This window comes from Anser brachyrhynchus (genome assembly GCF_964034855.1).
Source record: "Anser brachyrhynchus genome assembly, chromosome: 3".
In the NCBI taxonomy this organism is placed as follows: domain Eukaryota; kingdom Metazoa; phylum Chordata; class Aves; order Anseriformes; family Anatidae; genus Anser; species Anser brachyrhynchus.
In genome coordinates, this window is record NC_137696.1 from 27,039,580 (window position 1) to 27,111,668 (window position 72,089).

Sequence of the window (72,089 nt, forward strand, 5' to 3'; positions counted from 1 at the left end):
GGATGTGGCCTGCACATTGTCTTGTGTTTCTCTGGGCTGGCTGGCACCCCTGAGATGTGGGCTCCTCTCAGGAGATCTCACCCTAAAGATGCAGCTGTGGGTGCCCACCAGGGGGTCAGAGGCAAGCAGAGCTCCTGTCCATCCCCACCCACTGTGGCAGCAGGTCAGCCTTCCAGGTGGACCAGCACAAATCCTTCTACCTATGTCTCCAGCAGATTTGGGCATTTCAATTTGGTGGAAGTGACAGAGGGGAGGAAGAAAATGGCGTTAGCATGACATTTTTTTAACACATAACCTACACTGTGTTTTCAAGCCTCTGTATTTTCAAACCTCTGCTAACAAGAAGGTCCTCTGATGATCAGACAGAGTTCTTTGTAAAGGAATTTGCAGACCAGAGGTGCTCACCATCAATTTCCTGCTGTCTACGATTACTATCATTGCATTTTTGAGGCACTTTTAAAATAAACTATGCAATGATGTAATGCACACAAAAGGGATGGGGTGGGAGTGCAGAGAAAGGAAAAGAAGCAGCATCTGGATTTTGACTGGTATCTTCTATAGAGCATCTTGATGTCTGTAATTAGTGTCATGTTATGAGAGCTTAAAAAAATAAAGGCGCCAGAGTTCCAAATAAAACATAAAATGGCTTTGATAGAATAAATGTTACTATCATTGTTTAAAAATGTTGTGACCTGTCTGCTATAGTTTCTGAGAAAGATATTTTCCAGTGCTGCTGCTCTCACTCTGACTCTTTAAAATTCTATTATTACAGATAAGGACAGAGGAAAATCCTCAAGACAGACTCGTTTTAAATCTCTGTAACACAATGCCAGCATTGTCTCTCCTCAAGCTGAACTTTTAAATTAAAATAGGCATGATCTTTAACAGAGTTCTGAAACACTCTGTTCTACAGACACTTTATCCCCTTTATTAGAGAACATTAATAATTCAAATGTTACAGCTTAGGTTAGGCAGACCCATTTGTCTGGTGTTGGAATAATTTAGCTGTACTCCACTGTTAAGAGCTGTTTTGATACAGAGTGGGCCAAATTCTGCAGCCTCTTTCAAAGCCATGGGAATTTTACCTGTATCTTGGCTATGCAATAGGGAGGGACAGGCGCAAATAAGAGGTCTTGGCAATCTTTTCCTTAACCTTTAGCATGCACACAGAATGTACAAACATGCACTCCCAGCCCAATTTTGCAGACTGCACAAGGCAACATTTCCATTTCAGCCAGTTGGATTTTTGCCCTAGCAAGGCCTCTAGCTTCGGGATCCAAAAACTCTACATAAACACACTTGCAAAAACACATATGCATCCCACCTTAGCAGTAAGATTTCCCCCAAGCTTATATTTTACCATGTGTGAAGCAGGATTTCTTCAATGCAGTGTGCACATACGCCTGTGAATGCATTGAATTTTCAAATCACAGGGTTTTCCTGTGACTTTTTTTTCTAGGATTTCAGAGCTAAGACACTTTCTACCTATAGGTTAGATGGAGAACTCATTAGTAACAGTGATTTCCAGGCCTACACATCTATGAAGTCTTTGTGTTAAGCTCAAATATATGAGCATGTAGTGGCATCCAGATTAGTAAGTAAATCTAGTTTTATCAGGTGATTTCTTTCGCATGAGACCAGATCTACATCCAAATACTGCTGGACTTGGAGTACTTAAGATACGGAGCTGACATCCACCTACTGACCCTAATACTAATAAAACACAGGCAATGCCCTGAAAAGATTTTGTTTGTCACTTTCAGAAGAAGCAACATGGATGATGGAGTATGAATAAATGGATTCTGATCCTGTTCTACACCTTATCTGGGGCAAAAGGGCCAGTAAAACTCTAGTAGCCTTGGTTAGCTTCTACATGAGATGGTGTAAACACTGCTTCCAGATAAGAGAGGTGTTAACTTTGTTTCGGGTTGTTATTCCAAGAGAAGTAGAATCCTTATAAATAACAGAAAGACTGCTGTTAGCTATTTGGATGTAGATTAGAAACAGATTATATTTTATATAATTTTATGTTACAATTTATAATTACCTATTACATAGATTTATCAATAAGAAAAATGTTGGTTGCCTAGCCTTCCACCAGTATTAGTCACAGAGCAGATCTTGTTTATTCTAAGTGCAAGAAGTGCAATCAGACAGACTTTCTCATATCTGGTGGATTCTTTCGCATATCTGTTGTTCTACATTACTAAATACTGTAATCAATGTACAACTAAATTTGAAAGTGAGGAGGAGTGCAACAGTAGACACATATGTAGACACACTCACTGAAGGAAGCCTGCCAAATGCAATACCCTTACTTACAGAGAATTTTTCTTTGTAGTCGTATGGTAGAAAACCCATTTTGGTTTTAGTAGAAATGCAGAAGTGACACAGAGCAGTGTTTACACATGTAGAAGTGAACAAAACATGGTTAAGGTTACTCTAAGCCAGGTTTTTAAGGAGATTTGGAAACTTAATGTTGGTTTCTAATGAACTGTCAAATGCGTGCTCCAATACCTGATCTTGAACATCCCATCTGAAGTCTCTCTGCATCTTTAGGCAGTCAAACACAGTCAAAATTGACTCCACATTTCCCTGATGTCCAGAAATGAAGATAGGGTTCCTCCTTCTCTCACAGGCATTTTGACAAGGAAAATATGTCAAAGATGACTAACTATTTCTACCATGATAATGGAAGACTTAGAGAAAAGATCCTTAAAACCCCCACTGCTAGTGCACCAACCCAAACAAAAAAAAAGCACAGAAATGGAATAAAATGGTTCCAAGTTACTCTCTTTCTGCATGCTTTAGCTAGAGGCAGGGGCTAAAATAATTTTTAAAAGTTTAAATAGTTGTCCCTGTCTTAGACCTAGTATAGGAGGGCAGGCTCTGTGTTACATTACTGAGATGGGGACAGGCCTGAGTACTAACGCACCCAGCTTTGGGGGAGAATCATATTCAACTGGGTGAGGTTGTCCATGGCAGAGCAGTAGGTTATGTTTGAGTAGACTCATTAATTGTGACTTTTAAGCCAATGTGTTTCTACTATTTTCCCTGAAGAATATCAGCTCTTTTTTGTGTGATAATATCTCTGGGGTTCAACTGGGTTCTTCTTCTAAGTTGCAGTGAATGCGACAATGGCAAGCACCCTGGGTAGAAGGGGACACGGAAACTGCTGAGCTTTCTGGCAGCCAAGGCATGCTCCTAGCCTGCTCCTCACCATCCTGTGGTGAAGCTAGGGGACTCCTGGAGAAGAAATACCACTTACAACAAAAATATTAAAATGTATGATGAAGCCTCTGCGTGAGGAAGAGTGGCCACCACAGCAGGAGAATGGGAAGGAAAGGGAACAACCAAGGCACTGGTGCTGATATATACGAAACCTGGGGTCTGGCCCAGCCTGGCTACAGCTTTCCTGGGAATGCGCAATTTGTTCACTTCATTTCTCCATCCCTCAGTTCTCAGAGGGGTTTTCTAACAAAAAAAAAAAAAAGTGTATGCGAGGTGCTGAAAGCACATGGTTATCATGTGCAAGACTAAACATTGAGACAGTAGGAAAAGGAGCCTTGTACTTACATATGTGATGTATAAGTCTCAAAAAAGAGTAAGCATATACAGATCTACTAAATCACTGTGGCCTTCAAATCTATTTAAATGAAACCTTGCATAGTCTGCTCAGCTGTTCCTCATAAATCATAATTTTAGTTTAAAAATGAACTTCATATTTCTTCTGGGGTTTTGTTCTTCCATAGCTAAATTCCTGGAACTGCTGCTGCCCAGAGGTCTAAAGGAGTCTTCCCTGAGAAAGAAATCCCATCTTCAGATCTGGAGACTGGAATCAGACTCTGGAAAAGGTTCAGAACTGAGGGAGGAGAGTGCTAGGGAGAAGGAGAGAAATGGGAAGGACATGATGTTAGAGCTCTTACACAGAACAACTGATGTAGTTTCCTGTGTTGTCTCACAAAATGCCTGCAGTTTAATGGGATGATTTGATAGGAAGCAATGTACTAAAATGAACAAAGCAAAACAAAACAAAAAACAAAACCCAACCAAACAAAAAAGAGTTTGAAACATACCTTTCTCCTCTTTGGAAGAACTAGGTATATTTGCCAGCTTCTCCCTTCCCAAATTTAATGTTTGTTTTGCCTGAAATGTTATTGCTGTTCTGTGACTACTGTGCTTGCACTTGTTTTTTATCTCCCAATAATTTACCTTGAATTTATTCCCTGACCTGGTGCAGACACACAAAACCCTGTCTGCATCCCATCTTTCCACCCAGAGACCCACTGAACTGCCTGAGCAGCCTCTGGAAGATTCGTTCCTCAGCCAAGGAGAACTGTTCCATTTCCAGAGTCTTCAGATTCCTCAGTGCACATGTACCAGTTTGCCAGCACTATTGTGGCTGTGCCTCAGCTGTGTTGACTGTGATCTTTTGAGAGATGACATGAGAGCACAGATCCCTTTCCTGTTGGTCAAACCGAGGTCGTCAATTTTGGTCTCTTGACTTGGGCTAGATCTAAGGAAATATATTGCTCATCATCCCTATGGAGATCAGTGCCCCTTGTTGCAAGTTATAGGACTTCTAATGAAAACCCTTCCTACAGACTGGCAATGCCTGTGAAATTGCACCAGTAAAATAAAACTCTTTGGCTTTTTCAAGACCATGTAGAATGCCTGGTGTGTGAAACTGTTTTTGTATGAAACCCAGGCCTAGTTTCACAACCACGACATCACTTGTCCCACTGGATTTCAGCAGGTCTGTAACTCAGAAGTAAATGTATGTGCAGGAACTGAAGTGTAGACCTCCTTTTGGAGATGACAGCTAACCAGCTGACTGGAGAAGTCCACACTTATTCATTAGTAGCATGGCAGAGGTGCCCAGAAACCCTAATGTGGCCCCATTCTTCCAGGTGCCGTGTCCATGGCCAGGACCAGCTACTGGTCCAAATAATTTACAAACATGATGTTGCGGTGTTTCCTCTGCGTCATCTCACATTGGTAGCATCAAATAATGTTCTGCTTGTTGTTATCCTGTCGCTCCTCCAGACCCACCAATGCTTTCCAACACTGATTTCCAAAAGTAAATGTAGGTCCTCAGTTTCTGTTTGTTGAAAGATCGGTCCTGGTGTGAGTGTACCAAGCAGTGGGAGCTGGTCAGGTGCTGTACCTGAGAAGAGAGTCAGAACAACTGCCTTGCAGTGCTTAAGGAAAATCAAGTTATTTACTCCTTTGAGAATCTGACATTACCCTTTAAGAAGACATGACTCTCTGAGGAGGGAAAGTAGCAGTAACATTCCTCAGCTATATGAATGGTTGAGTGGTCTTTCCCAAACAGAGATATTGCAAACATGACAAATGTTTGCAGTTATGCCTTCTTCTGCCTTTTCCTCAGCTCTTAATCTGCCGTTGTGAACAACCCCTTCTGCTGCATCCATCCCTTGTCCTTGCCTGCAGGAATGTCCCATTTGCCATGTCTCAGAGTTGTTGCTGTCCAGACACACCGTGGTATTTATGCTCTCTCTCTGCTGTTCCCCATGTTCTTTGGCTCACAAGCTTGACTCCATAACACGAAGGACTCAGTCCACAAGCCCTCCTCTCTTTCTGGCTCTCAGCAAGAAGAAGACACCAGCTGGTCACTCGAGTGGTCTCCCAATTCTCATCCCTGTGCCACTCTTTCCATGGACCTCCCACTATGCAAGTTTCCTCTTTCTCTGTTTATTCACCCCCAAATACCACCACACAGTCTTAATTAGGTCCAGCTGGGAAGCATATGTTCAGTTGCAGGGACTTTGGACCCACATTAAAGGGGCAAGTTCTCCATGACAGAAAGAGTTAGAGACCAGGTCCTTAATCTTTGCAGGAAGACAAATGCTGAAAAGAAGAGCTGTCCTCTTGCTGACAGTCATGCATTCTTTGGATAAGTATATCCAACTGATATCAAATAGGAGTGATTTACGAGTTGGCAGCACTTTCTCTCTGACGTGTACAGTGCCTTCAATCCCTCTAGCTCAACAACAATTCTGACTGATGGACTAGCAATTGCAAAATAAGCAAGTCACATGGGAGTGTTCACCAATCTTGGAAGTTTTCTGTAAAGGTTTTTTCTGGTGTCTCAAATCATAAGTGTTATTAAGGAGAAATCTACCCATGACTCCTGAGACACTATATGGTCCTTAGTTTTGGTTTGTAGCTGGAAACGATTCACCAGGAGTGAACAAAGGTGACAACTCAGGATTAGCCAGGACAGGTGACAATTCAGGTTTTGACCAGGAATTTAAGTCCTTACAGCAGTATCACTAATATTTATCTAGATACCAGCCAAGAGAACAAGACTGTGCATTTTAATTCTTTTGAGATATTCATAATCATAGTACAAACTGCTGCAGGATTCAGACCTTGGTGTGCGGAAATGTTTGCATTTAGTCTTGCAGTAGCAAGACATACAGAACTATCCCTCTCTCTCCCTCTCATTCCTGTACTTTGTTCCTGTTCCCTCCTGTATGGAAGGAACAGTGTAGAATAGCTAGAAGAGAAGCCACCATAAGACCATTAAGCCTCCTGGGAGGGTGGATGGGAATAGAGGTCACTAGGCTGGGTAATGCCTCTGCCCTTGAAACATACTGGTTACTGGAGCCAAGCAGACACAGAACAGTAAGCAAGGTGGGCTATACAGAAATTTCAGGTGGCTTTAAAAAAAAAAAAAAAAGCCATATAAACCAAGCTGTGACTCCCCAGACTGCCCATACTGGCTGTTATACAGCAAGTCATTGGTCCTCAGATTCATTTTCTTTTTTTCTACAGTGAATGCCAAGAAAGCATGAGGAATGTGGATTGAAGACTCTAGCAGTAAACACCATTTAAGAAAGCTCCAGAATTCATCATATCTTGGTAGCTTAGGAAATCATTATTTCTGGAACTTTTTGGCAACATCGTTAGTGCTCTAAAACAGGGACTTTGTGCATCTTTTTTTGCGGAGGTTGGACTCGATGATCTTGAGGTCTCTTCCAACCTAGAAATCTGTGATACTGTGATCTTTAGGAAAGTCTTTCCCAGTGAGATTCACTGGCCTTAACATGTCTAGCACAGGTGCCCACAGAGTAGTTTGCTACGTCCAGATAGTATCTTCACAGAGAGAAACAGACTGGCTGAGGGCATGATTCATTTGGCATGATTCATCCTCTGTCTCAGAAAAATATCAGTTACATACTGGAAGTGCCTATTTCCCTCTAAGTTAATATTCAGGTGTCAAGAAGGCTAGTTTACAGATAGATGTCAAACTCTAGCACAACGAGTTCCTTACCCTGACTTTCTAAACCAGCCTTCAACACGTTATAAAGCTTTGCTCTTTGCCTTGGCTTCCTTTGAAAATAAGATAGAATGAGGAAGGTGTGAGTTTTTATGGAGCAGAGGGAATTCCTCTTTTCAAAGTCAGCATTGAATCCATGCAGGTATTTTCACACACACACACACACAAATGCTTTTAAAGATACACAGGTTCCACTTTGAGAGTCTTGTGGGTGATCCATACATTATGGTAAAATTCAGAGCTTGATTTTGCAGTCTTTTGTGACATGAGCCATTCTACAGCAGTGTAAGGGGGCAAAGCCCTGGCACTCTGCCCATTTTTACTAGCCAAAGGGCTGGCCATATATATGGGTAAGAGTCATTTTGTGTGAGTTAAGGCTGTGAAATCACCTCCCAGGGAAGTCTAGGACAAGCCTCCTTCTAGTCTGAAGAAATTTTCTTAGACCAGGTAGGAAAGCAGCAAGGGTAGAAACTCCTGAGCCCACCCGCACTCACATTTCCTTGTCCAAGAACATCAGATTTTTGGGATATAGGCTGAAAAATAAAAACATCCTATAAGGAGACCGTTTAATAAGTTGGGGCAGCCAAGTATGTGAAAACTCCTGTGATCTTCTCAAGCCTTGTTGGGATTGGCAGGGAGGTTTCCGAAGCACATGGAGGTGGTCAGACACTTGAAAAGGACTAAAGTGTCAAGTGCCAGGCAGAAAAAAAAATCTGTTAAATGTTATCACAGTATCTCTTCTCGGTGAGGTAAATTTCCATGCACTTGTGACTTACTGTATGGCAACTTCATGTGCTGATTCAGGCCATAAACAGTCTGTCTTTATTCAGTGTATATATGATCTCCCCCAAACACTGTATGCTTCAGGATCTGGTGTAATTCGATGTGAACTCATTCCACCCACCGCACCCCGTTAATATATGATCTCAAAATCATTTAAATCAAGTGCATTATGACATCTTATTCCTGAAAGTAATTCTGTAACAGATAAGATCTTTTCTGTGCTTGCATTGCCATGATTTTTCTACCTGTCTAGAGGCTGTCCAGATATAAATATGTAGAAGGAAGCCTCTCTACAGCATTCGTGGCTTTTTAAAAATAACCACAGGCTCCCTGAAACTGGTGTTGCCTTAGATGAGCTGAGCTAAGAAGTGCAGTGCTCAGCACAGATGTGGTGGTACAGGATTAACCTCATTAATGAGGCAACAGATTCCTCTTCACCTAGCAGTCTCCATGCCCTGCCATCAAAGTCTGCTGTAACTCTGGGTCAATACTGGCACTGCTAGGCAGCTGTGCTCCAAAAGCCCAGGCTCCAGCACAGGTACAACAGAAAAATCTTTGTGACTTCATCTTACAGCGCTTTTTTTTTTTTCTGGATGACCTACCCTAGCTCAAGCAAGATTTAATTCAGGGAAGTCTTGTGGTCAGTGTACATGAGGAAAATAGCCTCTAATGACTGCAGTTTGTAATTAATGGACCTATGAATGTTTGTGAGGTTGTCTAGTAAGTTGGAGTGGTTTCGGTAACAGTGTTGGTGTAGACACACAAGCTGTTCTCTTGTGTTACTAGAGGATATATCAGTATGCAGCTCTAGTAGCAAGCACACAAGAATACAATTTTTTATTATCATTAAAGTGGTAACAGTCCATGATGATGCTTCTGAAGATACGACTACAGTGATGAAATCATTCAAGGACTCCAGGAAGCTGTGAAGGTTACTGGCCTTAATGTTTATGTGTATGGATGTGCAGCATTCTCTAATTTCATAATCTTGAGATTTGTCCTAGCATTTCTCACACCTTCCTTTTGCAAAGAGGAGACCATCTTACTGAGAAGGAATGTGGGCAATGTAGTTCACCAGGTTTTGAACATATACAGAAATTGTAAAAATTGAACAATGACTTACTTAACAGCATTCACATTACTTCATGCACTATAACACATTCTTTTTAAGTTCTGGTCTTTCCGGTTGAGAGAAGAGCTTAAGAGCACAGCACACCTCTCTCAAGACACTTGCACCCTCAAGATGATACATAAACTAATTCTGCTCATAGAAGATAAAGCTGGCTGTGTGGATCACAGCAAAATTCACAGGCTCGAATGCCATTCTGCTATTCAGAGGCACCACTGCTGGAGAGACGACCTTACCATGGAACCCGGTGTTTGCTGTGCTCAAAGGAGAAAGCCTGTACTGTCTAAGGCTTAAGACATCTGGCTTGTTGTTGTAAACCTTAAAATTCCAGAGAGTAAAAGCCATTTTCAGGTACTCCATCACAAATCAGATTTGAGGTTATCAGTGTGTACATGTAAGGTTTAGGATTCCTTTTAATCTGTGTAAACAGTGTGCTCAAGAGCTGCATATATTTATGTAGAGATCAAAGAGGTGGCAATGTCTCTGGAGAATAAGCAGCAAGAAAAGTCATAGGGATGGTAAATGATCAGTTCTGAGAAGGAAAACTTGAAAAACTTGATTCTAGATATGGCAAATAGGTTACACTCAGACGTGGCTGTGACATGTGCACATTGGCCTGGCATGTCACCGTCTGCTTATAGCCTCTCATTAGCGAGTAATACCGCATTAGGTCCTGGGGAAGACAGGTTGGCCCCCAGCTTCCTCCTACCAGCAGTTTCCTGCCTTTTCACCAGCTGCTGCCTGCACCTGAAGTGGCATTATGCACACTCCACCATGCAAGGGATGGGCTTATTTTCACTGCCAACTTTAGTCTCCTCTCCTGGCAGTGTGCTCAGCTCAGCTACATGGTGTCCTCCTGGAGCTCCCACTTTTTCTGCTGCCCCGTATTTCTTGTTGTCTCACGCTTTGAGTCTGAAACAATACATGCTGAAGTCAGTGAAAATTTTCCTCTGTCCCTTGATTCACTTCTCTGGTGGCTTCGGCCTATTTCTGCTGTGGCCCGAGCATATCCAGCAAAGCACCCAGCAACCTGTGTCCAGAGGGATCAGCAGGCTCCCCTGCCACCTGCCTGCTGGTGCAATAACAGGAAATCAAGTCAGTAGCACGTGGCTTAGCATTACACTGTATGGAGCAAGGCCCAGGCACAGAGAGGCTGTCCAACCACATCCACCTCCACTCGAACTCTCCAGTCACTGGCTGTCTCAGAAGCATCGAGGTGGGGGAACAAACAACCTGACTGAGGAACAAGAAGCCCACTTAATGACTGCTTCTCCCCTCAAACTGATCCTCTCCTTGCACTCCCTAGAGCCAGAAAGGCTCCGCTTTGCTTTTCCATGGCCATTCGTGTCCCTTCTCTACGCTGCGCTGGCTGCTAGCAGATTGTCTCCTGCACGGCAGCTCCTTTCGCAGAAAGCTGAGGGTGGCAGGGCAGTGTGATGAAAAGCTGCTGAAATGTACTTTTTAATGAGAAAATGAAGTGTTTTCCATTGCGGTATGATTACTTTTTTTCTCAAATTCAGCAAAAAAAGAGGAAACAAAAAGAGGAACATGTGTTCATTTGTTGTAACTGGAGTTTGTGAAATGAAGTCTTCCTGAGAAAGCTACCAAACATTCATTTCAAAGAATACGGACATTTTGGCATCCAAATATTGTAGCATGTCCAGAATATAATTAGCTCCTGAAGTGGTTTGAACTTGTAAATATGTCTTTAGATCATAAACTGGTCGGTAGCTATGCCGAGCTTTAAAGCTGACTCTTGGAAAAACAAGGCTTGGAAGGAGAGCTCAAGCCACAATAGACATACACTAGGACCCAAGAGAATTTTTTTCAGGCATGTGGCTCATCTATTTACATACTTTACTGTAACCTTTTCAAAAACCTTTGTGCTTTGGGTAGTGGATGAGATTACTATTAGAACAATATAGGTAATGGTGAATGGTTTAAGTTGTTTTGCTGTCAGTATATATTTCATTCAAAAGTTAGGCTTTAATTTTCACTAGGCAATTAAAGAAAAAAAAAAGAAAAAAAAAGAGAGAAACATCTACATCTGCATAGCAAGTGTAACAGCACCTTAGATGTGTATAGATGTGTAGTTGAAATTAAATCTCACAACACAAGAGACGTGCAAGTAGGGCTGGAGGACACAGTCTCTGTTGGGTAAACTAAAGGGAAGTGGAATTATTTCCTATAAATGTGTTCAGTGGCACACTTAAAAGAAGAACCCAAAAGACACCAAGGATATCCCTGCTCCTCCCTTCTGATTTCTCAAATATACTCTCCAGGCATGGGAGAACCTATTCAGATCAGATGAGAGCTGATCCAGACCATTGCCCAAAATATAAGCAGTTAAAGTCTGTACAGTGCTTTCAAAGTATAAAGTGCACTATAAGTGCTAAGTATTATTATTACTTTGAATCAAACAAAACCCAAACCTGTTCGAGAGGTTCAAAAATATTTGCTTAACTTTTATGTATTTATTTTAAAATCTGGCTTGATTCTGTGCTTCCTGTTGTCTCCTGGGACTGAAAGTGCAGATACTCAAATGCCACAAGGTGGCTGTGCTAGCAGTATTTCTGCCTTGGCTGGAGGCGAGGAGCTCTGGAAATCTCACAAGAAAGCCTTCTGTGTGACTCTCCACAGAGAGTTTAATCCACCTGAAAAGTGGTGGGTGAGGTGTTCGCTGCAGGAAAAGCTCCCGCCGAAGTCAGACCATGCTGCTGAAGGGCAGCCAGGATGGTATTATACTTTCCCAGCGGGGAAGCTGAGATTTTGGATGAAGCTCTTTCCAGAAAAGGGGGGATGAGCACTGGGGTTTTCAAAAGAGACGGGAGGACTTAGGAAAACCATTTCCATTGACTGCTTCCCCGAATTTTGAATTTTAGGATGCTGGTGCATGCTGTGATCGATGACTTGCTTCCAGCCAGCAGAGAGGAGGGGTAGAAAGAGTATTACCTGCATGAGACGAACCCTCCTGCAATTAGTCAAACCATCACAAAGTCTGTTTTCCTCATTTGATAGCAGTCTGGTCGGTTCACCTCTGAGGTTTGCATTGCCGTTTGAAGTCAGATTGAGTCTATTAACCTCTTAACTGCTCCTGGCCCTACCTGGCAGAGCTGCATGCTACACTGATTTGGGTGGAATGCCAGTAAAATGTTGGCAAAGGAACAGATGCTGTTGGGACCCAACAGAGAAGTGGTTAGCCGCATGTATGTTGTTCAGTTCAGAAGCCTGAAAGCTCATATTGTGAGAAGCACTTTTCACCATGTGTAAAGTCTGACACGTATTTCAAAGGAAAGCTTTTAATTACAGTTGGCAGGTCTGCCCCCGTGGCTGAAAAGTGACTTAATTTTTGACCCCAGCAGCAGAGGAGTCTGTAAATCAGGCTGCCATCGCAGCGCTCATCCAAGCAAAGAGCTGCAGCCCCACTGCCGGCAGAGGCAGTACAGAGGGTCAGCAGAGGCTGAATGTGACCCTCTGAGCTGACTGCTGGACTATGGGCTGCAAGACGAGTGGCTTGAAACAAGTCACTTCACTTCTGTGCCTCAGTTTCTTCTGCAGCTGCAGAATAGGAGAAACAGTGCATCCTTTCTTTAAAAAGTGCTGTTGGACCTAGGATGGAAAAAAGCTAGCTGTTATTAACTGTAGTGTGTTCTGGGGACCACAGACACATCCTAACTGCAAAGCTGGCTCCGGCTTTGGGTTTGGACAGTGCCTAAGTTCAGGAGTGTTTCAACTCTAGGTTTTAGGTCAGCCCAGAAGTGTCACAGGCAGGAGTAAAACTGGTTCTGGGTTACTCAGAAGTTGGGAAGTATGGAAAAGAAGAGTTTGATTTAAGACATTATTGCTGTGGGACAAGAGACAATTGCTTGGGAACGTAACAGTCATCCAGCCAATGTACAGCCCAAACCTAGCCCGAATTGCCTTGCTGCTTGGAAAAGCATGTTTTCACTCAGTCTGCACTTTCATATTTATCCTCCAGCAAACGCAGTAAGAACCAGAGATCTCATGAATAGCACCGTGCTTAAGAGAAATCAGGCCCTCTTTTTCAGGCATAAACAGAAACCCATATTTTAGATTATTTCACAAAACAAGCTGAAATGGAGCTATAGGAATTCAGTGGTTTTTTTTTTTTTAATTTATTTCTCTTGTTTACAGAATTTTCTTTTCCTGAAAAAAAAAAAAAAAGCTGAAAAATTGAACAAAGTAAGAAAATGATCAGCTGGGGGGAAAACTTAAGAAGTAACTTCTAAGGTAATTGAATGTGCTAGCACCTTTTGAAGTAAGCATTTTTTTAAGGTGTCTGGCTCAGAAAGCCAACAAGTTCAGAGACTTTAGACAAGCCATCCACAGACTGGCCGACAGTTTGCTATAAAAAAAAAAAAAAAAATCACCTAGGTAGGTACAGTACCCTGGAAGCAGTGCCAAGAAGCTTGGCCATACTCGGGAAGCTTTATGCCTTGAGACTGTCACCATGCTCAGGGTTTTGTGGCAAAGCAGAGGTGAGGACTGACACTGACACTGCAGCCCTGACACTTCTGGCAGCCCAGCAGTCCAGCCTGGTGTGGGGCAGCCTCCCAGGCAGCAGCTGGGCACTGGGCCCCTTCCGCCCCCACCCCACAGCCCCTTGTTTTAGAAGAGAAGAGGGGTGTAACATGGTACTGACAGGGAGACAAAGCTGGTAAGAAATAAGAAATGGCTGACGGAGAAGGGGAAGAAATATCCCTCCTAGTGGTCGTCACAGCAGGCTGATACGGTTTCATTATTATCTCAGGAAGGAAGTAGCAGTGTGCAGAACAAGACAAACAGTCCTGTTGTGACACCTGGGGACCACAATCGTTTCCACCAGTGATTAGATGAGAAAGTGAGCTTTCCAGCTACTGCCAAGCATCTTTCAAACCACTGTTCCTCCAGAACAAGATCCTGGTTTTGCACAGAGCCCTCTCGATGATTCGGCATCCTGATGGTGGTGTAGGCATCCCTCTGTGGGCAGCACAATGTATGCACACGTATCCCTCAGACATGGTCTTCCCTGAATAAACCCCTATAAGTGCTCCACTCCCAGTGATGGGTTTGCAGGACAGGGTGGCTAGCTTACAGGTACTCACTGCAACTCGGCAGTCAGACGGATTACTGCACATATTTACTCTGAGTCTGGCTCGTTTCTTCTCTCTTGGCATCTCACAGAACTACCACACCAGTAGGAGCTGGTAGGTTTTAAAAGGTATCAGTAAGGAGCTGGGCAGATGGTGTTATTTGCCTCTTAATGAAAAAACAATTGCCTAAACCTACAGATACTTTTAAAATCCATAACTTGTTTGGATCTTTGGGCATATAACTTTAAAACATTCTGCATGTGTGTGCAAAAACCTGTTGATGTGACAGCTGAGGTGCCAGCAAATGATGCTCAAGGTGGTGAAGCAGCCCTGTGTCCGCAGAAGTGGTGGGCTTGTGTGCCAGAAGTGGATCCCAGCACTCACACCCGGGGCTGTGGGGCTCTGAGCTGCTGGCAGGCATCACAGGGAGACCTTCTGGGCAGAAGTGATGCTCTTCTTCACCTTTGAATGAGATACTTCTCAATGATCTGGCCCAGTCAAAGGACCTCTCAGCAGAAACTATAGGGCGTTCCTACTTCTTCGTGCATGAATACTGCAACACAGGAACTGGAGGACACCAGCACAGATATTTGTGATAGGTGCTGCATGGTGACAATACATAAGAAGAGAGTGAATTTAATTTTATCAAAATGTGTGAGTCCAAGTGAGAAGAAAAAATGTATTTTCAATTACAATAGCCCAGCTCTGTGTGGTCCAGCTTTATTAGTGTAACTACACTTTGACCAAGCTAGTTCCATGGTTTCTAAATGTGCTAATTCCCAAATAAATGATCTAAACCAAATGTAACTACTTATACCTCACCAAAGCCTTTTCGGAATAGCTTACACTCACCCTCTGCCCCCCCTTCTGCCATCAAAAAAATAATTAAAAAATAATAATTGAAAGATTCCAGTAAAAAAAATCCAGAAAATAAAGAAATAAAGGTCAGTGTGGACAACAGTCTTTTAAATCACTGCACCAGCTATTGGTGTTGTGATGAGCACCCTAGATAAGCTGTGGGTACTGAAAAGTTCCTCGAATAGCCATGCCGCATGTAAATGATTTAGGAGAGAAGCTACATTTAATAACTTGTTTATTATAGTAAATCCAGAATGACTTCATGCTAAAAAGTTGGATGGGCGTAATGCTCCTCTAGCTGAATACTCTGAAGTTTATATGAGAAGCTGAGTTTTTTTGGGTTTGAGCTTTCATCATTCCACAAGCAATTGTAGCTATGCACTGACACCACTAGGACAATAACAATGATTTAACATGATAGTAATAGCAATATAGTCAAAGCTTCGTCAGAATTTCCATTTTAAACTCTGTTTATTTAGAAATAATATTTCAACCAGTTAAAACTGCATCAAGCACAAACTTGGCATTTGTGGTCAGCCGGATGCCTGGATGTAATTACTTTCTTTTATACAAAAAAAAAAATTAAGTTACTTGATTTTTTCATTATTTTCAAAAGCATTTTTTTCTTTTTTTGTTGTTGTTGCTTCCATTGTCCAGATGAAAGAAGTTTAATCTTAAACAACATGGTTTTGCAACCACGCTGTCCATAAAGAAAACAAATTGCTCTTGGCATTAAAAACAGATGAACAATTTAGGCGTGCACGAAGCTGATCCTCTGGCTTGGAGATCAATGGGAGCTTTGTTATCCGTGCCGCTAGATGCGAGAGCAGCCCTGCGCCAGGGGAGCCTCCAGAGCCGAGCTCCCCGCATGCGTCCCTGTCTGCATGTCACTGCCAGGGGCTGGGGCCGGGAGAGCCATTCACAAAAACTCCATCGAGAAAGGAGGAGGAACTGCCCAACATCAGGCTGTGGTTTTGCTCCCACGTCACTATCACAGGTGTAAGCTCAATGCACAAGAGATTGAGGCAAGGAAAGTGACCCCGCTGCTCTTCCCAGCCGTTCCCAAGAAAAGGTAATCCCAACCATGGGAGTTGACTGTGGAGGCGGCCTGGCTATGGTGTCCAGCTCGTGGGATAAATTCAAGTTCTGTATCAGAATTTGCTGAGTTCTGGGGAAAGATGAGAACTGGCCCAACCTTCCCAGCGTATATCTATGATAAGTTCCTAGACAGTAAAAAGAACAAAAGCTTGCCTTATAGTGAAGCCACGTATCCCTATGCAAAGGACAGAAAGCCCAGCATGGCCAAACACTTACCATATCTCAAGCACTGTAAACCCCAGTTAAGACTGACCTCATGTGAAATGCAAATGCATTTCAAAGGGAAGAATGAAGGGCAAAACCACCCAGGCGACATTAATCCTCTCTTGAAATCAAGTCAGGCAGCTATTTCAGAGTTTATGACCTTAAATGAGAATAAATTGATTTTTAAAAGCCTCTTTTATTTTATTATTGTTTTTAAATGTACACCCTCCACCTCCCTGTTTTTCCCTTCTGTATGCCTGGACTTCAGGGAAGAATTAAGACTCTTCAGGTGCCTTAAAACTATTTACTACCCCTGAAACATAACATTAATTTTGATTTACCAGTGTTTAAAAAGTCATTTGGAGATGATTGCAACAATTGTGTAAGGAAATGTACAAACTTTGAGCTCAGATGACTCGTTTTTATGCTTGATTTGTGATTTACCAGCAGCGTATTAAAGTGTTGTTGCTTCTAAATACAACTGAAATATTTTCTTTTCATAAGGCTGTTTAATATATAACAAAACTCCACAGAAACAAGTGGGAAGCTTGCCTCATTGATTTTAATGTGAGTTTGTTTCCCAAGAAGAATTTGCTGGTTCAATATTTTCCTAGTTGTGCAAAAACAATTTGCATGGAAAATAGATCTGACATATTTGGGCTTTTGATGCTGCAGAAAGACAAAAAAAAAACAACACATTTTAGGATGGCCCTTCTTGCAGGGCTTAGAAAAGCCAGCAGTCTGCACTGTTTGCAGGGTTCACAGCACTTGTGAAAGGAAGCAAGCTGCTTGGGTGCTGTCGGGTGGCATACACCAAGAATAACATTTTGGGGAGGAATCGGGGTTTTGGGAGGAATCATGTTTGTGCACGCAGCTGGTGCATGACGGGGTCAGTGCTGCCCCATGGCTGAAGATGCTCAGGGCTTCTGAGGCCAAATTTTTGGAGGAAGAGAACAAAACTGGCCATCAGCACGACAGACACTTGGTACATTGCATAATATTGTGTAACGCTCTTTGGAAATAATCCTCCCCTCAGCTCCGAATGATGTGGTTGCTGATGTGTTGTGTGATAATCGTGTCTTTCTGTGGACAGCTCTGGCAATAACAGCACCGCAGCCTCCTCTAGCAGGCATGTCAGGCACCGTCCCGCTGATTTCTGAGGACTTATTGCTTCCGTTGCCTCTCCTTCCCCTCCTGCACCCCCAGATATGACCTTGGCCATGGCTGCATCCCACATCTGTGACACAGCTTTGTTTTTTCAGTGCCCCCGAGAGCCAACCAGCAGTGTCTTGCTCCTCAGGTTGTACTTACCCGTGAGCTGAGGGAGGACCTCAGGCAAACCCCAAAGCCCGGAGGAGGCACAAGGATGCTGCTTGTCTTGATCTCCTTGCTGCCATACTGCCATCACTCCTCATTGTTTGCTGGGGTGAATGGCAGCCGCGGGGTAGCTCCTACCCATCACAGCCTCCTTCCAGGCGTGCACCCATGCTGAGGGACATCAGCATTGTCCATCCACCAGTGCTGGGGACAATCCCCCCAGGCAGAATGGTGCTCCTGTCTGCTGAGCTCCTCTTCCTGTTGCTCCCAGTTTCTGAGGGGTTGTGCTTCTAAGCCACTCTTCATTTTGTTGTAACAGCTTTTATTTCATTTAAGACTTAGGAAACAACACTGGTGTGGTAGATGGTGGACAGAAGAAGAAAAGATGGGCAGAACTTCCTGAACCTTGGACTTCTTTCAGATTCACAAGCTGATGAAAAACCCAGGGGAGCTTTTCCTGTATTGTTTTCATATTCTGTATAGCTGGAAAAGTGAAATTCTTCTGAATGAGCGAGATGAGGAAAATACTTAGCTCTGACGATGCTGGGAAAACTCTGGGGTTATTTTCGTCCACACATATAATTTCTGGCCAGAAAAAAAAAAAGAAAAAAAAAAAGAAAAAAAAAAGAAAAAAAAATCCCTCAAGTGTTCTGAGTGAGTTTCTTATCTTCTATTAGAAAACATAAGCACTGGCAGGAGAAAGCAGACTTTCTTCATTAGGTGCCAGAATATTTAACATTGGTCCCTCAATATTGGAAAAAGTAGTCAGAAGAAAAACAAGAAAAGTCATTATCTGTTTTTTTTTTCTTTTTCTTTTTTTTTTTTTCCCCTTTTAATAACCTTTTCAGTAGCACAATGCATTCAAAGCTAGGCACATTCCCCTCAGTGCAATATGGTCTCAAGACATGATTTAGATGGAAAATTTAAGTAAGATTAATGCAATTTATTATCCGCCAGGATATCCCTACAAACCACACTGCTTGGCTGAATTTTTGATTCTCAATCTAATATTTCAGATGAGATTTCCAGACGGGTGTCTTATTCCTCTATTAGTTTAGTGAGGGTGATATAGAGTTTGTAAAACAGGAGAGGTTAAGCTAGTTTTAACACTTGATTAATCATTTAAATTACTTTGTTACTGTTTGAATCCATTGACTTTTGTTTACCAAGCAACTCCCTGAAACCCAAAGCCAACAAAAACGGCAGGCAGCTCTCCAAGTTGTTAATTTATTCAATGAGTTCTTCAAAGGAGTTCTAAAAGGGGAAAAAAGGAGCAAATTTATAGTTGCATTGAAAGGGTAGAGCAATTCTTGTTCATTGCTTGCTAAAAATGTCTAGGTTTTTATGACTCAGAAAAAAAGCCAATATTCAAATATGCTGGCCAGCTCCTGCAGATGTATATTTTTTAAGCAAATTAAACAAGCACTTAAGAGAGCCTGACTGCATGTTCATGCAAATAATGATTGAAATAAAATCAACTTGTGTGACAAGCCACACATTCCTCTGCTTTTTAGGTGCAACTGTGACTTCATCTGAAATCAGATTCTCTTCCTCCAGAGGAAAATTTGAGCCCTTTCAGCAGGATCAGGATCAGGCCTGTAGGAAATCAACTCAAGAGCACAAGGACAAAGCTTTTTCAAAAGCAACTGTGAATGGGTGATTAAAAAGCCCCCTTCAGTTACACAATGTACATGTGTACAGTTTGCAACTGTCCACTGGGGAATGGAGAAAAAAAAAATCCCAAGCCCTAAATCAAGGAAAAAAAAAAAAAAGAAAAGGATAGCTTTCTATTCTGCATATTACAAAGTCCGAGTTTGGTAAATTGATTACAATTTCTTTTCAGAGACCTATCAGGAATAAACCACTAAGTCTTAGACATAAATTTGAATTCCAGAGTCTCCAGCTAACCCAGCTCATAAATGAATTCCTAAATGCTGACTGTGCCAGAAGACCCAGCACTGCAAAACCACTTGGCAGAAGCCATTAGTTTCAATGAGATGAACTGCTCTATTTAGCTCTCATTCAAAACTTTACAGAAATGCCAGATTTCCATAAACACAGGTTTCCTTGAATTTCCAGGGCTTTGATTAACTGGTAGATGAGGGTGTCTTACAAATATAGATTTGTATGCAGAGTTCAGCTCAGAAAGCATGAGAGACTGGAAACGGACTATAGGCCTTTCTTTCTTTCTTGCTTTTCTTTTTCTGACTTAACAGAAAGCAGGAAAACTCCTTTGGAATATTTTGGAGCTGAGGCTTTAATAATTAATAATTATTCTGTGGTTTAACACTGTTGTAGATCATTTTCCTGTCATTTATATCATCGTGTGTTAAGCTTTTTGTGACAGGTTAATATCCTTCAACTTTTATAGTATGGTTTTAAAGTCCTGAAGCAATGAAAGACTAAAAGAAAAAGAAAAACCCAACCCCCTATTTTTTTCTCTTTAAAAAAGTAACTACTTTGTGAAATCTATTATGGGTAATACCTATTTTTTTTTTTTGGTCAAGGGATGACATTTTAATTTTACTGTTTTTTCATCTAATTTCTTCTACTTACCTTCACTTTTCATGACCCACCCATCAGTCAATCATGTTGAGGTCAGCAATGTTTTTCAATATGTTTCTTATGGTCACAGTGGTTGAGTGAGGAGTTTTTTTTTTTTTTTTTTTTTTTTTTCATACTAGTATTTGGGCAAATAGTCAACTAATGCCATTTATGGTGTTGATGTAGCAGCACCAGAGATTAGAATATTGATTCTCTTTTATTGATTCTCTCTTTTTTTTTCCCCATTATTTTTTCTCCAGTAGCAAACGTTCCTAAATAACTCACAAATGCTTTACTACTATGCTTGTCGTCATAATCTAGGAATAAATGGCATTGCTAGCAAGAGTGCAAGAACTGTACAGATAATAACATGCAACTATGGTTTATTAACCTTACACCCTCTTAAATCAGTCATAGACCCATAGCAGCCAAGAAAACTATTGTGGTCAAATGCCGTGAACTCTAGCTTGCTTTTAGCACTAGGAATATTTCCCCTCTTCTCCAGCTTTCCTACAATATCTCTGCTCCCAAGCAGAGTTTTTATAATAAAAATTATAGTTTATGTGCATGTTTTTTGGTTAGGCTCCGAGAGTCTGATTCAGCATTTTTTTTCCTTTTTTTTCCTTTTTTTTTTTTTACATTGGCTATGTGGGTGCTGAGCCACAGAGCCTGTGTGTGGCCCCGCGGCTTGGCGCCCACACAGTGGAGTCCTGCTACAGCTGGCAGAAGCTGCTGGGATTTCATAGCACTACGTTAGGCCTTTGGCATTACCCCACCCTTCCTGAGCGCTGCCTTTGAAAAAGGCCGTATCCTTTGCCCGTGTACGGATCATGGTCGTTCCAGAGCATTCTGTTTGGCCGATGAATGAAAAAGGTTGCTGAATCCTGTACGTGCAGGAATAAACGTTGTCCAGCTTTTCGTCATGAATTCCCCAAGTTTATGATTGGCTCTTCCTATGGGACTGGCTACCGAGAAGGGGAGTTTGGGTACGAGTGATTGACAAGCATTGTTGGGTTGGCAGAGGGGAATTCAGCCAGTGAGAAGACTGTTTTTGGAAATGTCTGGCTTTGGAAAACGTAACCAGGGGCTGCACAGTGAAATAAATGCAAATCTGTAGATAAAACCATTAATTTAACCAAATTATCCAGAAGATGTTAAGATGCTGAAGACATAAAACGTAGGTAAAAACAAATGATACTGCTGAAAAATGAGAGCTGCGTTGTGTGGATCACATGAAGTCCAAAAAAGAGCTGAGCAATTTAATTGTGAATAGGATAGAAATGTAATGTTTATGGAGCAGTTACAGTCATGACATGTATTGGGGTACAAAATCCATGTCTCGAATATTTATGTCTCTGGTTGGGATAAACATCATATAGAGTATAAATTTCAATTTGACTACTTAAAATGTATGGTCCTATTTACAAAAGAAAAACCAGAAAAAGAAATCATTTCAAAAAAGAAATAGGAAAAAAAAAAACCCAACCCCAAAGATAATTTACTACTGTTGTACTATTTCTCTTAACAGAAAAATGTAACAGGAAGAAACCACTGAAACATAGTTGAGCTCTGAAGAACTGTGTTTCTTGAGTATCTGTAAATCTATGAACATCCTGCTGCTTTGGCTGGTTTCTGTGAGCCCTAAAGCCCCAGCTTTGGTGAAAGGCCACACACAGATCACAGGCTGTACAGGAGAAACTCTGATCTCTCCCTTGGCATGGCACAGAGGCTGTCTGTCCGCTTGGGAGTCAGTGTCTGAAACCCAGCAGCAAAGCTTGTCTTTCATAAGAGAAATGGGCCATCTTTTCTCCTGAAACACAGCCAAAACAAGTGTCCTCCTCCTGTATCCAGACGGGCTGTTGTGCGGAGCACTCACTCAAAATAGGGGACCTCAACGAGAATGCTCTCCTCACCTGGATGAGGCACAGACCTGTGTCTCTTACATCCCCCGAGAGCAACCTCAACAAAGATGCTGAGGTTGTTGCATCAGTGCGAGTGGAGGAGCTCAAGGGTTCAGCTCATCTAGGGAACATGTAAGGGCCGTTTCACTGCCACTGCACTGCTACAGACATGTTTGTGAGCATTACCGATCCTTTATTAGTTGGCTGAATTGCTGAAAACAATGAGTCTTGAGAGAGTCTTAGAAGGAGCTTGAGGAAAGGAGCAAGCCATGCTGTCCACTGAGCAAAAATTTGTGGGATAATGTCATCACACCACAGAGCATATCATCTCTACCATCCATATGCGGCATTGATACTGCAGACATGGGGTAGCTCTAATTTTCTTGACAAGGATTTTGTGTCCCCGGAAGGTTAGGACAACTTACGGGAGGCTTGCTCAGGGTAGAGGGAGTGGACAATAAGAGAAGGGCAGAACAAGCCATGCACAATGCCAAATGAGCCCTTCGTTCGCTTTGTCCTCAACTTAAACGTGGTGCTGTCAGTGCCCTGCCAGCTGTGGGCCCTCCCAAAGCGAGGGGCACCAAGGTCTGCCCTGCAACTGGTGCTCAGCACAGCACAGCGCCTGAAGAGGAAACAGCCTGGCCAAACAACCAGGCAAGGTGGTATCACATTGCCTGGTGTGCCTACCAAGCCTTATCAGTCACCTCTGACTCCAGAAGGTGGTTTTAGATGGTTTCTTGCATTTGTGGAGAGATGCTGGTGAACGTGGGTTGCTCTTACTGTGCAAGTGCACCGAGCCTGGTTGTGCTGTACATGTATGCACAGGCACACCTGCACTGAGACACACACACACCTGCACGAACGCTAACCCACCAGTGGGATATTTACTTGAGATAGAGCCGCGGGATGCAGCTCACTGCTGAAAAGGAAGGCAGAGATGTTTTCAAGTGTAAAGCATATGAAAATTTCCTTCAGTAAAATTCATGCACAAATCGGTGTTTTTAGAAAAGGTTTCTACTTAAAAAAAAAAAAAAAAAAAAAAGAACAGAAAAAACCACACCTCTCATTATCAGTTGTGCTAGCCCATTTGAGTATGTGAGGAATTCTGCCAAGAATTTTTATTTCAGATAACAGATTCCAAGCGCCCATTATCAGTGTGGAGGAATTAATACCCTCTGTTCATATTTTTGCCAGCACCAAATGTGGAAAATGCTCAAACCACACCTGTTTCGGTTCTACAACACATACACTTCTGCTTGCCAGCTCTCTAGCTGATAAAATTAGTTAGGGGATTTCTGATCCTTTTTTTTTTTTTTTTTTCTTTTTTGTTTTCTTTTCAAGGCAGTTACAGGACGCCAGTAGCAAGGGTATGTGGTTAGCTCTTAGGGATGTGAGAGGGAAAGCAGAAACACTTCAGATCTTTGGCAGCGGTTGCACAGAGGAAGATTTGGCTCTAATAGCGAAGGCTGGCTGGTGCAAGGGTGCCAGGCCGCACCGCGGGCATGAGCGAGGGGATGTGAGGTCAGGCTGCTGAGCTGAGCCGCTCTGCTCAATTCTTCTTTGAGGTATTGCACGGCACCTGAAGCAGTCCGTGTCGTAAAGAGAAGGAGAGGTTTTTGAAAGACGAGGTCTGTGTCTATTTAATGCTCCGTGGGAGATGCTGAGGCTGATGACAAACAGTGGTATGCACTCAGATGCACCTAGTAATCAAGTAAAATCTTCCTGGTCACTGGAGTCAAATAAAATTTATGCAGTTTTGCATAGCCACCAAGACTCATTTCATTCTCCTCATTAAACATTTGTCTAAAATATACGGTCTCCTCTGTCTAAAATTTAAGTTGCAAAGCAAGGTTTTTATATAACCATTTCTTCAGTCAGCTGTAATTATTTTTGCCTTCTTTCCTTCTTTCCTGTTTTTGTCTCAACATGACAAAATCTAGTTAGAATTACACTGAAAGAACTGGATTATTATCAAAGAACGGCACTAATTAATTAAATTTCATCTATATTATACTAGCATCATGGATTACAAAATACATTTTTCTGCCACAGAAATAAAGAATGAATAGGCCAATACTATTTTATGACTGAGACATCTGGAGATACATATTAAAGCTAAATGGAAATTGAGATATTAAATGATATAAATCATATAATATGTATTAGACTGGAATTTCAGGTATTGCAGGGGGTGTAGGCAATATATTTTATCTAATAAAGGTACTGGGGAGACATTTCCTACAAATCTAAGTGGGATTAGTACAATGGTGTTATAATGGCAAGTGAGCTGTATTTCTGCAGAATGATTTTCAAATGCTATTGGTGTTTGAAATCAGGAAGTTCACATTTAAGGAAGAACATCTCTAAGAGTCAAACCCAAAACAATTTTCATTCTTTCATGTTTATTCCTCAAACTAACAGGCCTTTTCCTTTTTATTTGTGAAACTGAATCCCAGTATCACTTCCATGTCTCTTCAAATGATTTATTTGGAAATATTCAAACGAGAGTTTAATTGCCATTGTAGGCTAATGGGTTTGAGGCAGGATGAGTGATGGATTTTGCAAATATTTAATGGACTATGTGCACATCTGGCTATTTTTTTTTCTCTAAAACACAAAAATTTCTGAAGTCAGCCATTTCTCCTTACTAATCAAAAAGAGAGTTTAGAGCACCTTTGGCAAGAAAAGAAGTCACCTCAGAAAACAGTCAGGTTGCAGATATTTTCCGTGCTGGACCATACCAGGATACAAAGGAAAACTTCAGATTCTGGAAATCTGACTCACCTGTTTATAAAAATTAAGTGATGCTTTAATACTCAAGCTATCTGTTTAATAATGTTTGCTTTTTTTTTCTTTGTCTTTCTTTTCCTAAATCAAACCTGAATAGTCTGGAGGACAGCTTTTATTTATACCTTCTAAGTGAACCAGATTTAAAAATAGAATGGCAAAGCAAATTAAGTTTAAATTAAACCTGTTGGCAGGCTTAAGCACACTGGATCTTTCTTTGCGATGACTTCTTATTTGCTGCTTCTTTTCCAGTCCGTAGCTTAGTTTGAGAAGAGAAGGGATGATGGCTTCCTGGTGTTCATCCCCTTCCCCTCATGTTAAGGAGACCATAACATTTCCTCTTGACACCTTTGTGGAGAGCTCCGTAACTCTTTCATAAACATCATTTGTGTTGCCTAAATCATGTTTTCCAGGTTATCATAGCATCATTGACTTAAAGATGTAAAATGGAGAATCAATTAATTCTTGTCAAAGTCTGCCCTAATATTTAAGTACCCCACTACCACATATTTATGCCTGACTTTTATGCTTACTTCCAGATCAACGATGAAAAAGGTGAAGAGCCTGAGAGCCTGACTCACTGCGGTGCCTTCCTAGCCATCCCCATTTAACAATGACTGCTTTTGGGGCCCTAGTGCTTAGATGGCTCTTTACTCCATTCAGTACATCACATGCTGTATTATAGTGTGTAATTTCTAAAATTCTGTGTGTCGTGTAGTAGTTGTCAAAAGCCTTAAAATGTCTGTTATATTTATGCAGGCACTTTTATCAACCAAGTTTATAATCTCACAAGAGAATGAAATCAGATCTGTCCAAAGAGACTGATTGTTCATAAAACAACATTTGCTAGCATTATTTCTTTTCCAGTCCTTTACTTCTTCTTTGATTATATCTTGTGTCAGTTTTATTCCTGGTTCTGTAATTGGAAACCCACAATAACAGTGCTATAATGTTTCACAAATCTGCTCATGGTCAGCTCTCCTGTTGATTCAGACTATGAGCATTCAGCTTTTCTATCTTCTTTATACTTTTCCTCAAATAGGATGAAAATCTTCAAGCTACCCAAGTACGTCCCATTAAAAAATGCGTACGATGTAGAACCAAACCAGGATCCTATGGGCTGGCACACAGATCTGATTTGCAGCAACATAACAATTTGCTGCCCACCCCTTGACAAGCTGTCTGTGCTTGATGTCTGCCCATTGTGACCATGATGGGGCTGTCTGAGGTTAGAGTTACACCACAGGAGTGGGACAAGCTCTCCGCTCAAGCATTCAGGGGGTAGTTACAGTGTTCTGGCTGAGGCGTGGCAACTTGGTAAGGTTTGCAATGACGTTGGGCTGAATCCCCCCAAAGGAGTCAATTTTAAAAATTCAGCAAGGGCTCCTAAGTCCTTTAGGTCCATTAAAAATTGTATCCACTGTCTCTTCAGTGATTCAAACACATGCATGTATACCATCATTTCCATTGACAAACAGTCAGTCCCATACACAGCAGGCATGCCTACAGCCCAGCAAACATGCACTGTACTGCTCGAACAACCAGTTGGCTTTCAGAACTCTTCTGTATATGCACCATGTTTATCACAAGTGTGAAAATTACAGTACTGCTTTTTTTTTCCCCCTATTTTTTTCCTTAATCATTTATGCAAACAACATTTTGAAAAACACACAAGAATAGTCTTTCCTGGCCGAAGTGTTTATTTTTTTTATTTTTTATTTATTTATTTATTTTTTCATTTGCTATTGGTACAGGAATGCTTTTGCACTTAACACCTCCCTGAACTTTTTGTGACAGAATATTGCATCTGGAAGGCCCATTCTGAGGTGGCTGGCTGGCCTGCCAAGTGCAGGCTCCAAACCCTATCTTCCCCAGGTGCTAAATTACCTTTCCTGATAGGCTGAACTAAATCTGGGGAGGTGTTTGGATTAGGTTTGAATGGTGCAGTACAATCCCAGCCATCCCTCTTCCGGATACCCTATAGCCCTGTGAATCTTCCAAACTGATAATGTCAGTTTTGAAAGGGAGATGATCTGAGAAAGCACTTTTCGCTGCAACTTTCCTGAGCAGAGATCAAATGCGGATGTTCTAGGGGAAAAATAAAGAGCAGGGATACATGTGGAAAATCAGGGTTGTGGATGCATTCCCTCCATGTAGGCCAGCAGAGTGCTCACCGGCTAGGACAGGATAACCTCAGCGTTCATGTGAATGGAGCCTTCTCTCTGGCACTCCATAAACAACTTGTTGTGACTTCCAAGGGGCACAAGAACGTGGCACACGGGGGTCCAGCAATACCCCAGCAGAACATATTCCTTGGAGAGAATGGGCTGGCAGTGGTTGTGGGCTGGGAGAGACAGCGAGAAGAAAAAATAGCCTGCTCTAAAAATGGGAGGGGGGTCAGAGAAGACATTGGCTTTTCTCTAATCACTTACAAGACTGAAGAAGGCTGATTTCAGAGAACTTTCTATTTGTTCCTTCTTGTCTGAAAAGCATCGCACCATTAAAGGGGAATTGTGTTCTTGGCAAGAAAATCTACAAAACAATAATTGCAGGGATCTCAAACTGTAGTCATCTCTGGATGGTCTGTAGGTGCTTTAACCTTCCTGTGCATAAATCATAACAAGATGTATTATGAGCATCACAATATGCTCAGGAAAACTGCATCACAGGTATGTGGAAACAGACTCTCTGGGTGAGAACTAAGCTCCTTTCATCTTTGTCATGGCCAGTTGCAGACGTCTGAGAAAGAAATGAGCACACGTAGCACTGTGTCTCCCATAGGACTTCTCACCACCAGTGACTCTAGATCAGGCCTTCCCTGAGTCCACTGTGGTACTCTTCGGTGAGCCAGAGCCACAAAAACCTGCTGGGCTCCCTCTAGCCTCACTCACTAGCTCACTAGTGCAGGTGCAATGCTGGGTGAGCTTGGCCAGGATAATTCTAGCCCCCTGAGCTCTGGTAGTGTGCTGGTAAGGGTACCCAGCTGTCTTCCTTTTATACTTACCCTGCCTCTGCCCTCAGCCCATGTCATCGGTGCTGCTGTCCTTCCACCTCTCTGCTTCCCATTGCTGAGCACAGCACAGAGGAACAAAACCTTAACAGCCAGGCCCTGTGCCTGCTACCTTGCCCTTGTGCGTGCCAGTCGTGCAGACATCACCAGAACAAGCATTTCTTGGTGGAAAAAGACATCAGGTTGCCCTTGAAACAACAGCCCATCACCAGCTACCTGGGAATTCTCCCGAGTTCTCATTGCAAAAGGAGATTTTTATTTATTTATTTATTTTAATTCTTTTGTATTTTGTGCTCTGTTTTCATTTCACTAGTCCTTTGTGTTCTGATATAGATGTATTTCTCTGGAAAAGCTCCTGTGCATCAGGATCCCTGCTTTCATTTATGATCTTAAGGGAAAACATCTGTTGCTGTTGCTCCCTTATCATTTGTCTTCAGCTTTCCCTGTAGCTGTTTTTTACTTGTGATATCATAATTCTTTTTGTATCTTTGCTATCTTTCTGTGCTGTTTCTCCCCATCTCTATGATAGGTCACATGCTGTTGTCAGTGTTTCCCAGGACAAAGTCTCATTCTTTATTTTTCAGAGGTGTTTGAGCCAATGTTTTTTGTCTGTTACCACTCACTGGGATTTAAATGTTCTATTCTCTTGATCCAGAGTCATTTTTCCCATCTGAAAGAGTCCCAGAGAGACAATCTGCCTCAAAATTTGAATTTTCTCATTTTTCTCTACAATGAACAACTGCTGGAATTTCTCCTGCTTGGATTTTTAGCTTTTTAAAGCTGTATTATTGTTGCTTTGGTGCTGTTCGTTGATGGCTGTTATGGGAAAATACTGAAAACAAAGCAGAGGCACAGATTCATCTGATTTATGTTGCTTCTCCGAGTGCCTTGCCACTCTCCTACAAAACCAGTGGAGAAAGAGGACAACTGAGAACGTAAGTGAGTAAAATTGTCTTCATTTCTCTTTTGACTAAACCACCACCAAATTACATAGTGACAACCAAGTGCAACTGTGCTCCTAACCGAGGTAATTCAGGAAAGGGTTTAGAGTTGGATGGGCAGCCTTCAAACCACAGAGGGAAGATATAGCCCTTGACAAGGATCTGATCAGCACAATATCCAAACAGAATACCTTTTCCATGTTTTATTCCAGTGAAGTAAAAGAACAGAAATGACTGAGACAGAGAGCACTAAAACCCCCAGTATCACTAGATTGAGCCAATCCTGTGTTATTCTTAAATGTTTCTTTCTTATAAATTAAATGAAGAATTCAATCCAATTCCTTGACAAATTAACTGCTACCACTGAGACCTCAACATGCCATGTGCACTGAAATATTACCTGGACTTTCAGTGACTGATACAGATACTGATTTCTTTTCCAAGTATGTTAGGAAGGACTCAACACGCTTAAGTTAGAACTGCCAGACACACCTGCCAGTGCACGACTGAATACTACACACTCAAAATACAATTCCCACAAAAGAACTGAGGATCATCTGAAAAACTAATGTAGGCAAACATGGTACTTTTCCATCCCAGATATTAAAATAAAAAAGTTTGATTTCAGGAAACATAATGCAACCTTTTCACATGCATAGGCCTTGGGTGAATGTGAACAAAATGACGTGTTGTTTGGGATAGACAACGCTGATACTATAAATATCTGAGGTCACGAGTAATGAAACCAAGATCTTCCAAGAAAGCTCATTTGCTGATCTCTGCATATCAACAAATTTCCTTCTGTTGTCTACTGTTCTTTAAAATTAAAAGGACGCTGTTCTGATTACAATGTGCTTAGATAAGGCTCAATTTGTAAGCTGTGTTACACCTATAAGGGTATCATCCTGTAAGGGCAATCATCAAGTGTCACACTGCAGTGGCCTTCACCTCTGGATGAGCTGTAAGCTAAGATTTGGATTGTGGCTTTGAAACTGCGCAAAGGCTTCACATGGGGTTTGAATTCCATCATGCTCAGCTCTCAGGGGCTCTTTTCCTGTGAGATCAAATACCTTGCTAGCCTAGTCCTCATGTTATTTCCATCACTAGAGGCTGCATGTGATCTGCAAGCTCCTCCTAGCTTTCAATTCCACACAGGATTCATAGAGAAGGAGTAGATCTTGATCTAGAAATGCTTACCTCAGCCCTTTTCTTCTCCCAAAAGAATGGGGAGAAAAGAATGCTAGATGCTATGCTGAGACTTAAGCATGTCTCTGATCCTAGTGTATAACGTTTCCCAGTAGTTCTTGGGATCTCCCACAGACTTTTACAGGGTGTTTTCAAAATTCAAGCATAAGCTGTGAATGAAAAAAACGTTTCTGGATTTCCTAGATGCTTAGAGAATGGGAAAAAAAGCTCTACTGTAAATCTTTGATGACCAGTTCTTTTCCCTCCTGAGGTTTTGCAATGTTTCACTAAAGTGGTGTAATACAAAAAAACAACAACAAAAACACCCATAAAACAAACAAGCAAAACCCAACTTTACCAAAACAAACCTACAAAAACTCTTCTAAAGGATTTAAAAATTGTAAAGGGCAGAGACACCTGCATCTACTCAGAGAGCCCCAGTTCAGTTAGAGACATAGATTCTGTGTTGTGGAAACTCAACCCAAGTAGTGAACGATATGAAAAAAAGTCTCATTTCATTTTTTTTTTTTGGCTTCTGCAGTCTTATCAGAGTGCTCTGCCCAGCAGAACTGAGCCCTGTGAAAAATGTATATCCCCAAGTTCAAATGAGCAGCGTAAAACAATATCTAAAAGAAGTTAATTCCATTGCTTGTTTCTTAAATAGTTTTCAGTGCAAGAGATGGTTTTATAATCATGTGTCTATGATCAGAGACTTTTGGATAGACACCAAATCAAAACATCAGCAAAGAGAATGGGGTGATGTGGAAAACTGATTTATTCACTCATAGTCAATAAAGTAAGCATGCAGTAGCTGGATTGTAAATAGCACCGTGGAGAAGATTTATAAGTCTTAACATTGGGAGACAGGTTTATCCCAGTTAAAAGCACATTTTAACTGGAAGAACTCTTCACTGTGTTTATAAAATGAGGCCTTGGGTGCAAGATGAAACCTTAGGCCTGTGTGAATTCAAAATGGGCAAAATATGTCATCTGCAAGCATGTTTTTCATCTCAAAGTATGTAGCTAAAATAGATCTGAAAATGTAAAAAATAAAAATAAAAAGTTCTAAGTAAAATAAAACTAGGCCTCAGCAGGCATATGTACTATGCTTAAAACTTCCCTTTGCTCCAGATTGCTGTGTTTATAAATCAAAATTATACGTCCAGTGGGGAAAAGGGAAGTAAAACTGTTTCCAAATGAAAAAAGGACAAGTGATTCATTTCTGTTAAAATCATAATTGAAAATACAGAACGTAAAAATGCTTTTAGTTTACTCTTGTTTTTATTTGTAACATTTGCTTTGTTACAGACAATATGATCAAGGCTCTGAAAAGGTCCATTTACTGCTATAAATCTTTCAATTATTTGAAAAATAATATACATTGCAGGCTTTCTTTACCCTATAATGTAGAGCTTCATCTTTAAAAGGGATAAATACACTTCCTTTGATTTTCTGATAGAACAGTCCACTCCTGTATTCCACTTATTAAACAGCAAAATAAATATATCTTTATTGACTGTAGTGCATAAACAGCTCTGAAGAAACCCTAGTGAAATCTAATGAGGTATTTCCCTTTGCCACGTGACAAGGTTCAAATATGTGCATATGTGCAGTACAGAAAATAAAATTGACTCTGACAATCAGATACCCCAGTGAGCTTCTATCTTTGCAACAAATGTGCTCTAAATTCCAATGTGCTTTGACAATAACCGTTTATTTCAATGCATCCTCCCTAGAGGCTAATACTTAGGGGCCAAATCCTTGTCTCATGAAAATAAGAGGGAGTTTTGCTCTAGGTATTAGTGTTGGAAAGATTTGATCCTAACTATGTTTAAAGCAATCATATGAATGCAAAATGAAAGGAAATGAATCTGTTTAGCTCTTGAAGTTCCAAGGACATGGAAAAAGCATAAAAGTCTGGTATTTTTTATTTTGAAGCTCTCCATGCTGACAGAATATCAATTGCCCTTTACTACTTAGCAAGGTGCTTCTTTAAGGCCTTCAGGAGCGTATTAGGGGTGCAAACAATTGTCTCTCTTTCAGTGCAGTGAGTCAGATCTAACTCCCTACGTATGGCATGCCCTTCTGACAGCAAAATACTATTCACAGGAGCTCATTTGGGTTAGAGACTCTCACAGGTTTTGACTGGACATAGAATGGAGATATCTGTACTCACAAATGTGTTGGAAACATAACTTGTTGCACCAAGAGGTGGATCAGGATCCTTTATGGGTGAGAAAATTTGAAAGCATAATGGGAGTGGACACCCCTGGGCAGAAGAAAGACACAGGCCTGTAGGAGGGGTGCCAGGGTGTGTGTGAAATGAATCCTTTTGAAATTCAGTCACTTACGCTACACAGGTCATTGATGATTTATGCTACCAAAGAGAGAATAATTACACAAGCATAGGTTAATTTTAATTTTAATTTTAATTTTAATTTTTATTTTTATTTTTTTAACAGAAGTAGAAAATAAATATAGTACCAGATGTTACTTATACTCATGTAAGAATTTATGGTAGATATCACTGGTCTTCTAAGATGGGTTGGAGGCTGTCTATATCAGTAGGTTTCGGTTGTGGGGTGAAGATGAAGACTGTGCAACCAGATTAATGCCATACAATCAGTCAACCTATAATTGTGGGAAGCCATGTTAGTAAAGGGAAAAAAAATCTCTGAGATGCACTCAGCTTCCAACAGGTTTCCATTTCAGGATTAGTCCCTCACTTCTTCGATGTAACTCCCATGACTGATCTCAGCTCAGAACCACAGGACTTTCACAGTCAGCAAATTTAGGACATTCACAGTCAGCTCAGAGAATAAACAAAACATGAAGTAATTGTGAGGAAACTGTGATCTCCCTTCAGGCAATTCCACAAATTAAATAGAAACAGAAAAAAGTGCTCATTGTATATTGGTCACATAATCCTGAAGATGAGACAGTTTCAAGCAAGAGAACTCTGGATGCCTGAAAACATGAAATATAGAGAAAAATTGGTTCTTGCCTTTTTAAATACAGAAAAAGGGCTTGAGCAGCACTTGAAATTCAATGGTTTGCTTTTGTTTTCTATTTCATGACATTCATCAAATCAGGAATCTTGCTAGTGCCTTCAAACAGCACCTTCAGTCAAGGCCTTATCTATTTTTGTTTCTATTCTGGTTGTTCCTCAAAAAGACTGGTGGCAAGGCGTGACTCTGAAAAAGGTTTGTATTGCTCCTCCAGCTGTGCATTTTATTATCTACATTTTAGAACAGGCAAGGAGAAGACCTTGTGTGGCATGGCTCCAATATGCTTTTTATAAATAGACATCTCAGAAGCTGTAAAGCTGGATGAAGGCCGCTGCTGTAATTTCTGCAACAGTATTTTCTCACCCAGAAGAATACTGCTCACAGCACTGTTGCTCTCTCACGTTTACCTCCAACTAGCTGTGTAATTAGAACGTGTCTGACAACACTTCCTCTTTCCTAGAACTGCTCTAATTAAGAGTCGTTTCCTCATTATAAAACCAGGAATATGACTGGTAAAACTTTCATCAGGTTGCTACCACCTACCATGGGTACATGGGCTCATTTACTGGGAGCTGAGGACTGCGTCGCTTCCTTGTTGGTGTATGTAAGATGCTAAAAAATTTTGTGGATGAAGTGTGGTTACTCAGACTGACTTTTATTGTGTGATTCACAGAGAAAATATTAATGAATGTGCTGTGGATCAGGATGCACTCAGCAGATGTGGCATTAGAGATACTTTTTCAGGGAGAGAAACACACAAATAAAAATACTTCATTTTTTGACATACTCAAAGCACAGATGAGGAACTGAGTGTTAAACAGATTGCGTGACTTACCCAGGGTCATACAGGAAGACTTTGTCAGTGCTGGAAACTGAATGCAGTTTCCAGCTCCCAGCTAACCTCTTATTTGATCATCTTCTGTCACTGTAGAAGGATTACTGAGAATGTAGCCATTCCTCAAATAATTGCTGGGAATCCTGAAAAGTGATTCTATGTACACATAAATACATTACGAAAGTGTCTGTTTTTCAAAGATGTGTCATAAAAATTGCATCCTAATCTGAATTGCCTTTCCTTTGTGTTCAAGTGGCTTGTGTTATAAAGGTAATAACACTACACAACAAAACCCACAGGTGGAAATTCATACACTCTGGAATACTGCCTTCAGTATGTTCAGATAGCCCTCTGAAGATAATAATTCCTGCCCTCACAAATTTGTGGTTTGTTGTTTACTTATGTGTAGCAAAAAAAAAAAAAAAAAAAAAAAAAACAACAACCCATACCCACAAATATCTCATTATTTCTCATCTTCTTGCTTAGTAAACAAACCACTCAAAAAGTGACAGCTTGTGGCACTTCTCATCGGCTTCATAGGTGAAGCAGTTAATGTAGACACCTACCACAGCCAGCACTTATGTTACATGTTACTTTTCGTTTCTATTTTGGTGTTGCCACTATTATTTTTGCTTTGCTTTAACATCATTAGTTATGGTTCTCAAAGGTGAATCCATTCCAAATGTACTCTGTGTGGCTATGTTTAACATTTGCCAGTGGTTTCAATAGATTTGAAGTAGATTCAAGTATCATAAAACCAGAATGGATCAGCAGAACATCTAGTCTGGCTTTCTGTGCAGCCCAGACTATAGAATTTCACTTACTAAGTCAGTGATAACTAAAATTTTCGAAGTAACTAAATGTGTGTGTGGGAGGGTAAACCAAACAAAGCCCTGCAGAGGTAGCCCTCTAGTCACCTATCCTACCTTATCAAGTTGCCTCTTGTTTTGCCTTTTAGTTTTATAGTTGCTTTTGCAATGAAAGAGTAATTAATAAACAATGCACCAAGACAGGAGAATATCAGTCGAAAAAGGGTCACAAGCAGTAGGGCTGTGATATATGATACTCCTGAAAAAAGGCAAAACGATTTGGGGAAAAAATGGTATGATGAATTACAGGAAATAGTAAATTACAGAAAAGTGTATTCTTTGCTACTTTTTCATAAATCCCTTGAAACTATTGTCATGAGATGATGATTAGAAATTTCAGTAACACAGTGGTAGAAACAGTCTGACTCAAGAGACTGTACTTTTGGTTTGGTCTGCAAAACTTCCGTCTTTATATATGTGGAAAGTGCAAGAAAGTGTATACACATGAATTAACAGTAATCCCTGCAAACAATGGATAATTTCATACATTGTCATTTATCTTCAGATATATTATTTGTAAATTACAAGCCAGATCCATGGAACTGCCTTCATTTAGAGATCAAATCTGGCCTCCTATTTTTATTATAATCCACAATTATAGATGGCTGAATAAAATTGTGTAAATAATTTACTCTCTTATCATTTCTCTTCAATCTGTGAATGTTTCCTTGAACACAGTGTTATTATATAAGTGCTCTTAGTATCTAGGTCATATAAGTATGGTTACGAAGACTTTGACAATGCTGTCAATACAGACTCTCCTAATTCATTATGTTTGCAACTCCTGTCTTGCCCGCTTACCAATTAAACAAAGGTTTACATTTCAGAATTCTCTTACTTGATCTTCTATGCGGAAATGGACTTAAGTAGGTAAATCCTTAATGTGCATCGGTACTGAAGTCTTACATGCAAGTTTGTTCAACTTTATTCATTTACTTGGCATGAAATGCATTTGCTTCCTTCACAAGGAAGCTCCGAACAGAAAGATGCCCTCTGGGTGGGAGTAGATTCCTCATTTTCCATCTGTTTAATTTTATCCATCAGGAATTTATACAATGTCCACTGAGACTGACAGAAAGACGGCTATTGACTAAATGGGCTTTCTGTCATGCTCCGGGAAAATGAGGAAGGCATATTGATTTTTCGGTTTGCTGTTAAGGCACATTTTGTAATTCTGTGGTTTTGGCTGACACTATGGGCTTGGCAGGGGCTTAAACCTGCAAAATTCAAGTCTAAAATTTGCCACTTCCCTAACTCACTGCTGTTCGTGGCTCATACCAGGAGTGTTGTGGTACAGGGACATGGCAGCTGTCAGTCACCTGAGGCAGATTTTCAGCTCATGCCATGGCTCCGCTGCATGTCTTCCTTACAGCTCCAACCCAGCTACATTTCATCCAAGCTGATGGATGTAATTTTGACACATTCTCCTTTTGTAAGGGAAGAGATTGCTGGTGTTTCTCACAGAAAGCTTCCAACAAGCTCACAGTTTCTCCCAAAATATTTCCCTTCATCAACTCTGGGGTTCAATGACTGAGCACACAACAATGTTCACATTACCATTTACAAACCTAAGAGCCAGTGCTGGGATCCTGGAAGATATCAGTGGGAATTAAGCCCTGAACTGCCCTTCAGTTATGCTTAGATATGACCACACAGATTTCACTGCTACAGCAAACTCACCTCAGTTCCACGTACGTCAGTAGCAGGCAACAAAGATGTATATTCAGCACTTCTTTCAAGTTTATTCTTAACCTTAATTATATGAGTGTGCTGATTGCAGCCTCTGGCATAACTCAGGACTCTTGTATCACACCTGGGGTTTTAGTTGCACTGTTGAGCTGGAGCCTAATTTCAAAGCCAGGCAAGCAAAGAAATTAGACGTATGGTTTTCACAAATGCTTCAGCTTACTCTCTTAACAATGAGGCTACTTGCATACATGTCTAAAAAAGCATTCAGGTGGGTTGCTACAGGCATCCAAATTTGGAGATGTTGGCCTAAATGACTTGGATAAGGAGAAGTGTTTTTTATGTGAGGTGTTAAATAAAACCCTTGAGTTTCAATAAATAAATACTGCTATTAAGGAAGTGGTGACAATGTGCAATCTACAAAAACGGGAAGCCTAGGAGGTGCTGTGGTAATAATGCAGTTACTTGAAGCACATTTAAAATACAAATATCTCTGTGGTTTTTTATTTGCTTCCACTCTTTGAGTCATTCTGAGAAACTTCACAAAGCTGTGCACATTCCCATTATGGCTGAAGCATGAAGCACTACTCACTGCATAAAAAAAGCTGTTCTCCAGAAAGCTACACCATGGGCTGGGAAGAAGTATTTTCCAGGCATTGGAAAATGCAGTTTTGAAGCAAAGTGTAATGAAGAACTCTGTTTCATGTGCATAAAAGAAGAAGAAGAAGAAAGGCAAATATTCTTTGCACAAAGAGACAATAAAAAAAATAGGGAAGTAACTACTCTCAAGCCTGAAGCATTTTTGTCATAACATGTGCTGCTGAAGTCACCAAAATGTTGTGGTGATGGTGTGGCTTTGTCCTAGCTGGGGAGAGGTTCTTTAGATAGTAGTACTTTGAGTATTTATTACAAAATCATGAACATTGCCAAATCCCTCATAGGGTTTACCTGAACCAAAATTGATGAATCAGCAGTTCAAAAAATTTTTGCATCCTCTTATTTTAAAATTAAGGAATGGAATAGATTATATTAGTTTCCAGAAGCTACTTAGTATATGGCAGCACTTTAATAGTGTTCATTTTTCCCTAGGAGATTCAAAGACAAGAGAAAAACAGGTCCAAGTATCTTCAAAATAAATAAATAAATAAATAAATAAATAATAATAAAAAAACCCACCAAACCGTGGTTAGATTTATATTGCTGCAATAAAGGTGATTTTTTGTTTTCTTGTTTGTTTGTTCTGGATGCACAGTGAAAGAGTCATCCACTGATCAGCGCTGCTAGATTATAGATACAGCTCTGCAGCTATTATATGTACAAAATTAGATGCCAAAGGATTCCTCATGCCTTAGTTTACTCATTCAAAGAACAAAGGTAAATACCTATAGATCTATCCAAGGATCTTGAACAAAATATTTAACACAAGTTGAGGTGTTTGTGATCACTATTAAAATACAGGTGTATTTATTTATTTATTTATTTTTTATTTTGTGGTTTACTGAGGTCCACAGGGATCTCCAAATTTAGTCAGGGTTTGCATTAGAGGTCTGCCCATGCCTGTTCCTGCTCCTGTCAGTTATTCATGCTTTTTCTAGCTTTCCCTATGGAAATGCTAAACATTTCCAACCGAGTTTGACTCTTCTCTCACTTTTCTCTGAGCCATCCATCTTCCAGCAAGCTTCATGCTGATAGATCCCTGAGGTCGTGCATAACCCTAGAAAGAGTCCAAGACTGCTGTGTAGATAGAGGAATATGTCTGGGGAAGGCAGGATGGTGTTATCACAGGATGAGGGCCTCACAGGTCATTTAAAAGACCAACTTGGAGGGGGGGGGCACTTTAGTCTAAAAGGAAATGTACTCACTTGTAGATGCAGACAAATATCCAAATCTGCAGAAAGAGTTCAATTCCCTCAAACCTTATTGGTATCAGTGCTAAGTACCACACAGTATTCCAGAAAAAAACCATGAAACTTCTTAAAATACCAAACCCTGAGCCTCATTTTAAATGCTTGCTGGGCCAGGCCCAAAAGCTGAAATTAAGACCTGACCCTATCACACACATGACCCATTCCTCTGACTACTCATAGAGGAATGGGCTTGAGGTACTGAGCATGTCAACACTTACCTAGGCTTGGAGGGCAGGGTGCTTTCTCATAATCAGAGGGAAGTGTTGGAATGCATTGTTGCTATGTTTTTTAAGACCTTTTGAAACCGTGGCCCTAAGGAAATGAGGAAATACAGGGGATGAGGTTACATTGTTGTTATTTCACTTTTTTTTTTTTTGAACAGAGGGTTATATGGCTGTATTCATATATATTAGCTTTCTAAATCTTAAGAAACACAGGGCCTATGGTGAAGGTTCTATGCTTTATTCATTAAATTCATGTTTTTCTATTTAAACTCCCCTGCCTATCTAGCATGCATTCCTTGTTTGCTCTCTTCTCTTACATACTCCTCAGAATATTCTTGTCTAAAAACATGTGTGTGCAAACTTTCCATTTCATAAATAAAAGATTTGCTTTTTTGGGGTAATAAATCAGTGTTTCCGGCTTTCCTTAATTTTAGACTTGATGCTGACAGCTACTCTCTGACCAGGTTTCCCAACACCCTCACACAATAAGCAGTCGTTGAACAGCCTTAAAAACAGGTGGTGTCAGTCCCTTCAGACATGCAAGGAACTATCCTGTTTTCCAGACTAGTATTTTCCACACATGAATGTGTTTCCAGGTGCTTCAGGTAAGAGAAGTAAGAGAGGCAATGTTCATGTTTCCCCTGAGACTGAGAGCCTCATCCTGCACCCACATACATGATTGTCAATTCTGTTGACTTCAGTGAAATCATTCCTGATTTATGTCAATTTCGGGAAGATCAGAGAAAGACTTATTAGGGTTATTGCTCCCTAAATTCCAACACAAGAATGTTTATGATATTGTCACCACAAGAAACAATCTGTTTGCCATAAAAACACCGCATCACATACATACATACATAGTGTATTTTTTTCATGCAGATGTTAAAAGTTCCAATACTGATTCTAAAATATGTCTCCATATACATATACATATAAATGTGTGTGTGTGTGTTTTGACAGTATATAACACAGAAAAGACAGAATTATCTCACTAATTTTAATATGCAAATTTGGTGGACTTTCTCTTCAATGGATGATGTCTCTTTTTACATTTGGTTGACCCCCTTATGACATTTCATCAAATGTGATCATTTTATCTTCAAGTAGCTTCAGGAAAAAACAAAACAAAACAAAACATAACAAAACAAAACAAAAAAAGGAAATGTCAACTAAAATGCCTCAGATCTTTCTTCTGAGGGCAGGCCTGGCAGGTGTTAGAGATGATCCCTTGTCTGCTTTCACATGTACGGACTCTTGTGGCGAGGAGCCTTGCCCCCTTATATATGTATCTTTTTCTCTCATTCTCCCTATTGTCTTACCCTCCTGACAGCTCTATGTGCTCTGATTTGATTCCTTTTCTTCTCTTCTCCAGTTGCGAGGGTTGTCTGCATTACTAGCAAATTGAAGTGTTCTGAGATCGCACCATACACCCTAGCAGAAACATAATTCTTCAAAAATCATCCTTTTATGCTCCCATTTTCGTGGATGAGTAAGAGAGAGTGCAAACTTCTAACTGCCATCACAATGTTTCCTCAAAAATCCTTAAGCAACTGCTTTTCTAAAATACAGTACATAGGAAAAGAAATAGTTAGCAAGCTTTTCTGGATTTCAAATAATTGCACAGTACTGCACATCCTGTTCAAATTGCTACAATAGGACAAATCACATGAGAAAATCAATGCTTCTGCCTAACAAAATTTCCTCTGTAATACATGGGAAATTTCGCAACTTCCAGAGGAATCACTTCTCCACTCTGTCATCACCCCTTGCATCTCTGCTAAATAAACTCCTTAACTCATCATTTTGAACTGTAAGAAGAGGATGGCTGAGATGCACTAGCGCACAGCGCTCTGCCAGGCACCCTTTACTCTGTGTCACAATGGCCTCTAGTGGATTTGCCGCAACTGACAGACAGCTCTATCATCCCCTGGTGGCTGCTAGCTCCCCAGGGTACATGGCATGGCTGCAGGGCCCAGTGTAACCCCCTGGGACCAGGGACTACTGCACCTGCAGGGCCTGGGCTTGGGCTTGGGCCTGGGTCAGGGCCTGAGCCTGGGCCTGGTCACAGTGCCATACACTCCCCCTTGAGTTACTGTCCCTGCTAGCTACTCACTAGCATATTTTCCCTTAGTTCACAGAGCACCACAGAAACTAGCAATATATTTCCCTTATGGTTTCCTTTGGAGAAAAGGAAGAAAACCAAGCAGTCCTGTGCACCTGCTGTATCTAATGTGTTTCAGTGGGGGTACAACAGGAAGAAAACTAAGACTGCTCCCAGATGGATATAGCATTAGCCTCTTGCTTTATCAGTAGAGGACGATTGGTTTCTTCATTAGAAAAAAAAATATAAAAAAAAAATCTAACAGGCTTCTTTGCCTATGACTTCACACTGGTTTGAATTCATATAGTGAAAATTTGTTAGTATAGTTTCTGTTTGTAAGAATAATGAGTATAAATTGAAGAGATGAGGAAAAACTCAAAGCAGAAAGTGTTGTGCATGTACAGCAAATGACTTCTGCAATACTGCCTTTTAAAGGTCCGCTGTTACATTTGGGTAATTTATGCTCCCTGCTTTCTAAAACATATTGCCTTATCACTGAAGATTTTATGCTGCTATTTGTCTGTTGATGGCATAGCAATGAAAGCACTGCCACACACAGTTGTCCTACCTTGAATTTTTAACTATTAATCATATTCATCAAGGTCCAACTTGTTCAGCTACTGCAGTGAGCAAGCTCTTTCTCCCATCTAAGCGCAGTATAATGGTTGCACACCAGCAACCACTCTTGTGCCACAGTGGTGGTGATGGGAAAGGTGAAGTGATTCCATTGCCTCTATTCCTTGGCAGTGTCACCGGTTTGCAAAAGCTGTTTTTCATTCCCTTTGAACACGCTTAGGAGACATAGGAACTTATATGTCATAGAATCATAGAATGGCTCGAGTTGGAAGGGACCTTTAAGATCATCTAACTCCACCCCTCCTGCCAAAGACAAGGATGCCACCCACTAGATCAGGTTGGCCAAGGCCCCATCCAGCCTTGCCTTGAACACCTCCAGGGATGGGGCATCCACAACTTCTCCTGGCAACATGTTCCAGTGCCTCACTACCCTTACAGTGAAGAATTTTCTCCTAATGTCTAGTCTAAATCTATCCTCTTTTAGTTTAAGACCATTCCCCCTTGTCCCATCATTATCTACCCGAGTAAAGAGCCCTTCTCCATTTTTGTAAGACCCCTTTAAGTATTGGAAGGTTGCAATGAGATCACCCCAGAGCCTTCTCTTCTCCAGGCTGAACATCCCAGCTCCCTCAGCCTTTCCTAAAAGGAGAGGTGCTCCAGCCCTCTAATCATCCTTGTAGCCTTCTTCTGGACTTGCTCTAACAGGCCCACATCCTTCTTGTACTGGGGGCCAATATATGCACTTGTAGGTTAAGCTAGGCACCAGATGTAGGAAATCGTGTCGCTAACAACAGGTACAATGACAATGAGCACTTTCATAGACCTAGGTCTACAGGGTACCTGCTCTAGCATCTTTGTTCCTTAGTTCCAGGCATCCTGGGAATCCCCTAGGAGGCAGTGGACTCTGCAGACAAGGCTGTCATGCAGCACAACTCCCTCAGATACTGCAGACCCCTTGAAAATGAGAGAAGTTTTACTGCTTTTAACAGTTACCTTTCCATGCCTGGCTGTTTTGCTATGCCAACAAGTTCTATGCCCTGTTTTACTATGGAAAGCGAAAACTAGAGCCTTAATTTTCTGTGCAAGTGCCTCTGCAGCAATAAGATAGAAGAGGAGAAACAGAAAACACACAATACAAAGGCAGGCTTGTGTCTTTGCTGAATATTTTCATTGTTTTCCCTGAGGAGCCAGTGGGTTTTTACACACAGCACTAGCACATTTCATTTTGACAACAAGTCAGACTTTCCAAGTCACTACACCTTTCACAACACACTGCAAACTGTCAGTGTGGTAACTTCCTTAAGTTTAATGAAGTTACCTTATGAAATCTCTTGACAGAACTGGCCAAAAACAAAAACAACCAACCACCCCTCCTGTCTCCACCCCCTTCTCCCCCCCCCCCCCCCCCCAAAAAAAAAGGCATACAAAGAAAAAATGCTACTCAAAAATAAGAGGAGTCCCGATGAAATGTGATACATGCAATCTGGAAAACCTCTGAGGAGAGAAGGAAGAGTTGTGTGCTGACAAATGGTGCAAACTTCTGGCTAAGATTAGATTTCTGCAGGCCGGATTTAGATAACTGGCCCAGTTTTTCCAATGGACTGAATGCTTGCCGGCTCCCAGTATTGGCCCTGCAAGCCACAGGCAGATCATTAAGCTTGCAAAATCCAGGCAGTAATTTTGAATTTAAATAAAGCTCCAGGGTTGATATCTTCTAAAAGATCCAAAGGACTATTGCCATTCAATGTCTAAATCTGTGAAAGGTCTTATTCCATAGCCCACCCTGGTAAAGTGTTCCTAATTGCCTATTTTAAAAAAATCTAAGTCAGTCTTTTTTTTTTTTTTTTTTTTTTGGTGGCCATATGATGATCCTAGAGAGGTAGCTTACCTTCACTGTACAGCTGAAGAAATTCCAGGATAATAGTCACCAAAAATTAAGACATGTCTGTTGTCTGTTAGTGACTAAAAGCAGAGACACCCACTTAGACCAGATTAAAAAAACCCAACACATATATAATTTAAGGATTAGCAGGCTAGCAGAGTTGGAAGAATTTCAAGCTCTTTACTGGGCTCAGGAGGAAATCTCTTTTAATATTCCATTTCATTCAGAAGTAGTCAAGGATTAGTGGTTTCAGAGGAGCAGGTCAATACTGATGCACGAAAGCTCTGGGGAAAGTCAGTGCTGTTTGTCCCAGGTGCTGTGGGAAAGGAATAGGTATCGCATCTTTATTCACACTATTTGAAGCAAAAAAGAGCATGTAACAGGAGAGGGTTCTTTTTGTAAGCTTTTTTTTTTTTTTTTTTTTTAAGCTGGATCACTGTTATTGTAAAGCTGTCTGTACTGAGAAAATCTGCTGCCTGCTATTCAGTGTTTTCTGGATGTTTTCTCCATTATGCTCTATTTCAGTTCTCCCTCTCCTTCCCTCCCTCCCCCCCCCCCCCCCCTTAACTCTTGTACAGAGAATTCTTACACAAGAGATCATCTGGGGAAATCCTCATTTTTATCATCATAGGACTGATCCTGTGTCAGACCTCCTGTGGCCTTCAACACAAGCAGGTCCAAGGCCCTGCTCATTAAAAGCTAGTTGAAAAATTTCAGTAAGAAGGAACTTTAAAACAAAAAAACTAACTCTTAGTACTTGAGGTTGCTACTAAGTGAAATAAGATTTTGGGACTGGGTGGGGGTCGGAGCTTGTTTCGTTTTGTTTTCAGCAATTGAAACAGCAGGTTTTGGTATGCTGTCTTTTCTGTTCTTTGATTTGGGAATGATTTTATTGAAATACAAAAAGTCAGTATTTTTTTCAGAGGAAAAAAAAATCAATTTCCTGAACAGCTCTATAAATGATTGCAGATCCTGATCTGGGCTAGGGAAAAGCCCTTTGGACTAGTCAGGCAAAGGCAGAGAACTGAGCCACGTTCCTGATAAAGTCCACTCAGATTTCGACAGATGATTTTTGCACTTGCAAATCAAGCAGGTCATACATCTGCTCTTCCAATTTTTTTTTGTACCTTCAAGTGAAACCAAGTATACGAAGTTTCCTTTAAAAATATTGTTCTTATTCCTAACTTCTCTTACTGTAATTGCCACTAGGAGGAAAAAGAAGAGGTTAACAGATTAGCACATATCAGAAATTGTCTTTAAGAAGTTATCACTAGAGCCCCAACACTGTGCTGTTGAAGCCAGGAGGAGGACTGCAAAGTTGAATTCCGCTGTGCTCAAAAGGCAGAGACTCTGTTAAATCTGGGGGAAAAGGAAGGGGAAGGACATGGAAGAAATTCTTTACGTTTTTGAATAAGATACAGGCATTGCTTTTCAAGTCTGTATAAGTCTGTATTGCTTCAATGTGTGTGTTCATTTCATATTAAAACAAACAAACAGAAAAAAACAGCAACAACAAACAGAACTTAGAATGGAAAATAGGGCTTTCATATCTGCAAGTGTCTGATGGTAGGTGTGGTCTTCAGCAGTTGCTAATTATGGAATTTTAAGTCCATTCTCTATTTCTAGGCACATTTCCCTTTTGTTCCTTTTCTACACTGTGCTGACAATAACATAGGCACTGAAAATTCCTAGGGGGTAAGGTGAAGTCCCCTGGCAAGCAGTTAACAAGCTGGCTTCAGTGACACTGTTTCTGTCAGCTACCCTGATTTTTCTATTAGTAAAGGCAGCCTCAATTTTGCTGTTTAAACAGCAAAGAAAAAGCTGTCCTTTGTGCCAGCTGTTTAGTATTTGAACAATTAGATTCTATTTATCTCCTTTAATAAACTTTATCAGAATAGATGTGATGATCAGTGAATCCTGCTAAAATATTGTCTCATTTGCTAAGAGCTTACTTTAAGTACTCTTTAATGATATGGCTAAACTCCCATGCTAACTATATTTAAAACGACTTTGCTTTCCTGTTTTTGTTAATCAATATGCTTGCCTTATCATGTTTGCTCACATGGGAAGTACCTCATTCTATAACTCATCCCTTTGGTTTTACGTAGATGATCACTGATTTTGAAGCCAATGTCAAAGCCTGACAGAAATGTGACATGATCAATCTGTAACTCAACATGGCATGTAATCTTGAGTGTAGTTGCTGCTGTGGTGGTAGTACTGAAAACAAGACATAGAAAACAGAAAACAGCTGCCCAAGAGGACTACCTGTAAAGGCATATGAACTTCTATATCGTGCTACAGAGCCCGCAGATACTGCTGTGTCTGGAACCATGTCAAGAGTTGTGCTAGGTAGACACTGGGACAAAATCTGACAGTTAAAATACATTTTCTCTAGACTAGGCCCAGGCACCTTGATATTCCTTGAGTTCACTTGTACTTTCCATTTTGCTTCACTAATCCTTCTATTACTTTCCTCTTTCATTATCTGAATGAATCCAGTTCATGACACTGAAGTCTGACCAGAGGGGTTAATTCAAGAGAACATGAGACTATGTGTGGCTGCTTTCACTCGTGTGCAAAAGTCTCTGTCCATAAATTTAAAACCTCTCAAGAAAGCACGTGCAGACACACACGCACTCACACACACTTATGATTTTTCACACCTTGTATAAGAGAATCTCAAGCACTTTACAAATCTTTAAGGGTGCATTGCGCTCCCATAAGATGACTAATGACTGAGAACACATTTGCAGGACCTCAATTTGGCCTACATCACACATCACGTTTCTGTGTCTGCTGTAGGAATTGCCCAGTGAGATTCAAGTAGAAGTTCATTTAGCCCAGTAGTCCATGTAATTGCCAGAAGATGATATGTTGGCATCATCTATAAAGTATAAAGAAATGCAAAGCAGCATCATTATTTATTCATTCTAGCATTCTATTATTATTTTTTAAATTCTCATTTGTGTTTCTTGCATCAGTTTTCTCCCTTAAACTGAGCAGTTCCACACTTTTGAGCCCTTTGATGCTCTTTTCAGCATATTTGGAAGCCTGTCCTGCGTTGAAGAATGTCTGCATATTCAGCATTAAATTTATCTTTACTCTGATGTGAAGAAAAATCACATGAAAGATATTTGGTTTTGGTATTTAAAGTCAGTGTTTATAGGGCATGCTGCAGAATTCTCTAACATCCCCTATGAACTAAGGATGTGCAGCATTAGTAGCTGGATATCATACAAACTAACACTCCTTCAAAATAAACTTGTTAAACATCTCACTGATGACTTTTGAAAACCTGAACCTAAAAGATTGCCTATACAGCTACACAGGAAATCTGTACCAGAACCTGAAATGGAATGCCAGTATCTCCTATTCCACGGCTTAGTGTTTCTCCAAAGCATTTGTAGCTCTGAAAGCCCAGAGACAAACTCCGACTGAACTCTTTCCCACATGGCAGTACTTGACCATGAAGCTAATCTTTTCAGGAGAAAAGGAAGATGGAAAATGATGGTCCAATGTATCTGAGCCTAAAGCAGGACTTGCTTTTTTTTTTTTTTCATTAATATTTTCTCTCTCCATTAAAAGCATAAATGGAAGCCTAGCTCGGTCTTTAAATATGTCCAGGATAGTTCCATTTCATCAGAGTTAGTGGAAAAATTCTCAAAAAGAGCATGGCGCTGAAGTGACATATTTATGAGGTGAAAAATTCAGTGGAGAGACTATCACAGGGATTTCTGTTTATTAGGTAAGTGTTCTCAAGCTCTCATGACACCTGACATTCAGGTCCCACTCTAGGGAAACACCCCAATTCAGAATTGTGCCCTCCTGACTATTACAAGAAATCAGTTTACCAAGTTCTACATTCAAGATAAGCCTTTTTTAATGTCCTTCTTGGACTCGAAATCCCAAGAGAGTTCAGCAGGTGTTTGTTTCATACATGTCAGGAACTTCTTTATATTAAATCCAGAGGGAAAGATCATAATATAGCCAAAATCAAGACATTGTATCAAATAGGCTTGCTGGGAAAATGCCAATGTTCTAAGAAAGATTTTAGTGATGTAACCCAGAATTACGTGCTAATAAGTAAACATAAAACAAATTGGATTGGATTTAATATGTTTGGCAGCACAAGGGCTTTGAATATCACAGATAGACTCCCTGTCATGTTTTGATTTACTAGAATAAATGAGGACATTTGTTATTTAAAGTAGTTTTAAGGAGCAGTTTTGTAGCACAGTAAAATTTAGATGTGGTTTCTATGTGCAGCTTCTACAGCAATGTCTTCTCATGCCTGCACATGTGTGGCCACTATTGACTTTCAGTGAAAGTACCATCTGTGTACTTGTGAGGCACCATTTGGATTATGCACATCATATTACCATAGTTAGGGCCATGTGCTACAAGGTTCTAGGCATCAGGAGAATTGAGGCCATTCAGCATCTTGCAAGAGAGAGTGCTAAAAATGGAAAGGTACTATTTTTTTTCCAAATGGCAGGTAGTAAATCTGTGTTGGAGAAAAAGCCCTACTCCCCTTGTATTCAGACCACTCCAAAATCACCCATACCATCCTTAGATATGCTACATACAATATGCAAGCATGTTTGCATGCTTAACACTTGAATGCAAAGAAGGCTACAACAAACATTTATAGGCACTGCAGTGTAGAAGTGTAAACAAATTCTAACCCCACAACCTACTTTAATGACCCTTGTCATGTCAGTTGACATTTCTTGCTCTATTTCATTTTACAGTACTGCAAATCTTTTTCATGTCACTCACATTAGTGCAAATGTTATTTACTGTAGCAGTTTGTTTTCATGAGAGAAGCATCATCATTCCCATACATTTGTAACTCTACTTTCTAACTTGCCTCTGCTTGCAGAAACAAAAATATAAACTGTCCTTTTACTTTTACTACCAGGAAGCCCGACTGTACTATGCTACTCACAGATGAAGAGAAAAGTTAAAGAGCTAGCTGAAGATCTTGTTAAAAGAGATGGAGCACAAGTAAATATTTTCTAGGGGAAAAAGTCCCTGGGAAACAAAGATTTCAAAGGAGTTTAGTCAGTCATAAAGAAAGCGCTCCTTTCTGATGCAAGATGATATTTTCAGCAGAAGTACGTTACGAGGGTTGGTGAAGAGATTTTATATCTATATTACTTAGCAGTATTTGATTTTATGTAAACAGGTGCTAAATACATATCGTATACTGTTTACTACATATTTTTGGATAAAACTGACGAATAAATCTCTTGAGTCTGATTCTGATCTCCTATCAGGTTCACACTGGTATCAACAGAGCTATTGATCTTTTTTGCCACTGTGGGAAATAACAGAAACGCAGTCACATAGCTGTGGCCAGAGGTCTGGAAAAAAAATGATAAGTTTCAGACAGAAGCTAAAGTCATTCTATTGCCTGTATTTCAATTATCTTGGCTTTCACAGCTGTATTTGGAGTCCTCTTGTTTTCCATTACTCTTAATGGCCTGCAGTCTGGTAGTAAGGGAAACCCTATGTAGTCCACTGGCCTGATGTTAGATCTACCTGGGCATCCCTGATGTAGTGCAGCAGAGCAGTGCAGATGGTGAAGTTATAGGAAAATATGAGTATTTTACAAAGGAGTGTCTGTATGCGTGCACATGGAGCTACTAGAGCTCTACTTCCCTGAGACATAGGACATTCTTGGGTCTAGCTTGCAACCTTGTATTTCAACAGTTTCTCTGATATTGTTCAGACCACGTCAAAGGTGTGAACACATATTGTGGATTCCTTATTCATATATCACGTCCCTCTTGCCCTGGCACATCCATGTGATCCAGTACCATAAACTAGTCCATCATTTTTAAGTGACAAAACACTAGTAGCTCTATCTGCATGCGTACAGACACTCCTTTGTAACATACTCATATTTTCATATAACTTCACCATAAGACTTAGTTATGTTCACTTCCAGCAGGAACAGAAATTTGCATATTGCAGCTTACTGAAATAATTTTAGACTCTTCTTCTCTGTTAACATATTTTCCCTCTATTTAAGTTCATAAAAATAAATTCCATGGTACATTGGAACATCACTTTTTAATTATTATTATTTTTTTTTAACGAGTGCAATTTCTTATAACTATGTTGCAACTCAGTAAGAAGAAAAGATTCTTTAAGAGGAAGATAAAAGCTACTGCATAAATGATTAATCTGCACAAATGTTTATCATCTGGAATATCATCTGTTTTTCCTTTTTTTTTTTCAAAAAAAATTCAGTGCAAACAGATGTCTAAGGAATCCCCTTTTTTCATAATTTTCAGCAACATGTTATAGATATTCTATGTGCAGTCTATGGAAGGAAAGCAAAATCAACTTTTGGCAGGTTCAGTCTATCAAGTTCATAAACTTTACTGTGTCTGTCTTGTCCAAGATTAGAGACAACCTGCCCCAAGTCAGTTTCCCATTTGCACTTAATTAGAGAGTTCATTTTAGAGGTCAATGAAAAATAGCAGAGTACGTTTTCATAATAACTCTCCTCACAATAAAATTATTTCTCAGGCAGTCATCCAATTTTCTCTGGAACAAGGGCAAGAAAAGTGGGGACACAAAATAGAGTTATTGGATACCTTATCTGGAACTACCCAACATGTTGTCCATTATCCAAGGAACACATAGTACATTCTGGATCTGAGGAAAGAAGCCAAACATTGCATCTTTTCAGACCATTTTCCTAACTGTACAGCTTCATTTTCTTCTAATAACTGGGATAGAGATTTTGAAAATATTTTGAAAGGTGGGAGGCAGTCTGCACACGGAGTTCCTCAGTATCCCCTTACATACATTTTCATGGCTGCAGATAACAAGGTGCCCTATGGGAAATGCCAGAGAGGTGCTTGAGTTCATGAGGAAACAGCAGTGAAGAAGTGTTTCATGCATGTTCACAGCATGAAACACAGCAGTGAAGCGGTGAATAGCAGAAGGGCTGTGTTTTATGCTGTGTTAGGTTGGTGCCATCACTTGTCGGAGGAGGAGTACCTCAAATAATGTCCGTCAGCCACATCATGAGGTTCCTTCAGAGGCACTTGCATCATGGATTTGCTATTATCAAGCAGCTGGGTGAGTGGCCAAGTTAGGATCCATGCCTGCACTTCTCTAAAAATCTAACAGATCCTGGGTTTTGAGCTGATATCAGCTCTAACTTACAAGTTTTCTTGAAGCTTGTCTGAATAAAAGCTATTTTGCAGAGTATCAAATAATTTCTCTGAAGATGTTCCCAGCACTTCTTGGTCAGCCAGATTCCAACAAACATCCAGTGAGTAGCAAAACCAGCAGGGTGCAGGGACTTAACATGAAGGACTTGGAATCTGATGTGGGTTTGGGGTAAGGAATAAGATGTGTTTGTATTTTATTATAACCAGTGATCAACCAGTTACAGGTTCTCATTTGCTAAAGTATCACTTCTTCGAAGGCCAGGTAGATAAGATTTTAATTTCTACAAAGAAACAAGGAACAACCAGGCCGAGAAAAGCCTTTAGACTGCTGGACAACCAAAATTTCTGGCAAAAGTAGGGTATAATTTTCATATGTCCTGCTTTTTGACCTATGTTTTTTTTATTGCTGTTTTTTGGCATTACAGGAGATGTGTTCAACACACATGATGTGTTTGTGTTCTCCTGCGTAGAACAATTTATGCCTTCTCAGACAATCTCCACACTATCCAGATTACTTTTACTAAGTCTGGTGCCTGGCCTCCCACCTCTGAAAATGCATATATAGCAAAAAATACCTGATTTCTTGTTTAAAGTCTCAGGCGCTCAGGATATTTTGGCCTTACGTCCCCAAAGGCATCTATAGTGGGCAAGTTCTGGGAGCTGAAGTTCAAACCAGGGGACAGCTCACTGGATGAGGACAAAGATCACAGCAAAACACATTTTGTTTGAGGTTTTCATTTTAGATGTCTTGTTTTCATTGACTAGAGGAAAGATGCCTTATTTTCCATCTGATGTCCTTGCTTTTGGGTAGTGAGTTTCTCTAAAAGATTGCAGTATGATGTCAATGCTAATGGCCAGCTTAGTAAGGAATAGACAGGTACCCATCTCAATACACTTCAGGAGCTGCTGACCGAAAGCCCAAGTCTTTTGCTTTTTAAACTATTTCTTCTGGAGTGTACCATGAACATGTTCAGCTTGCAGAAAAGAAGACTCCAGGGAGACCTTATAGCAGCCTTCCAGTACCTAAAGGGGAGCCACAAGAGAGCTGGAGAGGGACTCTATCAGGGAGCGTAGTGATAAGACAAGGAGTAATGGCTTTAAACTAAAAGAGGGTAGATTTAAATTATCTATAAGGATAAGGCAGGATATACTCTTCACTCAGAGGGTGGTGAGGCACTGGAACAGGTTTCCCAGAGAAGTTGTGGATGCCCCATCCCTGGAAGTTGGGGGCATCCACAACTTCTCCAACCATCCCCAAGTTGGATGGGGCTTTGAGTAACCTGGTCTAGTGGAAGGTGTCACTGCCCTTAGCAGAGGGATTGGAACTAGATGAACTTTAAGGTCCCCTCCAACCCAGCCCATTCTATGATTCCATGATTCTATATTGCAAATGTATTTTCTTGTAATCTTAGATGTTATTCTTTTCTAAAGAGTTAGTTTTTGTGCCCTAGAAATCATGGATCTTACTTCACTTTGAGCCTCATTATTTATTTCATTACGAAGACCCCAGCTGAAAGTCCCAGTTGCCTAGAAGCATAGAACGTGTAATTTGGACCACTGTCAGTCTCCTGCCTGACAGTATTTTGCTGTAGGACAGAGACACAAATATACTGAAATTCAGCAACTTGCAAAGTCCTTTTAGAGTAATCACTTAGGAACAAAAGCTTCCTAATAAACTGTGGTCAGAGGAACTTATTTGGTGGTTTGTTTTTTTCATTTTTTTTTTCAATCAAGACAGACCGTAACTGTTGTAGGTGCTTTCCTAAATCAGATTTCTTTTCTTTTTTTTTTCTTTTTTCTCTTCTTTTTTTTTTTTTTTTTTTTGGCTCACCATCATCCTTTTGAAGAGAGGAAGAAAGATGCAGACTGGTTCAAATCATCTTGCAACACTGTATCACATTTCAGATCATTTACACTCACAGGCATGTCAAGAAAACAGACATTTCAAATTGATCAATGCAGTAATTGAAACAGCAAGAAGAACTGGGGGTTATTTTGTCAGCAATAGCTTTCTTTATGAGACTGAACAGTGATGCCTTAAAATGGGATGTATCCAGGGAAAGCAAGCTTCCTGAAAATGTTGTAGCCATTACTTTAAAATAATATTATTTAGCCTTCATGGTCTATCCCTTGTGGGTTTTCAATTCCCTAGCACACTTTCTTTCCAACACATCTTTGATCCTGGTCTCAAAAACCTGACATTTTTATTTTGCAGAAACTGGATATACAATGGACTAGTCAAGAATAAGGGCCAGATGCCCTAAATTGGTACTGCTCCATTGCCCTCCATACTGATTTACAGAAGACAAGGATCTGGCTGAAACCCTTCCAAAGCCTTGACTGCTTTGCTTTGCTGTTTCGTGTAAACACTTATTTCATTTTTAGTCCCACTTCCTAAGGAAATGGAGTTTATGCAATCATGTTCTTTGAGTGTGCACGCACACGAGTGCGTGAGTGTATGAGTGAGAATTTGTTCTTTTCCCTCAACCACTTTTGAACCTACAGATAGGCTCAACCAGGCTGGAGAAGGCAGGTTATTTAAATTAAACTACACTCCTGCATTCTGTATGACAGTGATCTTTCTATCCTGTATACTGTATCAAGTGCACCCTCAGTAAGTTTGCTGACAACACCAAGTTAGGCATGAGCGTTGATCTGCTCGAGGGTAGGAAGGCCCTGCAGAGGGATCTGGATAGACTGGACTGATGGGTTGAAGCCAACTGTATGAAGTTCAACAAGGCTAAGCTCTGGTCCTCTTGGAGCTACATGCTTTCCCAGTTGGGTTTCCCCCATCAAAACTTGAGCAGCCAAAGCTCAGATCATCCCAGTTTAACCAGACTGGTGTTTCTAAAGAGCTTAGTCAGTCCTGTTTTGTCTATTTATTTCAGAACCTACCTGTGCTAACCATCTAATCTGGTCAAAACCTTTAATCTTCAACTGACATTAATAAGATTAGCACCACCACTGAAGTTACTCCTTTTCCTTCAGCTGCTGAGCAAAACAAAATCAAGCACAGAATTTCCCATGGCTTTGTAATTCAGTTGCACTCATTTTGTTCTGCTGTTGCCAAGGGTCTCAGACAGAGAGAACAGAGGTCAAAGGGAAAGTTATTGATGCTAATTTACAAACAACCTCATGAAAGTATCCTCATTAGTCCTGTAAAAAAAGCAACATGATAAAATTATACCTGCTTCACAGCTGAATCTTTGTGACAAACGAAGTGACGATTGTGTTTGAGGTGTATAGAGGTAGCAGGCTTCATTGCTTAATGGAGTGGTGTATTGAGCAAGAATGAAAGAGAACTCCAAAGACAATTATGTGTAAAAATGCCTTACCATTTGCCAAAACAAATAAATATCTAAATTTTCTTTTTAGCTAGCAAAACAAGCAAACAAACAAACAAATAAACAAAACCCAACCCAACACAACCCAAAATAAACCAAACAACAAACAAAAACAATAAAAAAATGAACTGTTAATTAAGCTTTGCTTGATAAACATGGGACAGGGAAGTTATGAAAAAAGCCAAAAGTCAAATGGAAATCTAAGATACATTCAAAATAAATATGACTTGGAAATGAACAGTAATCTGATATGCAAATAATGTATTTAAGAGATTCAAAAAGCTGTGGGGAGAAAAGTGATTTTTTTTCCATTGAAAACAGGAAGGGAGGTGATGCTCAACAATCATTTTTGTTTACTTTATGAGATAATTTATGCAAGGAAAAGAAAGCACTGAGAGCATACTTTGCACCCTGATGCGCAGTGGTGCAGAAGGCTCTTTTCCTGTGCGTGAGTTAGGCCCTCTCTGTAAGAAACAGCAGGTAATGACAAATGAAACCAAGTATACTTCACATCCTGAAGTGCTTTGCTGAATTGGGAATCAGCATCTTATGGAAACAACCTCTGGATCACATGTATTTTTTTAACCTATGGACACCATTAAGTTAAGACTGAAGCACAAATTTGTCCACTTCTAGTGACTGCCTGATAAGGAGAAAGATGGACAGCGGCCAGATAGCCAGAATGTGATCATGCACTTCCCCCTCTATTGATTTAAGCAAAATGTGAACAGATCTTTCTCTTGCATAGCAAGGCTTGCCGAATGCTTATGGTGACCTCATCCATGTGTAGTTATTTTGGCAGACAGTAAAAACTTTTTTAAAGGGCCAACAAGAACAGTTTTATGAGGCTGTTTGTGAATTAGTATCATTCTTTTGCCCTTTGCCCTCTGGTCTACTTCTTAGTTTGGTCTCCTTGTCAAGTGTTGGACAAAAGGAGCACAAGTCAGCATAAAACCCTGGGAAGTTCTGTGACTGCCTTTGCTCCTTGCTCCAGCCATAAGTCTTCAGCTGGTTGATTGGTACAGCTTCGTGGGTGGAGCTACGCCTGTTAATAGCAGATGAAGGTGTAGCCCTTCAAAGTGTGATGCTAGTTTATGAACGCTAATTGTCCTCTATCATTTGACAAGAACACAGACACAAAGAAAAAACATGCAATCCACACCACCAAGCCATGTCAGGTAAAACTTGACTGAACGGCTCTTTTCTGTCTGTAGGCCTCCAATACATTTACCTAAGTTTCGTCATTTTCACTGTACAGAAAGGGAAATTGAGGCAAAGGGAGCTGAAATGATTTGTTCACCCTTCACTGTATGAGTGCAGTTCCTATTTCAGAAAGAACAAAAAAGTTTCAAAATAAAACTGAATGTAAACTGCTGAACAGTTTTCCTGTAATAATACAGAAATTAGGAGAAGTGTAGTATGTCATCTGGACATACTTAGGACCGAAGGTATAGCTAACGTGAGTTTTCGCCTCACCTGAGATGGGTGCTGAGAAACCCCATGTCACTTCCTTATTTATTTTGCTCTGGATTTTCTGAGGAACCTTCAGGATCTCCTTGGTCTGGCTCCTCAAACTTCGTTAGAGCTTAAAGGTCTGTGCACCACATTACTTGAGGATGTGAGTTTTCACAACCCTGAACCTCAGCTCCCCATGTGTGTAATGGAGGTAGTTACACTGCTGTACCTCATAGGCATGTCATGAGTTTAAGTATATGAAAATACATTTTGGAGATTAGATTTGAGATGTAAAAAATGAACCTTGAATTGATAAGAAATTTTCAGAAGTGGAAGCACAAGCTGCCACAGGTGGGCAGTGATTGTTGTATATTTAAGGGTCTTTTATTATTATTAGCAAATATCTGAAAGCTTGCTAACAATGAGGGGTTGCTTTGATGTGACTGAGTCCCATAGGAAACAATAAGAATATTCCTCCAGATTATCCAGATTGCTTGGACCAGCAAAACTGAACTATAGCTTGTACAATTTTGATGAACAAGCTTTCTTGCAAGATGTCCAATGCTTCCAGGAAGAGGAAACAAACTGACTTTCTCCTGCTGTTCTGGTTCTGCGAAGCAAAGCAAATGGCATAGCAAAATGGATAGCTTGCATAGCAAAACACATTGCATAGAAAATTCTGCTGCAAAACTCCTAGATTTGCTGAAAGCTCTATTTAGATGAGAAAAGATAGGACTTGAGTGAGTTAAAAATACACTGAAGAATGCAATTAGTGCAATGTTATTCATTTTGATATTAAGCAAGATTTATTTGACAGTAACACCATATGCTCAGTGGTGCTGTCCACAAGATGACAATTCCATTTTGCAACAACTGTTGAAGTTCAAAAATTGTTTTCATTCAGCTTTGGAATAAAAACAAAAAAGCCTTTCAGTTCTTTATAGAATGGAATTGGACTGAAATGGCTGATTTCAGATAAAAAACTCAGCCTTTGCTTTTGTGAGGTCTTTTTGCTTCTAATGTATTCCTTGGTCACCCAACAGTCAGAGCTCTGGGAGACAGCAAGGGAGGGCAGAGATAATCTGTAAGTTTTCAGAGGCCCTGATATAATTTAATAGCATTGCTACTACTACTCTTACTCAGCTCTTGATACTATTGAGAGGTTTTGTACTGAGAATGCATGATTGTGGTATGCAAGCTTTGTCAAAGATGAGACTGGAGCCTTTTTGTGATGGGCAAGAAAGAAGCTGAAGATTTTGACAACAGGAAAGCTTTGGAAGCAGCTGAAGTGAAAAGAGCAAAAGTTTGGTGCTCCTGTTAAAATATCCAGCATTGTGTACTGCTTACAATACTAATGTTAAGAAACATCAGGATAGTTTTTAAATCAGTGGCTTAGAGAGATGCAGTCTTATTCTCTCCTCCGGAAGTTTTTTTTACAGTGATTGTAGGCTAAGAAATTTGGAAAAAAAAAAAAAGTTTTCTTTCTCATTGATCTTTGAAAGCCTGGGTTTTCATTCAAAAACACCCCCAAACCTGAAGGTTTCTGGAGGGGAGAGAGAGAGAGAGAGGGAAGAGAGAGAGAGAGGAAAGTTTCAATTAGGAAATGCTGCTATGACACCTTGTGGGGATTAGTGGCCTCAGGTATTCATTTGCACAAATGGCTGTTTAAGCACATTTCTGGCTGACTGGCATCAGCCGTCGTGCACTCCCCGTAAGCTGCATGGCTGTCCGCTCTCCATGAGCCATCACGTTGCACTGTCCTCACCCTGATAGACACTGGGAGCTCATGCTTGGCTGGGGCATCGTCTGTGTCCTTCACAAGAATGAGGCAGCCCAGTTGCTGTTCCCATGGAGTACCACTGTAGCATTTCTGAATTGAATTGCTGGTTTTAGCCAAAACATTCTGATTTTGAGGATTTTTAACTCTTCAAGGAAAAGTTAAAACACTTGGCAGAAAACACAAAAAAAAATGTTAAAACACAGCCTTCTATTGAAAAAAATGTTTGAGAGAAATATGTTTTTAACCAACTCTAACGAAAGCGCTCTCCCTAAACACATCCAAGAGCACTGCAAATAACCAGGTACCATCATGAAGGGAATTTGCAAATTCTTGTAGAAGCTGTGTGTCACAAACAACACTTGAGCTCTTTGCACTCAGTGCTGTCCTCTGGTTGCAGGGTCCAGCTCTGCCCCTACTATGCTGCTCTGCGGTGTACACACACACACACTGACAAGGTTACAGCCAGGACAATTTAACACTCCTGGCTTTAGTTGTCTCAAAATCATGCACATATGGTTAATAGGAGACAGCACCACTGGAAGAGCTGCATTTGCTTTGAATTGGCAGGTGACAGGAGCAGAAATATTTGGCAAGAAAGAACCTTCTGATGGCTCTGTGTGTGTATTGCTTCTGTTTTGAGTTTCTCAGAAAAGCACATAGGCAAAGGCAGATGACTGCATGGCTTCTGCTCTGTACTCCCTCCCGACACAGAGCTAGGATGCCTGCCACAAGGGCATTAGGTCAGCCCTTGCAGATGCAGAGGAGTGAAAACTCTGTGGAACGGTGGAGAATGTGCATGTGTGTGTCCTCACGCTGCCCAATAAACATGTTCATCCAATTAAGAGAAATAATGATTCATTTAAAAAACAGGTACTAAAATAATACTCGTTTAAGACAATCACTGCTACTTCCTTAGCTTTTCACTTCATTGCTGCTTATGCGAGTAAAAACAACAAACTAAATGGAGACCTTATGGGCACCAGGGACCAATTAATGACACGTGACTTCCTCTTAGGCTTCCATGAAAATAACTGTATTATAATGGTCTGTGATATTAATATCATCTTTGGGAAAGTCAGGCAGCAGCTCCATAGGGAAGGATGTAGCATGAGCAAGCACTCTGGAATGTGCAGTATTTGACAGAAGAGAAGTGGTGTCTCTCTATAAGTTGCATCTCTTCTTGCTATTGAAACAGAAAAGTAAGCTGGGAAAACACGAATGACTGGGATAATCTCAGAAGTTTTTTTTACAGGGGAATACCTTTCCAGTATCTGAATTGAATAAATTTCGGAGTCTCTCTACTTTTAAGACAATAATGATCAATCTACATGCTTAATGTAGGGATTACATTCTTAGATGAGTTCAGGAACCTAAATTTATACAGCTCCAGGCTCCTCTTCTCAGGCTGTACTTTCACACAGCTTAGATCATTTCTAGGATCTCCTTTTAATCTCTGTGGACCCCCACCAGGTTTTTGCTGCAGATTATGTGGCTCAGGGCTGTGAAGAAGCAGCACCCCAGCAGGTGTAACTGTGCTGCCTCTATTCCCTATTGCTGACAAAGCTACATGGAGATTGTTTTACAAGAAGAACCTATTTTGCTTCTTAGACTGGCCTGGCTGGTCTGAAACATAGTTCTGCTATTTTAAACTGCTGCTGCACTGGGACGTGCAAGAGGTGGAAGTTATTGGTCTCCTTATTCTGGTGATATAACACAGAAGAGCCATAGGTGAGAACCATGGGTACCCATGGAGACATGTAGCAGCAAAATGGGTGATTGGTGGGGAAAGCAGCAGCCACAGCAGTCATCCAGCCCATGTCTCCCCTGGTGATCCATGTACCTGAGTGTAAAAGAAATCTAAAATGTTTAATGTGCATGCCAAGGTGACAAGCAGAAAGAGTATGAGGAAAGCAAGTGGGAGGAGGACATGGTTTAATGTCTTTCATGATGACCTTGTCCTCAATTTCTGCACGCCCATGGTAGGAACAATAACTCCAAAGATGCATGTTAGTAAGCAGGACAGGCAGGCTTGAGGCAGTCTAATAACCGAGCCTGAAGTGGGTTAACTGAAAAAGTGGATTGGAATAGCATCACGTTTGGCAGAGTGATTTGGGTTAGAGGTTCAGTTCAGCTCAGCCCTGAAAAGTTCAGATGGTGGTTAAACTTTGGATAAACTTTTGACCCTTTTTCCATGTAGGAATCAGACTAGAATCACACAAACACAGACTCTCTCATGAGCTTTCTGATACTGCTTGTTTTTGACTGAGCCAGTAATAGAAGAACAGATTTCCTCACGATACTCCTGTATTTCTGCTTCCAAACTCAACCAGTTTTTCTTCCCTTTTCTTTTCCAGACCCGATAAGTTTTTCATTCTATTCCATTTAAGGGCTGGATGATAACTGAGGGCAGGTCCAGGTTTATCCTGATTGATTTTTGCATCTCTGGGGATGACTGTCATCTTCGCTGGCCTTTTTCCTATCCAATGTTAAATAGTTTCATTAACAACCAGAGAATTAGCCAGTCCAAAGACAGAGACTGTATTTTCCAAACTTCAACCACTGCTGTCCTCCTGACCACAGACACCCGACCCCAGGCAGCTCTGCACTGGTTGTCCCTCTATTTTTTTACTCTTCTTCCTCTGACCATCTTCATCTAATGACCACCAGCCAGCTTTGCTCACTCTTCATGTCTCCTGCTCCTTTCTCTGTGCCCCTGAGCCCTCTCTCCTCATGACTCACAAACAGCAGCTCCCATCAGTTGTATGTGCTTTCCTCCCACCCCCTGCCCCATTGCTGGCTATAAAGGGGAAGAGAGAAATATCTTCCGAAAATATCAGCACTTTCTTCCAGCCCACTCGCATCGTCTGTTTGCTGATTCCTCTCCCGTAGCCTGTGACCTCAGCAGCGCAGGAGTTTTAGTTCTGTTTTCTTCATCGGGTTGATTACATTGTCAGCACTTAAAATAAATAGGAATTAATAACAGTAAAATTAATCAACACTTGGGAGCATAACCACCCTTAGGATTGATGGAGGCAACTCCTAGGTGATAATTAGAACCAGCCTGAAACTTTTTTTCAAAACTTAAATGTAAATTTCCTCCATGTTAAAAACCACACATTAAAACACCCTCCCACAGCATGCAACTTTTCTTGTTCTTTTTTATATCCTCACAGCTTGGCAGGTCCTGTATTGGCCGCAAAAACAAACAACAGCATCCAACCCTCACCAAATATTGCTTTCACATATTTCTGGCTCATCCAAACTTAGAAAGCACCAGAAATACAACTAAGCCAGAGCTTAGGAAATTCTCAAGCCTATTTTTTTCAGGCCCAAGAGGTGAAGGAAACATATTTGAGCTCTGGGATTCTTTTTCCAAATGGAAACCAGTGTGGTTTCTCTGCCAGAGAGTGCTGCGGCGGCTGGGTCTGTGTGCTAATACGAGCATCCCCGCGCTGCTGTGCTCACCTACATGGCGAGTACAGGATCAGAGCTGAGGTGGGGGAACAACGCCTGTCACCATGCAGTGCACCCATCTCTGTAGCCAGAGGCCAAATTCTTCTCTGCTGTAACAGTTATTTAATAATTTTTGTTGAGCCCAAGCCACGTTTGCCTTCAGAGGAACCCAAAGTATTCAAGTGCACAAAGGACCAGATTCATCTAAGGGGGTTCACTCTACAGAGGTCAGCTGTAAGGACCTGAAATGGCTTTCATTTTGTGCTTCCAGATCATTCTCCTTCCTTTCTTCTTGCCCTCTTTTCTCCTTTCAGATTATAAAGGACAAGTGTCTGTGCTGCTGCCGTGGACTGGGCGAGGAGGGTGCTGAGATCCCGCAGGCAGGAGGGAGATGTGAGTGCCTCAGCTCAGGAAACAAGTGTAGCGACTTTGCAGTTGTGTGGGGAACAGCGTCTTCAGAACGACTTGGTGTTGTGGCTTTGATGATTTCTTCAGACACTGTAACTAGACTGACAAATTGACTTTCAAGTGAAAGGTCATTGAAAAGGATTGCGGATAAAAGCATCTGGATTTACAATTAAAAAGCTACAGAAGTTCAGTTTACAGCTCTACTGGGTTCTGTGCGTAGGAGTTTCTATCATATAATTTGGCAGCTTCTTCTGCCTTCTGATTGGGATTGTAGAAAATAAAAATTCCTTGTGGTTTCTTTATTTATTTTTTTCTTTTTTTAAACACAGTGGAGAGTTGTGGTGTTTTGGCAAGTCTGATACAAAGAAATATTGTACTGGCATTGTCTCATATTGTAGGTGACCTCAGGCCTGAACTATACAGGGGAAAAATAGGTCTCTGTTGAATACGGTGCACATGTGCTTGAATCAGATTATAGACAGAGTGTGAAAAGCAGAGTGTACACACAGTACATATAATGCTGATGCTGTGGGCTTAAATGCAATGTCTGATTCTCATCCCATCCCAGCGGTGTAAATCAGGAGCAGCCTTGAGGCACTAAGGCTCACGCCACTCTGATGTCTGAGGATCCTGTCGTCATCCCAACCTCTCCGTAAGCCCATGGCCAAAGGGCATTTGCAAGGCCTCTAGGTGGCTGAGGTTACTTAACACACACACACACACACACACACACACACACACACACACACACACACACGACGTGGCAGCAGTGGGCTGCTGCCTTTCTGAGTGTTTGTGAGAGGACGCTTGTGAATCACATTCTTTTTTTCCTTCTCCCCCTTTCAGAATCCAGGATGGGAGCTTCAGTCCTTGAAACCATTCCCATTAAGGCAGGCTGTGCATGCAGGAAGGCTCCCTCTCTCTGTGCCTCCCTGGCACTCGCTCCTCCCTTCCCCTTCTTTGTGGGACATAAACCTAAGCTAAATAGAGATTTGTCCCTATCAATATTGACTTGACTGATTTCCCTTTTCCTGACTTCTCTAATCCTGTGGTAGATTTTCTGTGACATTTGTTTCCGGTAGCAGATTCATATGAATGCTCACTCTTGAAACAGTACATTTCCAAATGTCTATTAAAAAGCAAAACAATGTGGTCAAAGAAAATAAAGGGGGATGTTTTTCTCCACAGTTTAATTTCAGCAGCATCCGGTATTTTTTTTTTCTACTTGAAAAAGTAGTTGTGTTCCAGTATGTAGGGGTTTCCTTTTGTAAGAAAACAGACTCAGTAGGGCTATTATGTCAAGCTGTTCCTTAGGCTCCCTTGCACTGCCTTCTCTGCAGAAACTGGTCCCCAAATATTGCTCAGGGAGAAGATGCCATCCACCGCTGCTGCCCACAGAAGCCTGGTGACCTTCAGGCTGATGGTGGGGCTGAGGTATTGACTTCCCTCTCTCCATCAAAAGGTTGCTTTGTCCCCAAGGAAGACACCGATCAGCCCAGAGTTTGCTTCCAGATGCCTCTCCTGGCCCTTCTGTGATGGGCACAATTACAGGGGCAGAGTTCTTGTCATGGAATCATGGAATCACTTAGGTTGGAGAAGACCCTTAAGACCATCAGGTCCAACCATCCCATGTCGCAGGGTGAGAGCTGACCTGAGCATGTTGGAAGCTCACACTGTTACCAAAGGAGGACGGGGTGAGAGGAATCACCTCTGTACTGATGGCAGAGGAAATCTGGGCAAGGAGCCGATACAGCTGGGGTGGAAGGAGCCTGCGTGCCTCAGCTTCCCGTCTGAAAAATAGGTACAGTGCTCCTCTCCCTTTTTCTCTCTCCCTTTGAATCATCCACATTGCACAACATGAATTACGTCTGCGCTACACACAGACTAAATGAGAGGGAGGAACTGATGACAAATTCTGAAATGTTAGCAAAGAGCTAAGCACTGGGTATGTTGTTGTTTGTTTGTTTGTTTTAGAAAACAAAAACAAAACCAGTATATCCTCATTTGGTTAACGAAAAGCGTAAACATGCCCAGAAGTACAACATTCCCTATTTCAGAGAGCTTGAGCTCCAGCTTGCAGGACCTATGCTGACAAAGGCAGAGGGGAGAGCACTGAGGTGGGAACGCCTCACATGGGTACAGCCCCTGTGTGAAGGAGAGGCCACAGGGGTGATGGTGCTTGGGCTGAAAGCTGCACTTGGCTGCCTACATAGTACAATAGACACCACTGCGAGCTCTTGGCCAGTGGGACGGAGACCTTCTGCTGTTTGTGTACTGGCATGGTGAAGGAACGTGCTCTTTGCTCCCATGTGGAAAAGACCCAAGGCAGAATATGGGGGGGACGGACAGATGGACAGACAGACAGACAGACATGAGGTTTCCACCGCACACCCAGTGAATGACAGAAAATACAGCCCCAAGACAAGGAAAGCAAATGAACCTTGTGGTTTTTGAGGGTAGCTTTGCTGCACATCCTCCTCTCTGCCAGCTTATCTTACACAAACACTGGACCAAGTCCAGTTTTCTAAGGGAATCATTAGCCAAATATCACCTTTCTGCTCTAAAATGGCATTGCTGGGAAAAGGATACTGACACACAAGTCCTCCTACAACCACTGCCAGTTGTAAACCCACCCTATCCTCAGTCTGATGTACTCCTTGGCAGGTTACAGATGAGCTCCAGCACCTAGCGCTGGGGTCGATTCTTCTGGGCATGTAGTTGCAAAGGTCCCAGCTGCACCCCAGAGTGGAACTAGCATCAGGGCTGGCCAATGAGTCTGGCTTAGGACAGGTGGCAATGAGACTGCTATTTTTATCTCCACTCCACAGCTCTGTACATTTAAATTTAAATCACTGTTGCTATACAGTGCTATACTGTAAGACCATGGTGATGTTTTCATTGAAGACCCCGAATACAAGAAAAAATCGCAGTGACTTCAGCGAAAGGAGTTGTGTGGGTTTGTGAATCGCACCTGGAGCTGGTAGTTTGCCCCTGGCAGTTTGCAACAGGCTTTGGTGGTGGTGGACCTGCACTGTGAATGGGACATGTGCGGGAGAGGAGCATGTGCTAGAGGAGGGGCTGGGGTCTGCCTTCTCTACACCCTGCTCTCTCCTTCCCATTGCATTCACACCTGGGGGTGGGCAGCCCAGGGAAGCACATTTCCCACCTGCAGGATGAGGGTCGCTGAGCAAGCTGGGGAAAGCCGAAGGAATTTGACCATTTGACTGACTTGCAAACTTGACACCTTTTCCATGCAGAAGTAAATTGGAGTATCGCTGAGGTGGACGATTGCTGAGCTTTCTATTTTGGTTCAATTTCTCCCCCTCCCCCTTTTACTAGTTTTCCTTCAACTCCGCTTTCCAATGTCACTGAGTTATTATTATCCAGATCCAAATCTCACAGTTTCTCTGAAGGAGAATGTGTATTAAAATACCAGATTTACCAGAAAACATCTGCAACTTGCAAGCCTATTGTATTACTATTATATGAGCAAGCCATTGTAAATTCTTTTAAGTCTGTAACTTATTTCACGTTTTAACACACTGTGTGCTTTACAACACCATTTCAAAGTTTATGGCCCTTTTTCTTTAGCCGCTTGTTCCAATTGCATCTTATATTTCATCAAATATGGTAAAGAAACCATGAGAATAAATTGATGCTCCATATGAACACCCCTATAAATGGATGTTGCCAAATTGCTGTAAAATGGTTTTCCTTTTTAGCCCTCCAGAATTGTTAGTGGGTTTCTGAGGCCAAAGTCTACAGGGAAGCGTTATGACCATTTAAGGCCTCCAAACGTTATGCTTCAGTACAAAAGGCCTAAGGGCGAGGATTTAAAATGGATGAAGTGGAGAAATTTGCACTTCCTTAAGAAAACACAGAGCATTTCCTTCCGCATGTCAGAAATGAAAACAGAAAATACAAACTAATTTGTCACGAATTTTTCCTTCTCTAACTGCCTCTCCAGGCCTTCCCTTCCTCCCTCCTACCACCGCACACCTTATTTTCGTGGGTCCCAGCCCCAGTACTGGTAATGGACGATGTTCTGCGCTCCATGCTGTGTAGAAGGGCGCTGCTGTAATGTCTCGTGTTCACAGCTCGCTTCTGCCACCCTCTTCCCCTGCCCAGGCTCACGCTTGCAGACAATACTTCAGGAGACAAGCACTGCTTGGGGACACTGTCTCAGTGCTGGATGATGGTTCGCTGTTTGGCTTTAATTGGGCACTGGTGTAAAATAAACAAAAAAAAAAGCACTTCTCATATTTATGAGTTACTGTGAGTTGATAATATGCTGGGATCCATTAGTTAAAGCGCCTTTGCTCCAAACATGTGGCCTCAGCTTTTTTTTTTTTTTTTAATTCAAGCAACATTTTTGCAGATGAAATGCTGTTGCCGTTTTTCTCCCAGGCACTCAGTAAGCCTCAGGGAGTTATAGCATCAATTATTTTGCTTCTCATATGCAGAAGAGAAAAAAAAAAAAAAGAAAAAAAAAAAAAAAAGGAGTGTCCTAGCCAGAGAAGTTGGAGTTATTATCCAAAATAAAAATAATGAAAAAGAAAAACATCCAAATATAAAAAGCTGCAGCCAGCTGAATAAATGTAGTCAAAATTGAAAACACAAAAGTCTGCAGAAGATTGTCTTGCAAATAAGACTGGCTCTGCTCTCCCTGTATTTTTAGTTATCTCCTGTCCTGCCTGAGCCAATTCCTTTTCTGTTAAAGTCTGTCTACTTGAGTCAGTTTTCTTTGACTCTGTTTTGAATGATAAATTCATTAGTGCCTTGCAGGTGGATTTGCCTGAACTTAGAGACTCCAGAAAAGACTGAAAAGGACAAGCAAATCTAGCACATGAACAGAAACTTATTTTCAGACTTTTGCTTCTGAAACGGTGCTGCATTTATGTGTAATAAAAATCAAGATGTTCATCTTTCTTCTTCTCCCCCACGGCAATATTTTTTCAGAACTGAAGATGTCAAGAGCAGAATTTACCCTTCCCTTGATGCCATCTTTTTTTCCCCCTTCTTTTTCATCACAGCTGCATGGACTCTGGCCAACTCAAACTGTACCTTCGCACTTCACTGCCTAGGACTTTGCTGCACATTCAGTTTGACAAGACTTTTATATAGATAACTGATCAGGAAGGCTGAAACTTCAAACTCAGTGTCTGCAAGGACTCCAGTACTTTGCACCTCACTACTTTACCCTTACTTAGGCACAGCAAACTTTATAAAAAGCCCCTCACTCTGATTGCCTGAAACTTAATTTGCACTGTTAAGCCTAGAGGAACAGAGCAAGCTCCACCTGCTCATTGGTTCAGAACGTGTTTTGCCCACCACTCCTAGGAAACGTCTCTGGAACATTTTCCATATTGTTGCTGCTTTGTTGGTAATAAGTTGTCTTTGATTTTATAAGCTTGAATTAAACAAAAAGCTCCTCCACTACTGACTCAGCCTCCAAAGCTGCACTTTATATATGTCAAACAACATATATAAATTTATAAGGTGAACAATGGTTGTATTTAAGTACTGATTTAGTAATCATGAACTTCGCTGGCAGTATCCTTTGGAAACTAAATCCATAAATTTTATTAGTATTAAATGTTTCTAATGGGAGTTGACAAATACTTGAACTGAGTTGCTTTTTCTCTACACTTGGCAAAAGGAAAGGGGAAAAAATTCCTATTACACAATGAGAAATGCATTAATACTAAAACCCATTCATCTCAATTTTGTACAAATATAATTTAAGACCTTTTACAACCATTGGTGAAATTACAATGTGCTGTGGGGAAGTTGCAAAAATTTTATGAGAGTAATAAAATTGTCATTGTTATACCATTATAGGGTGCAGGGACAATATAGATATTTGAATTACCTATTGTCCTTATGCCAGGTTGAAAGGGCTACATGCAGGAATTATAGCATGTAATGGAGACAACTGTTGAAACAAACCAGAGAAATGAAATCCAGGTCCACTTTAGCTGGCCTAAGACAAATCCTCATTAGAAACCCGGACTCAGAATACCCTTCCCACTTGTGTCAACAACAGTGAAATTTAAACAGGCGGACTGTTTTATATTTGTGTCAATGGTAGCACAGAGACCAACTAATTAAGCAGAGATTACATGTAATAAAATGGTGTCACTTCTGAAAAACTGATGTTTTTAGCTTCTGTGACATATTTCCTGGGGTTTGCACTCAAGCTGACATGAAGTAATCATGGAGGTCTCTCTTGTTCATGGCCAAAAAACCCTCTCAGGTAGTTCATGGCAAACCCAGGAAATCTTACCTGGGATTAAAATGGTGTTAACTTTCCAGAGGTGAAAATTCCTTTCACTGAAGGATACTGTTGCTGAGCTATTTCCAGGGAAAAAGCATTGCCTTCTCCCTGCCTGTCCAGGAGACGAACAAAAGGAAAAAAAAAAAAAAAAAAAAAAAAAGAGAAGGGAAAACAAGAGAGGCAATTGCAGCCTTGTATACTAGCAGTATTTCACTGGCTGTATTCTAGAGAGTAATAAAAGCACTGAAATAGTTCAAGCATCTGCCCTTGGCTGAGGGACTTGTAATTATACACTATGGACTCCACTCCCTTGGAACAACTGTCTTTGATTCCTATCTCTTCTTTTATTACAGCTGAAATGCAAAACTCCTGATGAAACCATTACATTTCCATGTGAAATTCACAACTATAAGGGGAAACCTCTGCAAAGTTGCCAGACGTTTGAAGGGGGGCAGAAACATATGGGCAGAGGTTGTTAAGTTCCCTTCCAAGTTTCAAAGGTCCGACCGCTTGGGGCAGCCTGCTCTGGAGCTTGGGGTTTATTCTCATCCCTTCAGTAAATACTTTGGAATGAGAGTAAGAAAGTTAATTTTATTTCCTCTTTATTAAGAGTTACCATACTGTGAACTCTGCAGTTCGGCTGATCACTCTCCTTAAAATCACTGGCTTCTTAGACCCCACTGAGATTAAAGGAGACACAGCAAAATCTCCCAGTAAGCATTTCTGAACACACAGAGAGTCACTGAGACCTACTGTGCTTTCATTAAGGTTTCCACCCCAACTTGAGATGACACTCTCCCACTGGTGGAAAAGAGGCAAGGACCTTGTTTGGACCTTGTATGGATTTTAGAGAGATGACCAGATCTAGCTTTGTCTGCCCAAGTCTTCTCCACAGAAGAAAGAAAGAAGCAGAAATGTCAGCCAGTGCCCAGCCCCTCTTTTTAGGAGGCATCCATGTCCAGACATCTGCTCTGAAATCCCCAGCAGGGTGCACAGCAGTCCTGGAAAGCAGGTCTCAGTAAGTAAACGTGCCATCTAGGGCCCTTTTGGTGGGAGGACAGGAGGACTTCACTCCTGGCTGCTAAAAATGAAGCCTGAGATGGTGTCCTGCCTCTTCTGAGCCCCACCTGGAGGTGGCAGTGCCAGAGTCAGAGCTCACAGGGGAAAGCCACCCCTCTGACCGACACAGGCAAAACGTCCAAGGAGTCTCCCCGACTGTACACACACACTTAATCTTTTATTGAAAGCAAATTAAGAGCACGCCTTTCTGTGCTTATACAGCCTAAGCCTTCCTCCCCAGGTCAGGAAGCCGCTCAGCAGCCTGAGCTCCTGTCACGCTTATTCCCCTGTTTCACACGTTGCCAAGAGGCAAGAAGGTATTTCCCTACACTGCAACCTTTTATTTTCTGTTCTTTTTACTCTGGCTAATATGTCTTCTTGGTAACCACAGTATAATAAATTTCATAGAGCATGACCGGCATACTTAGTTCATATTATTCATTTGCAGTCATTTATTTTTCCCGGCTCCTCTTCCCCTCCTGGTCCCCTCTCCCCAGTGCGCACTCTGTGGAATGATAATAATACATGCAGAGCGCCAGCCAGCTGAGACAAGCTGAAAAACAACAAGTAAGGGGATCTTTCTGTGCTCACACCTGTTTTAAGATTTGTTATCCACAAAAAGGAAAGCTGTGGGGATTCACTCTCTTTCTTCCTCGTAGACCCCAGTGGAATATACCATTAAACCGCAGGGAGGAGAGAAAGCCTTCAGCGCACTTAAATATACTTATGTCAAATCCATCTCATTCTTCCTGCCTTCTTTCCTCAATCTAGCCACCGTTCCCAGGGGCTGGAGAACATTACAACCCATTCACTTTATATGAATGGGCACAGACAGACTTTTTCACCATTTCGATATGTCTACATTTGCAGGCATATCCTGTAGGCCAACTGAAACAGCCTTAATTTCAATTTACTGTCTCCCTGAGGAACATGCCATTCTCCTGAAAGTGGAAAAAAACCCTCAGTGGCCATTCCCTACCCACCCCCTCCTCAAGTTCAGATCTGAACAGGAGGGAAAATTTCTCCCAAGATTAATGGACTGCAGTTTTGATGCTTATAACAGGGCACATGATCTTTATTAAACAAGTAATGAACAAGTTTCACCAAAGTACTGTGTTTGGAAGGTGTTCAGCTTTGCTGTACACGACTCATCTAAATCCTTTTCCTAGTCCCTGTAGAACAGTGTTATATTAAGAAAAAGAAGAAAAAAAAAAAGTACCTCAGTGGACATTTAACTCTGCCTTGTTTTTCAGTGGTGCCAAAAGTAATGACAAAAACAACACTAAAGAAGTAGCTAAGATCTTGACTCACTAACTTCACATCATGTTAGTATCAGTTCTATAAGGCCTGAAGATAGGATGCTTCCACCTTCCTGAGACAAGTACTGGGGGCTAGCTATTAATGCAGCAAATCTTAAACAAAACAGATAACCAGGGCAGAACCAGCAAATAGTGGCACTGTGGAAAAATACCAGTACAACTTGCCAGGTCTTTGTGGTCACAGCTCTGATTTAGAGCAAACCCAGCATGCAGAAGTCTGGATTTAGGAGAGGAATATGTATTTCTTTTCAGAAACACTGATGCCATACTGTCATTTATGCTCTCCTGGTACATGGCACTGCAGTATTTCACTGGGCCTTTGGTAATTGTCTGGAAAAACTGCCAACAGAGAAGTCAACAAGTAATGCACTACTCTGCAAGGCTGTAGTTAACCATTTATCATCTAATAGCCACAGTACAAACCCTGTAATACCTTCAAGTGCAGTGCTGTAAATACCATGATATTCCAGCAGGCTTCAGAGGAAGCCTGGCATGACAGGCATGACAATGTATGGCCAAAGAGTGATTTATGCTATTACTGAAACAGTTTTAGCTTTGCTGGTGTATTTCTGAATACTTCATGTTTTCTGTGTGTCTCTTCTGGGAGTATAATAGTTCATGGATTGATGGGTCTTGTCTAAGTCATCCAAGGGGCCTGATGCTGTATATTTGCCCACAAAAGTATTGTATTTAAGGCAGCTCTTTCTGGTCTGCTCATATTTGAGATGTCCAGGCATGGGTGGGCAAAGAAGAGGGATATTCTGGTTAAAAGAAGCCAAAGAGGCTTTGGGCTGGGCTACAAATGTCATCTGAGCTTCCCACAGACTGGCAAATTATAGTGACAATAGCTGTTCTCTTTTCTGCTGTAGGCAAGCATTTTATTTATTTTAGCTGAACGGCAATTAAAAATAGCAGCAAACTGAGAAGTGGTTACACTGAACATACAGGAGAATCAGCCTCCATGGAGAAAGAAGCTTTGCTTCCCAGAGTTACAAACGGCCTCCCCTTAGCAGATTGTATGTCTTTCCAGATTACAAATGACAAAGTCCAAACTGAAACTTAAGGGCCAGTTGTCAGCTTTATGTGGCCACGGCTAAGCAAGGAAGACAGCAGTCTCAGCAAGTATTTTCTATGAAAATCTCTTGATCTGCATTTTGGGTTGTCCCATTATCAAGTAATGGGAATAGTAAATCTTTCCAGGGAATATCTTGGGGAATTCTTAGATGCAGTCAGATTCAGGATATGGCACAAGGCCATCTCTTAGCCAAATTAATAAATACTTTGCAGCAAGCCATGAAGAGTCTTTGGGGCTATTATTCTAGAGGTTTGTTCTGGTCATTGCTTCTCTGTTAGTGTTACACTATAGCCCCCTTACAATCACAGATGCTTGTATAAAAGAAACATTATGCTGGGACTAATGCTTATGAAATGCTTATTACTTATGAAATATTAGTAGTAGTAGTAGGAAGCAGTGGGAAGAGTATTCCTCTCTGATCTTCTGCTGACTGTACTAATGTCCTAGATCATGTTTTTTTTATTTTTATTTTTATTTTTGAAGAGAGAGACAGTTAAAGACAGACTAAAGCTTGATCTGCGATCCAGTAGAGGCAACTTTGAATGGCGAAGTTGCTCCATCTGGTTTTGCAGGTGACCAGAGACACTTGGAGGCTGCACCTGAATCTGCATAAGGAGCTGCACTCAGTCTTAGGGCCATGTTTGGGGACCAGGATCGGAGCTGCCCTTTGCAGCCTTCTGTCTGAGGAACAAGGCAGCTCCTACAGAACTGAGAGTAGGACGAGTTAACCTGCACCATCAGCCTTTCCAATGGAGTCCAAATTATTCGCTAGTATTAGCTGACCCGGGTGTTATGTTAATCGTCTCTTAGCTGAGAGAAGCCTATTTTTCAAACACCCAGGACAAGGCCTGCTAAGCCTCAGTTGGGATGCAGATAGGGAAAGTGCAGATGAACCTGGAGTAATTGCTGGGCAGTGGCTGACAGGCAAGTTCCTGTGTTTTCAGCCAGAGCAGGTAATTTGGAAACCCAATCTGCCAACAGCTGTGAGGTAGCCCGCACAGTTTCTCTGCAGAGGCTGCCCAGGATGGCCTTTCCCTCACTGACAGTTCTCTTTTGTGAAAAACTTAGCACCAAGGGAGATAGTGAAGCAGTTGCCTTTCATAGCTGGGGACTGGCTGATAGCAGGGCCCCACAACAGGGTCACCACTGCCCAGAAGTGGTGGATCAGGGCTGTGTTGAGCAGCCTGTGTTCTCTCCTTCTCTCCCAAAGAGCCTGCAGAATAGGCAAGGGTGATAACAATGTGGGCAGCTTGTCCATCTGCATCAGTGATTGGGGTTCCTGCCCTGGCCTACGGGGACAGCCCTTCTCTGGGGTGTGAGGACCACAGAATCATGCAATATCCTGAGCTGTAAGGGACCCATGAGGATCATCGAGTCCAACTCCCGATTGCACACAGGGCAACCTAAAAGTTAAACTATATGTCTGAGAGTATTGTCCAAATGCTTCTTGAACACCATCCCTGTGCAACACAGGCTGCA

The 72,089-nt window shown here is 41.2% G+C and overlaps 1 long non-coding RNA gene across 1 annotated transcript; it reads right to left on the reverse strand.

The window, feature by feature from the left end:
* Positions 1-31,970: 31,970 nt before the first annotated feature.
* LOC308191667 lies at positions 31,971-39,799 on the reverse strand. The gene is made up of 3 exons (XR_013948193.1): positions 38,680-39,799; positions 34,000-36,713; positions 31,971-32,787 (listed from the first exon to the last, which is right to left on the reverse strand). It is a non-coding gene; the product is annotated as an uncharacterized lncRNA (long non-coding RNA).
* Positions 39,800-72,089: the final 32,290 nt, after the last annotated feature.